Source organism: Lolium perenne, chromosome 4 (genome assembly GCF_019359855.2).
Source record: "Lolium perenne isolate Kyuss_39 chromosome 4, Kyuss_2.0, whole genome shotgun sequence".
Lineage (NCBI taxonomy): Eukaryota > Viridiplantae > Streptophyta > Magnoliopsida > Poales > Poaceae > Lolium > Lolium perenne.
Genome location: NC_067247.2, coordinates 108006834 through 108078922, shown reverse-complemented (window position 1 = coordinate 108078922; position 72089 = coordinate 108006834). Strand labels below are relative to the sequence as shown.

Here is a 72089-nt window from a genome sequence, read left to right as displayed (position 1 = left end):
CTTATCACGGAGACACCACCACATCTGGGTTTTCCGGGTTAGCGCCCTTTACCGAGGATGTCCGCAGATGCTCAAGGAAAATTCCAGGCGGAATGGGTTTCCTGCCGGATCCGAGCTTGGACAGCATGCCGAGGCGGTTCCTCGGCAATGCCCACCATGAGGGGCTTGGGTTTTAGAGAAAGGTGACGACAGAAGTTCCGGGAGCGAGGCGGTACACGACGTACCCAGGTTCATGTCCCCGCGGTGGAGGATCGCTATGTCCTGCTAGCAATCCACTATATGAATATATGTGTACAGGGGGCCGCCATAGGCGGATTCGTTGGATCTAGTCTAGTTCTAATCTGCGGGTTGCGATGTCTAGGCGTGTCGCCTCTATGATCTATGTTTCTGAATATGTGTCCTAAGGGGTGCCCCTGCCTGGCTTTATATATCAGCCAAGCTAGGGTTTACAAGAGTCCTAGTAGGATTCGTGTTGGAGTCTTCTTTCCTTGTTGTCCAAGTTGATATTCCTTGCGGGTCCAGCTCGTCGAGTCCTTGTGCTGGTCCAGCTTCATAGTTTGCACCGGGTATGGTAATGTCGAGTACCCGAAGGGTTATGCCCACGTTAGTAGCCCCCGAGTGTCTGGCTGAAGTGAAGCTTTGGACAGGGACTAAAGTTGTCTTCGCCAAATGTCTTGATCATCTGTTGAATATTGTGCTTGATGTAGAGTCGAAGTTGCTTTATGTCGGGTGCGCGAAGCGCTCCCGATGGGAGTAGCCCCCGTGTCTATGGGCGGGTGCTTGCAGCCACGCATAGACTCAAGTTGTACTACTCAAAGATCTTGATTGTTGATGCCGACGTCTTCAACTTTATTCTTCTTTGTTGGCGAGGTTGCCATATTTTTCTCGGGTGCGCGACCAGCGCTCCCGATGGGAGTAGCCCCCGAGCCTGTAAATAAATATGAAATAGTTATGTACAGGGTGTAAAAAATGCTGAGTCAAATACCGTACATGTCTTCGAGTTCCGAGAACATGATGCTGATGACTCTGATGATATCATAGATAGAGGAATTGATGATTTGGAAGATGATATCCAGGAGGAGCCGATGATTTGGGTGATATCCTGGAGGAGCCGATGATTCGGATGATACCCAGGAGGAGCCGATGATTCAGATGATACTGATGTCTATGTGTGCTTCTATTGTTGTAGACAGTGTTGGGCCTCCAAGAGCAGAGGTTTGTAGAATAGCAGCAAGTTTCCCTTAAGTGAATCACCCAAGGTTTATCGAACTCAGGGAGGTAGAGGTCAAAGATATCCCTCTCAAGCGACTCTGCAATTAAGATACAAGAAGTCTCTTGTGTCCCCAACACACCTAATAAACTTGTCAGATGTATAGGTGCGCTAGTTCGGCGAAGAGATATTAAAACGCAGGTGGTATAAATGGTGGTAAACGGTAATTGCGATCTGAAGTAAATATTGCAGGAAGTAAAGATGCAGTAAAACAGTAAATAAGCGATGTTTGCAGTATTTGGAAACAAGGCCTAGGGATCCTACTTTCACTAGTGGCCACTCTCAACATTGCAATCATAATTGAATATAAATATAAGCACTTCATCATACTACTCTCCTGTTGGATAAAGAACTCAAATTCATTGGGCAAGTGTGCAAAAGCACACCTCAAAGGCGTATTCCCAAGTACTAATAAACACCCCACACTGTCACCGTGAGCATTCATAGGAGGTACTAACACACCACAATTCATAAGGGAGTTACACACGGCGCACACACTGTCACCATTACACCGAGGTCACAGTAACTCGAAATTTCACATAATAAAACACTTGAATAGCATATGACATCTAGATTGCAAAGCCTATGATCACATAGATGAACAAATAAGTGCTACTCTCAAACACTCTCTTGTTGGATAACAAACACCATTCATTGTGTAGGGCTACAAGAGCACACCTCAAGCCGGAGTAAACAAGCTCCACAACATCCGGAGTTCATATTAAAGTAACCTCTAGAGTGCATAATAGACAAGAGTAACATCTACATATTCATAAAGATCACATCATGGGAGAGAGAGATGAACCACATAGCTACCGGTAGAGCCCTCAGCCTCGGGGGAGAACTACTCCCTCCTCATCATGGGAGACAGAAACGGCGATGAAGATGGCGGTGGTGTCGATGGAGATGACTCCGGGGGCAATTCCCCGTCCCGGCGGAGTGCCGGAACAGAGACTTCTGTCCCCCGAAATGGAGTTTCGCGATGGCGGCGGCGCCCCTGGAGTCTTTCTGGAGTATGATAGATTGATGTAGGGTTTTCGCGTCGCGAGGAATATATAGGCGAAAGGGCGGCGCGAGGGGGTGCCTGGGGGGCCCACCCCATAGCTGGCGTGCCCCCCTCTTGGCCGCGCCGCCAGGTGGTGTGGGACCCCCTTGGCCCCTCTCCGTCTCTCCTTCGGTGTTCTGGGTCCGTCTCGGTAAAATAGGAGGTTTGGCTTTTTTTCATCGAATTCCGAGAATATTGCCCGAACAACTTTTCTGGAACCAAAAAGAGCAGAAAACAGGAACTGGCACTTCGGCATCTTGTTAATAGGTTAGTCCCGGAAAATGCATAAAAACATTATAAAGTGTGAGCAAAACATGTAGGTATTGTCATAAAACTAGCATGGAACATCAGAAATTATAGATACGTTGGAGACGTATCAAGCGTCCTCAAGCTTAGTTCCTACTCGCCCTCGAGTAGGTAAACGATAACAAAGATAATTTCTGAAGTGACATGCTACTATCATAATCTTGATCAATACTATTGTAAAGCATATGAGATGAATGAAGTGATTCAAAGCAATGGTAAAGATGATGATTAAACAACTGAATCATATAGCAAAGACTTTTCATGAATAGTACTTTCAAGACAAGCATCAATAAGTCTTGCATAAGAGTTAACTCATAAAGCAATAGATTCTTAATAGAAGGTTCTGAAGCAACACAAAGGAATATTTAAGTTTCAGCAGTTGCTTTCAACTTGTAACATGTATATCTCATGGATAGTTGTCAACATAAAGCAATATAACAAGTGCAATAGGTAAACATGTAAGAATCAATGCACACAGTTGCCACAAGTGTTTGCTTCTAAGATAGAAAGAAGTAGGTAAACTGACTGAACATAAAGTAAAAGAAAGGCCCTTCGCAGAGGGAAGCATGGATTACTCATGTGCTAGAGATTTTTATTTTGAAAACATGGAAACAATTTTGTCAACGGTAGTAATAATTCATATGTGTTATGCATAAAACCTCCTATAAGTTGCAAGCCTCATGCATCGAATACCAATAGTGCCCGCACCTTGTCCTAATTAGCTCGGACTTCCATGGATTATCATTGCATTACATATGTTTCAACCAAGTGTCACAAAGGGGTACCTCTATGCCACCTGTACAAAGGTCCAAGGAGATAAATCGCATTTGATTTCTCGATTTTGATAGATCTCAACTTGAGGACATCCATACCGGGACAACATATAAAACAGATAATGGACTCCTCTTTTTAATGCTTTAAGTATTCAACATTAAATAATATTCTCATAAGAGATTTGAGGATTAGTGTCCAAGCTGAAACTTCCACCATGATACATGGCTTTGGTTGGCGGCCCAATGTTCTTCTCTAACAATATGCATACTCAAACCATTTAATCATGAGAAATCTCCCTTACTTCAGACAAGACGAACATGCATAGCAACTCACATGATATTCAACAAAGTAAAAAGTTGATGGCATCCCCAGAAACATGGTTACCGCTCAACAAGCAACTTATAAGAACTAAGATACATAAGAGACATATTCATTACCACAATAGTTTTTAGGCTACTTTCCCATGAGCTATGTATTGCAAAGACAAGGAATTAAATTTTGGGATTTCTAGTTTCGTGCCCCTGGTTCGTTAGTTGTACTCAGTTTTCCCCAGTCTCTTAGTTTTTCCTCAGTTTTCCCCTCCTCTAGTTTGAAACACGCACAAGTGCTGGAACGGCCGGTAGCCGTCAGGTCAGAGGCCTTGACCGTTAGTCTGACCGGGTGGGGCCGCACAGGGGCAGCTCCTCCCTGACCGTCTCGTGCTGACGGGTAGGGTCAGGAGACACGTCGGAGTAGCCATCCATCTATCGCTGACGTGTGGGCCGTTTTATTTCATGATTTTATACGCGGTGCTGCCAATGACAAATGGGGCCGCTCTATAGGGCTGCCGCAGCCAATGACCAGTGGGGTCGTATATTTTTCAGTAAAAGACATATATTGCCGCTCTGTGGGGCTGCCGCAGCCAATGACCAATGGGGTCGTCTATTTATTTAGGGAAACTCATATATTGCCGCTCTGTGGGGCCTCCGCATGGGGTCGTCTATTTATTTAGAGAAACTCATATATTGCCGCTCTGTGGGGCCTCCGCAGCCAATGACCAGTGGGGTAGTCTATTTTTCAGGAAAAGACATATATTGCCGCTCTGTGGGGCTGCCGCAGCCAATGACCAGTGGGGTCGTCTATTTATTTAGAGAAACTCATATATTGCCGCTCTGTGGGGCTGCCGCAGCCAATGACCAGTGGGGTCGTCTATTTATTTAGAGAGAAAAAATCATATCTTGCCGTTCTGATATATGTCTTTAGAGAATATCATAGAGAGAAGCAACAAGTTCGCTAATTAATTATTCTTAAGCTAGACCGGAGAACCGCTGGCAGCTCGTTCCCCACCATCGGACGGAGCAGCCATCGCCGGCGGCGCGCCGGCGCCTCGTCGCGCCGCCGGCTCTGTCCCCCGGCGGCGTCGGACGAATCAACGGCGCTGCACGTCAACCACGGCTCCAGCACTTGTTTCGTCCGCACGCATTGTACCCACCGCAGGAAAGTCCGCCGCAAGCAGATCCGCCGCCCATGACGACCGGGATTTGTTCCGTGCACCAATTGGTAGACCTCCGCTTCTGCCTCCCCCGCCCCCTAATCGATTCGGTTCCCGTAATTTATTGGAGTTTGCAGGTACGAAATAGTCCTCAATGTCTCGTCGTAGCGGGTACACCGGCGAGGGTGGGGATTCGATCATGTCGTGGCCACGTTCTACTTCTCCTACCTCGTCGGAAGTGCAGGTATATAGCTTCAGCTCTCTGTACTACCGTTGAATTTGAAGTTCCGCCATGGCCTGTTGGGGTGATTTCAGTTGTTCTTTTTTCCATTATTGTTACAGTTAGCCAGGCAAGCCGATGATCCATGGTACATTGCATACCAAGATGAATCAACCCAGTGGTGTAGCCAGAGGATGGATTTGGAGGAGAAGGTGGCCAATTTAGGTGATGAATTGGCCCGTAAAAACCTGATGATATTCGAGCTGAAGCGTATTGTGGATGAAGAAAAGAAGAATTCAGAGCTTATTCGCAAGGAGAAGTTGAGAGTTGAGACAGATCTTGCCGTATTTGATCAAGTGGTAGAAAATCTAGAACATGAACTAAAAGTGATGGGAGAGGAGAAAAGTAGATTCATCTCGTGCAGTTTTATTAGGTGTCATCCCTGTCCTAGCGATTATGTGGTTCTCGTAGACGATTTAGTATAGAATTGTTATTCAAGAGATGGCTCTAACCACCGTATTTTGTTGTGGCTCTAAGCACTGTATTTCGGTGTACAATTTCCTACTTGTGCTAAGTAATGTGCACGATAATTTTAGCAAGGGATCCCAAAAGTGAAAGCATGTACCAGCCTCCGGATCAAATACATATCAATATCTTCCCAATCAAGTTGGGATAGAATTCAAATCATACATACGGATGTACATGGACACATCAAGAACGTGAAGAAGCTTTTTTTGAGACGGAGGTAGTAGTTCGAATTTATAATAATTTATCCCAATTTGCGGCGTCGAACACGGTCGCGCAGTGATGGGCAAGAAAGGCCGGGACGACGGGCGGCTGAGGGGTGGTCATCTGCGCCATCAAACGTTGAAGCGATGTTATCGGCGATGGCTTCAATGTTCGTGGCATCGATGACCACTGTCGGAACCGCCGCTGTCTTGGTGTTCTTCATCAGCGACGGATCTGCGGAGGGCTGGATCGGCGGCTTTGCAGCGCGGTTGTAGACGATGGCTTCAATCGTCTTGGCATCGATTCGCACTCTCGGCACCGGAAGTGAGACATCAACAGGCTCCGACATTGAAGGCTGGGTCTGCGCCGTCGAAGCGATGTTGTAGGCGATGGCTTCAATGTTCGTGGGCATCGATGCCCACGGTCGGCACGGCCGCCGTCTTGGTGTTCTTCATCATTCAACAGATCTGAGAATAGAATCGAAAGTGAGACAGAGAGAGACATTTCAACTATTTCTGACGGTTAGATCCTCACCGGCACTCTTAGATCCACGGCGCACGCACGGTTAGATGCACACCGCCGCACGCACGGTTAGATCCGCGCCGCCGCACGCCGACGCACGCACGGTTAGATCCGCGCCGCCGCACGCCGCCGCACGCACGGTTAGATCCGCGCCGCCGCACGCACGGTTAGATCCGCGCCGCACGCCGCCGCACGCACGGTTAGATTCGTGCGCGCGCACGCCGCCGCACGCACGGTTAGATCCGCGCCGCCGCGACCGCCGTAGTAAGAGAGGAAATACGAGAGAGGAGGATGCGATCGGAATATGCGATCGCCAGGGTTGGTAGGTATGTGCTCTGCTCTTGTCTCCGTATGCGTCCATCGTGGTAGAGAGAGATACAGGCCGTCCGATCATAAATGATCGAACGGTGCAAGCGTTCGTTGAGCTTTCAACTAACCAAGATCCGTGTGACATACATCTCGACCAATCGTAGATCAGCCAAAGTGAGTACAAGTTAGGAAAATCGAGTAGAACTAAGAGGGGGAAAAGTGAGGAAATGTTTATCGGAAGGGCAAAACCGAGTATGACTGAGTAAAACAAGTGGGCCCGGAGGGGGAAAACTGAGTAATACTAAGTAAAACAGGGGCACCCAAATAATAAACGGACTAAGGGAAATTGAAGCTTTTGGCATAAAAATTGTAAAATTGTGTTATTTGAACAATATATTACATTTTGGCCGACTAGATATTGTTTGCAACTCAAAGATACACAAGTGTGACGAATTTGGACTCATTTGGACAAAGTTTGTAAGCATAGTGGGTATTTGGGAGGTGTATTGAGCAGAAAGCCCTGCATATTCATATCTAGTAGCTCATGGACTAGGAAGTGGTTTTGAAGCTTTTGGCATAAAAACTTCATATCTCTATATTTCCTTTTCCATTATTATTTCTCTAGGTTGTAGGTAACATAACAAGGCTCCATGGGAAGGTTCCACCATGTTTTGAATTATTTTGAATTGAACCCTAAAACCCTAAAACCCTAAAACCCTAAAATGATAAATGTGGCTTAAATGTGGCATACAAATTGTTCATACAAATTCAAATTGTTCAACACAAAGGGATCCCCAATACAAAGGGAACCACAATACAAATTGTTCATACAAATTCAAATTGTTCAACACAAAGGCATCCCCAATACAAATTGTTCAACACAAAGGCATCCCCAATACAAATTGTTCAACACAAAGGGATCCCCAATACAAAGGGAACCACAATACAAATTGTTCATACAAATTCAAATTAGTTGTTCAGAATAAAATCTTTCTCTTGCTCCTGGTGTGACTCGCCTGGCCACCACCTTACTCCGGTAACCCTACCAGGGATATTACCGGTGTCTACCTTCCTTTTGCCCTCTTTCTTGTTCTTCTTCTTCTGCAAAGCTTGTGCTTTTTCTTCTGCCATGTACTCTTCGAAGTTAGCATCTATCATGGCCTTACTACTTTCGAGGCATTCTTGACTATACTGTTCCCTCTCCTCTAGACTCATCGGTTGAAGCCATTCTAGATCCATCTGCTCCCTCTCGCTCTCGATCCATCGGTTCAATCTCCTCATGTTCAATTGCTGCTTCAATCTCCTCTCGCATTTGCTGCTTCAATCTCCTCATGTTGAATCGCTGCTTCTATCTCCTCTCGCATTTGCTGCTTCAATCACCTCCTGTTGAATTGTTGCTTCAATCTCAAGTTGAATTGCTGCTTCATTCTCCTCTCGCATTTTCTCGCTCCCGCCGATCTTCCATTCCAAAAGCTGGGTCAACTCCATTTTTACAAAGCCTAGCAATGTGTCCAGGGATTCCACAACGTTTGCACTTACGTTTTCGAATCGGTGCACCACCCTCTGCACTAGCTCGATCCTATTCTTCCTCGGCCTACCTGCCGGTCTAGTCAATACTTGAGAGTACAGCTTTGAAGCCTGGATCGACTTTCATCCATTGGTCTTTTCCCAACAAGGTAGGAACATTCATAGCATATGCAGCCCTAAATTTGGCAACAGAGAAATACTCTGACACATATTGATCAACTTCACCATCTTCACCCCCTATAACACTCATGAAAAACAATGCGTGTATGCAGGGTATCCCACGGATCTGCCATCCCCTACAATGGCATGTCCTATCAACCAAACTCATCGGATACCTCCACCGCCTGTTTTGACCGTCGCTGTAGGTTACCTCAGCCTCCATTCCTTTTCTGACGCATTGCATCCTCAATTGTTTTGCCCTCTCATGCAAAGACTTAATCAAAGATGGGAGCATGAGATGGCCAACATAATTTGTGGATGCAATTCTTTGACGCAGATTGATCTTTATCATGATCATCTGCCTAATCTTATCAAATATTTGCCACAGCATAAGCCCTTTCAATGACTTGACCTTTGAATTGAAACTCTCCGCAAGGTTACTTGTTACATAGTCTACCTTGCAAATTTCATTGAATTGGCTTCTTGACCACACCCTACCATGATGTTCATCCAAGTACTCCTTCACCCCAGGTTTTTGTTTATACAACACATCCAAATGAAACAGATGCTTCCTAGAGCTGCATGTGTATGAAGCTGGCCATAGGTTGTCAAGAAAACTTTACCCTTGAATTTCTTTGTAAAATTCTGTACCAAGTGTCGCATACATTCCCTATGCTCCACTCCAGGGAATATCGTTTCTACCGCAGCCTCCAAACCTTTGCAAGCGTCTCTGTGTGGATAACAAGTCCTGGTGGATGACCTATAAGATCGCGCAAATTCTGCAGAAACCAAGTCCAACTTTCCTGTGACTCAACCTCCAAAACCCCATAAGCAACAGGGAACATCCAATTATGTCCATCAACTGCAGTAGCAGCAACTAGCTGTCCTTTAAACCTGCCATGAAGAGCTGATGCATCCACGGCCAAATAAGGCCTGCAACCGTCCAAAAAGCCTTTCCAGCAAGCTTTGAAACAAACAAAAGCCCTTCTGAAACATTCCTTGTGCATTACCTTCCCGCTTTTCAATTTGTAGGGAACTCGTATGCTTGTCTATCGCTACAACACTGCCGACTAGCCATCTCCACTTCAGCTTTGAAAGTGTAAAGCAACTGAAAGCTTTCATTCCATGGACCATTGATCTTGTCAAGAGCCATTTCCTTTGCATAGAACATCCTCATGTAAGGTACTTCCATTTTATACTTCTCAACCACCTTTTTTACGAGTGCTGTTGGACCAAGTGAAGGATCTTCTCTCAGCCAATCTAGGATTATATCTGCCAACCACCTAGTCTTCGCTAGCTTTGTTTTCAGCTCTGGCTCTCCCCCTAGAGGTGGACACCAAGGGATGTCAGTAATAGATAACAAATTTTACACTGTGATCTAAATACACAACTGGTTGGCGTAGTACCTGAACCAAGCTGCTTCTGCGCATTGTGGATGCATGCAGCCTAAACCTACACCTTGGGTATGGGCATTTAATTGTGAACCTACCTGGCTCACTTTTAACAACCTCAAAATTATTCTTAGTGAGAATGTGATATGTAGTAATTGCATTACGGCAGTCCATCATCGTTTGAAACACGGTGCCTTCTACAAGCTGGGGATTCTCCCTGTTCCACTCAATTGTAGGCAAGTCTTCACCTTCGTAATCGGCTAAAACGAGGCTGTCATCATTCTCATTCTTCTCTTCATCATCAGTGTCATCAAATCTGGCACCAAAAGCAATATCTTCCATGTATTGATCCTCCATTGCCTGCCTTCGCATCGATCTACCAATTCAGAAACATCAACTCATCCTCATCATCTTGAGGAGGCTGGTCCTCAATGTGTGCATCGTCGTCCACAATGACCGTACGAACGATCCGGCTACCACTAGCACTCGGGGACAGATGGTGCTGCCGTGGACCTACAAGGAGCGCCACGGCGCACACTGTTAGAAGAGGCAGCAGCAGTAGAGAGACATGATGCCCGACCACCTGATGATGCCCCAGCACCAGAGAGAGATGATGCCCGGCCCCTGTCCACATGGATACGAATTTTACCGAACCGGCAAGAAGCATTCAAAGCAAAAAGAATTCCCAGATCGTCGTCGGAAATTAGTGGAACAAATCTTCCCTCCGTGTTGAAATATTCGAAATGAACTGCGTCGTAAGAGCTCCAGCTGTACTGAGCGCAGATGTTAGCTTTCAAATCCCTCAACGAGATGGTGGTTGCAACCACCGCAGGGAAGAAAAACCCATTCTTATAGCGTTTAGAATCACGCGTATAGCTAGAATCCAGCCTAGCCACCAGCCGAAAAGCCAGCGCTGGATCAATCCTATTCGAAAAGCAACGCAGTTAGTTGAGCAACAACGATTGGCGCTCAAAAACTGCCTACTGTTAATTCACATAGGCAGACGATGCTTACCCAGATGGAATCCATGCGTTAGATCCCTCCGATTCCCAATCTTCTCCGTGGTTGACGCGAACATTTGGCACACCAGATGGACATACAAACTCCACGAAAGGGGTAGATCCAGATCTGGTGGAGGTGGAGCCCTCTCCACCTCCCGGTGGTGGTGGTGGGGACGGGGGCGGCTCGGCGGCGGACGACGCCATAAGGTAGGAGGGCAGGACGGCGTGGCGGCGGAGGGGCGGTGTGTGAGCTCCTCCAGTATCGGGCGGAGTGGAAAGCTTTGGGTGAGCTCCTCCAGTCAACAGTCAACACAGTTCGAAAGAAACGGTCAATTCAACACCAACGCGGCTCCCTAGCCGTCACCGGTAACGGTGAAGGCCTCTGACCAGACGGCAACCCTCCCGTCTGAGCGTCTGCGACGGGTTTCAAACTAGAGGGAGGGGAAAACTGAGGAAAAACTAAGGGGCTGGGGAAAACTGAGTACAACTAACGAACCAGGGGCACGAAAATAGAAATCCCTTAAATTTTTAAAGGTAGCACGCAAGCAATTTACTTTGGAATAGCAGAAAAATACCACATAGTAGGTAGTTATGGTGGACACAAATGGCATATGTTTTGGCTCAAGGTTTTTGGATGCACGAGAAGCATTCCCTCTCAGTACAAGGTTTTGGATAGCAAGGTTGTTTGAAGCAAACACAAGTATGAACCGGTACAGCAAAACTTACATAAGAACATATTGCAAGCATTATAAGACTCTACACTGTCTCCTTGTTGCTCAGACACTTTTACCAGAAAATATCTAGAACTTAGAGAGATCAATCATGCAATCCAAATTTCAACAAGCTCTACGATAGTTCTCCACTAATAGGTTTAAACTACATGATGCAAGAGCTTAAACATGATCTACTATGAGAGCTCAAAACAATTACCAAGTATCAAATTATTCAAGATAATATACCAATTACCACATGAAGCATTTTCTGTTTCCAACCAAATAACAATAAGTGAAGCGATCAACTTTCGCCATTGAACATTAAAAGTAAAAGCGAAGAACACTAGTGTTCATATGAAAAAGCGGAGCGTGCCTCTCTCCCACACAAGGTATGATCCAATTTATTCAGAGAACTAAGATAACAAAACAAAAATAAAAGCACACAGACGCTCCAAGAATAACACATAGTATATGAAGCAATAAAAATATAGTGAACAGAAACAGGACCTGATATTTTTATTGATGAAGAAGGGGATGCCTTGGGCATCCCCAATCTTTGACTCTTGTACTTCTTGAATATATCTTGGGGTGACATGGGCATCCCCAAGCTTGAGCTTTTGTCCATTCTTCATCTCATCTCATCATTCTTCTTTCCTACACTTGAAAACTTCCTTCATACAAAACTCATCACAAATCTCATTAGCATCGTTAGTGTAATGATAATATTAATCAAATCTACAAAGTTCAGTATGACATATGAAAAGCATTTTAATAAGCATTATCTACTGTAGCACAACTTCAATAAGGTTCTTTGATCAAGAGAACTCAAAAAGTTGGGCAAAAAGATGCAAATGCAAAATAGTGCAATAATCTGTCAAAACAGAACAGTTCGTAAAAATTGATTTTTGAAAACTAGTTACGCTGCGTAACTCGAAAAACTCTGAACTAATGAAAGTTATATAAATACCTGGGGAAGATGCTCGTAAATTGGCAGCTCAAACTTACGTTCTGGTGATTTTTGGCGATTTTTCTCGTGATGAACCAGAAACAGTAAACAAGATTGCAAATCTCCCAAATACCACTTTCTTACCATTAGAGGCAATTCTTGGCACAAAAACAAAACAAACATGATAAGGAGAGGTTGCTACAGTAGTAACAACTTCCAAGACACAACAAAACAGTAGCAAAATAAAAACATGGGTTATCTCCCAAGAAGTGCTTTCTTTATAGCCATTAAGATGGGCTCAGTAATTTTAATGATGCTCTTGCAAGAAATAAGAGTTAAAGCAAAAGAGAGCATCAAAAGCAAATAAGAAACACTTTTAAGTCTAACCCACTTCCTATGAAAAGGAATCTTGTAAGGGAACAAGTAGTGAAAGCACAAAGCAACAAGCATAGAAAGGCAACACAAGCGCAACTTCAAGATTCTCAACATAAAGAGGGGAAACTTAATATTATTAAGATGCATATAACCATGTTTCCCCCTCTCATAATAACTTTCAGTAGCATCATTGATGAAATCCACAATATAACTATCACATGAAACATTCTTATCATGAGCTACATGCATAAAATTATTACTCTCCACATAAGCATAGTCATTACTATTAATTGTAGTGGGAGCAAATTCAATAAGATAGCCATCATTATTATTCTCATCACCATAATCATCATATATAGGAGGCATATTGTAATCATAATTAATTTTCTCCTCAATAGTAGGTGGACTAAAAATATCATATTCATCATTGTAATCATCATAAATTGCAGGCATGGTATAATCAAAATAACCTTTATCCTCCATAGTAGGTGGCACCAAAATACCACTATCATTATAATCATCATAAATGGGAGGCAAAGTATCATCAAAGTAAATTTTCTCCTCCATGCTTGGGGGACTAAAAATATCATGCTCCTCAAAACCAGCTTCCCCAAGCTTAGAATTTTCCATAGCATTAGCAACAATGGTGTTCAAAGCATTCATACTAATAACATTGCCATTAGCATGCATATAAAGTTCCATAGGTTTTTTAATTTTCTCTTCAAGCACCTCATGTCCTAATTCAAGATAAAGTTCATAAATATCTCTAATTTTTTATTGTTTTCCAAAAATAAGAGACAAAAATATATAATTGGAGGATCTAAAGGAAATAGCTTTGAGCACTCACACACCGGCAACAGTGCTAGGAAATAGCTTAGTAGTCGGAGGATGTGAATACCTTTTACCTTACCTCCCCGGCAACGGCGCCAGAAAATAGCTTGATGTCTACATGTGCTTCTATTCTTGTAGACAGTGTTGGGCCTCGAAGAGCAGAGGTTTGTAGAACAGCAGCAAGTTTCCCTTAAGTGAATCACCCAAGGTTTATCGAACTCAGGGAGGTAGAGGTCAAAGATATCCCTCTCAAGCAACCCTGCAATTAAGATACAAGAAGTCTCTTGTGTCCCCAACACACCTAATACATTTGTCAGATGTATAGGTGCACTAGTTCGGCGAAGAGATATTAAAACGCAGGTGGTATAAATGGTGGTAAACGGTAATTGCGATCTGAAGTAAATATTGCAGGAAGTAAAGATGCAGTAAAACAGTAAATAAGCGAAGTTTGCAGTATTTGGAAACAAGGCCTAGGGATCCTACTTTCACTAGTGGCCACTCTCAACATTGCAATCATAATTGAATATAAATATAAGCACTTCATCATACTACTCTCCTGTTGGATAAAGAACTCAAATTCATTGGGCAAGTGTGCAAAAGCACACCTCAAAGGCGTATTCCCAAGTACTAATAAACACCCCACACTGTCACCGTGAGCATTCATAGGAGGTACTAACACACCACCATTCATAAGAGAGTTACACACGGCGCACACACTGTCACCATTACACCGAGGTCACAGTAACTCCAAAGTTCACATAATAAAACACTTGAATAGCATATGACATCTAGATTGCAAAGCCTATGATCACATAGATGAAAAAATAAGTGCTACTCTCAAACACTCTCTTGTTGGATAACAAACACCATTCATTGTGTAGGGCTACAAGAGCACACCTCAAGCCGGAGTAAACAAGCTCCACAACATCCGGAGTTCATATTAAAGTAACCTCTAGAGTGCATAATAGACAAGAGTAACATCTACATTTTCATAAAGATCACATCATGGGAGAGAGAGATGAACCACATAGCTACCGGTAGAGCCCTCAGCCTCGGGGCAGAACTACTCCCTCCTCATCATGGGAGACAGCAACGGCGATGAAGATGTCGGTGGTGTCGATGGAGATGACTCCGGGGGCAATTCCCCGTCCCGGCGGAGTGCCGGAACAGAGACTTCTGTCCCCCGAAACGGAGTTTCGCGATTGCGGCGGCGCCCCTGGAGTCTTTCTGGAGTATGATAGATTGATGTAGGGTTTTCGCGTCGCGAGGAATATATAGGCGAAAGGGCGGCGCGAGGGGGTGCCTGGGGGGCTCACCCCATAGCTGGGCACGCCCCCCTCTTGGCCGCGCCGCCAGGTGGTGTGGGGCCCCCTTGGCCCCTCCCCGTCTCTCCTTCGGTGTTCTGGGTCCGTCTCAGTAAATAGGAGGTTTGGCTTTTGTTTCGTCGAATTCCGAGAATATTGCCCAAACAGCTTTTCTGGAACCAAAAACAGCAGAAAACAGGAACTGGCACTTCGGCATCTTGTTAATAGGTTAGTCCCGGAAAATGCATAAAAACATTATAAAGTGTGAGCAAAACATGTAGGTATTGTCATAAAACTAGCATGGAACATCAGAAATTATAGATACGTTGAAGACGTATCAGATACCCAGGAGGAGCTGATGATTTGGGTGATATCCTGAAGGAGCCGATAGTTCAGATGATACCCAGGAGGATCCGATGATTTGGGTGATATCCAGGAGGAGCCGATAATTCAGATGATACCCAGGAGGAGCCGATGATTTTATCGGGTGCGCGTCCAGTGCTCCCAATGGAAGTAGTCCCCGAGTCTGGGCACTGATGCTTGCAACCGTGAGTACACTTAAGTCGAGCAACCGGATGTTTATAGTTTTCTTCAGGTGTCGTCGACACATTGTTGTTTATTTCAAGGGGCAATTCTTAATGCACCTTGAGCATCGTTGATGCCACTGTTTGTAAGTTTATCGGCAGAAAATAATTTGAGTGATCAGCTCGTGTTGCAGGTTCTGCTAAACCTGTTGTATGTGCAACTTTGCTTTCAACCGATGCATGGCTTGACAGCAGCTCCCGAATAGATCGGTGGCACTAGATCTGCCGATGACTCCATCGCTCTTTGATACTTCTGTAGTTTAAAGTATCGAGCGTGGGTCGTTTTCGTACGTGTTTCATGATCCTTGCTATCTGTGGCACTGATACGTCTCCGACGTATCGATAATTTCTTATGTTCCATGCCACATTATTGATGATATCTACATGTTTTATGCACACTTTATGTCATATTCGTGCATTTTCTATAACTAACCTATTAACAAGATGCCGAAGTGCCAGTTCCTGTTTTCTGCTGTTTTTGGTTTCAGAAATCCTAGTAACGAAATATTCTCGGAATCGGACGAAATCAACGCCCAAGTTCCTATTTTCACCGGAAGCATCCAGAACACCCGGGAAGGACCAGAGGGGGCACCGGGCCCCAGGACCATAGGCCGGCGCGGCCCAGGCCCCGGCCGCGCCGCCCTATGGTGTCGTCGCCCTTCGACCCTCCCCGCGCCGCCTCTTCGCCTATATAAAGCCCCTGGATCGAAAACCCTGATACGTTCGACGAAAACCACAGAAACCTTCCAGAGCCGCCGCCATCGCGAGGCCAAGATCTGGGGGACAGGAGTCTCTGTTCCGGCACGCTGCCGGAGCGGGGAAGTGCCCCCGGAAGGCTTCTCCATCGACACCGCTGCCATCTCCACCGCCATCATCATCACCGCTGCTGCTCCCATGAGGAGGGAGTAGTTCTCCATCGAGGCTCGGGGCTGTACCGGTAGCTATGTGGTTCATCTCTCTCCTATGTACCTCAATACAATAATCTCATGAGCTGCTTTACATGATTGAGATTCATATGAGTTTGTATCACAATTTATCTATGTGCTACTCTAGCAAAGTTATTAAAGTAGTTCTATTCCTCCTGCACGTGTGTAAAGGTGACAGTGTGTGCACCGTGTTAGTACTTGGTTTATGCTATGATCATGATCTCTTGTAGATTGCGAAGTTAACTATTGCTATGATAGTATTGATGTGATCTATTCCTCCTACATATGCATGAAGGTGACAGTGTGCATGCTATGTTAGTACTTGGTTTAGTTGTATTGATCTATCTTACACTATAAGGTTACTTAAATATGAACAAATTGTGGAGCTTGTTAACTCCGGCATTGAGGGTTCGTGTAATCCTACGCAATGCGTTCATCATCCAACAAAAGTGTAGAGTATGCATTTATCTATTCTGTTATGTGATCAATGTTGAGAGTGTCCACTAGTGAAAGTGTAATCCCTAGGCCTTGTTCCTAAATACTGCTGCGTTACTACTGCTTGTTTACTGTTTCACTGTGTTACTACTGCTGCAATACTACCACCATCAACTACACGCCAGCAAGCTATTTTCTGGCACCGTTGCTACTGCTCATATATATTCATACCACCTGTATTTCACTATCTCTTCACCGAACTAGTGCACCTATTAGGTGTGTTGGGGACACAAGAGACTTCTTGCTTTGTGGTTGCAGGGTTGCATTAGAGGGATATCTTTGACCTCTTCCTCCCTGAGTTCGATAAACCTTGGGTGATCCACTTAAGGGAAAACTTGCTGCTGTTCTACAAACCTCTGCTCTTGGAGGCCCAACACTGTCTACAGGAAAGGAGGGGGAAGTAGACATCAAGCTATTTTCTGGCGCCGTTGCCGGTGACCTGAAGAAAAGTTACACCACAAAGATTTCTATCTCCCACGTCAACTGCACGCCAGCAGCTCTTTTTCTGGCGCCGTTGCCGGGGAGATCAAGACACGCTGCAAGGGGAGTCTCCACTTCTCAATCTCTTTACTTTGTTTTTGTCTTGCTTAGTTTTATTTACTACTTTGTTTGCTGCACTAAATCAAAATACAAAAAAATTAGTTGCTAGTTTTACTTTACTTGCTATCTTGTTTGCTATATCGAAAACACACAAAAAAAATTAGTTACTTGCATTTACTTTATCTAGTTTGCTTTATTTACTACTACTAAAATGAGTAATCCTGAAGTTGAAGTTCGTACGTTTAAGCAACGAGGGGGAGAATGTTTGAGAGATGCTTGGTATAGAATTAGCGATGCCCATAATAGATGCACTAACAAGCACTCCACCATTATTTTACTCAGGAATTTTTATGTTGGTATCTCTAGCTGGAATAGATCTGTTCTTGATAGTCTCGCAAAAGGTGACTTCCTAAGTACTCCTGCATTAGAAGCTAGTTGCATTATTGAGAGTTTATTTGGAATACCCCCTGTTGATAAAGTTATAACTGAAATCTCTCTTGAAGATGTTATGAAAAAATTGGAAACCATAGAGAAATTTTTTCCAAGAATTGAAGCTGAATTGGAAATGTTACTTGATAAAACTTATAAACTTGATGAATCCTTAGGAGGAATTGATGAAAGAATTAGTGTCCTAGGAACTTATGTTGTCCATGATGATCAAATCAATAGGATTGACGAACTTGAAAAGGCTATGGGAACCTTGGGTTCAACATTTTCTTCTCTTAAATATAAGGAGAAAGCTTATGTGGGTAAGGAGCAAAAGTTTATGTATGTCTCTAAAGTGCCTAAACCAAAGAAGTATTATTATAGGCCTAAAATTTACAAAGCCCTTGGTACCACTGCGGATGAGGGAGCTCATAATAACGATACATCACTCTCCGATAATACTTGATACACACTTTCTGCGCCTAGCTGAAAGGCGTTAAAGAAAAGCGCTTATGGGAGACAACCCATGTTTTTACCTACAGTACTTTGTTTTTATTTTGAGTCTTGGAAGTTGTTTACTACTGTAGCAACCTCTCCTTATCTTAGTTTTGTGTTTTGTTGTGCCAAGTAAAGTCTTTGATAGAAAAGTAAGTACTAGATTTGGATTACTGCACAGTTCCAGATTTCTTTGCTATCACGAATCTGGGTCCACCTCCCTGTAGGTAGCTCAGAAAATTAAGCCAATTTACATGCATGATCCTCAGATGTGTACGCAACTTTCATTCAATTTGAGCATTTTCATTTGAGCAAGTCTGGTGCCATTTTAAAATTCGTCAATACGAACTGTTCTGTTTTGACAGATTCTGCCTTTTATTTCGCATTGCCTCTTTTGCTATGTTGGATGAATTTCTTTGATCCATTAATGTCCAGTAGCATTATGCAATGTCCAGAAGTGTTAAGAATGATTGTGTCACCTCTGAATATGTTAATTTTTATTGTGCACTAACCCTCTAATGAGTTGTTCTAAGTTTGGTGTGGAGGAAGTTTTCAAGGATCAAGAGAGGAGTATGATGCAACATGATCAAGGAGAGTGAAAGCTCTAAGCTTGGGGATGCCCCGGTGGTTCACCCCTGCATATATCAAGAAGACTCAAGCGTCTAAGCTTGGGGATGCCCAAGGCATCCCCTTCTTCATCGACAACATTATCAGGTTCCTCCCCTGAAACTATATTTTTATTCCATCACATCTTATGTGCTTTGCTTGGAGCGTCGGTTTGTTTTTGTTTTTTGTTTTGTTTGAATAAAATGGATCCTAGCATTCACTTTATGGGAGAGAGACACGCTCCTCTGTAGCATATGGACAAGTATGTCCTTGGTTTCTACTCATAGTATTCATGGCGAAGTTTCTCCTTCGTTAAATTGTTATATGGTTGGAATTAGAAAATGATACATGTAGTAATTGCTATTAATGTCTTGGGTAATGTGATACTTGGCAATTGTTGTGCTCATGATTAAGCTTTTGCATCATATGCTTTGCACCCATTAATGAAGAAATACATAGAGCATGCTAAAATTTGGTTTGCATATTTTATTTCTCTAAGGTCTAGATAATTTCTAGTATTGAGTTTGAACAACAAGGAAGACGGTGTAGAGTCTTATAATGTTTTCAATATGTCTTTTATGTGAGTTTTGCTGCACCGGTTCATCCTTGTGTTTGTTTCAAATAAGCCTTGCTAGCCTAAACCTTGTATCGAGAGGGAATACTTCTCATGCATCCAAAATACTTGAGCCAACCACTATGCCATTTGTGTCCACCATACCTACCCACTACATGGTATTTTCCGCCATTCCAAAGTAAATTGCTTGAGTGCTACCTTTAAAATTCCATCATTCACCTTTGCAATATATAGCTCATGGGACAAATAGCTTAAAAACTATTGTGGTATTGAATATGTAATTATGCACTTTATCTCTTATTAAGTTGCTTGTTGTGCGATAACCATGTTCACTGGGGACGCCATCAACTATTCATTGTTGAATTTCATGTGAGTTGCTATGCATGTCCGTCTTGTCTGAAGTAAGAGAGATCTACCACCTTATGGTTAAGCATGCATATGTTAGAGAAGAACATTGGGCCGCTAACTAAAGCCATGATCCATGGTGGAAGTTTCAGTTTTGGACATATATCCTCAATCTCAAATGAGAAAATTATTAATTGTTGTTACATGCTTATGCATAAAAGAGAGTCCATTATCTGTTGTCTATGTTGTCCCGGTATGGATGTCTAAGTTGAAGAATAATCAATAGCGAGAAATCCAATGCGAGCTTTCTCCTTAGACCTTTGTACAGGCGGCATAGAGGTACCCCTTTGTGACACTTGGTTAAAACAGTGCATTGTGATGATCCGGTAGTCCAAGCTAATTAGGACAAGGTGCGGGCACTATTAGTACACTATGCATGAGGCTTGCAACTTATAAGATATAATTTACATGATACATATGCTTTATTACTACCGTTGACAAAATTGTTTCATGTTTTCAAAATCAAAGCTCTAGCACAAATATAGCAATCGATGCTTTTCCTCTATGGAGGACCATTCTTTTACTTTCAATGTTGAGTCAGTTCACCTATGTCTCTCCATCTCAAGAAGCAAACACTTGTGTGAACTATGCATTGATTCCTACATACTTGCTTATTGCACTTATTATACTACTCTATGTTGACAATATCCATGAGATATACATGTTACAAGTTGAAAGCAACCGCTGAAACTTAATCTTCTTTTGTGTTGCTTCAATGCCTTTACTTTGAATTATTGCTTTATGAGTTAACTCTTATGCAAGACTTATTAATGCTTGTCTTGAAGTGCTATTCATGAAAAGTCTTTGCTTTATGACTCACTTGTTTACTCATGTCATGTACATTGTTTTGATCGCTGCATTCACTACATATGCTTTACAAATAGTATGATCAAGATTATGATGGCATGTCACTCCAGAAATTATCTGTGTTATCGTTTTACCTGCTCGGGACGAGCAGAACTAAGCTTGGGGATGCTGATACGTCTCCGACGTATCGATAATTTCTTATGTTCCATGCCACATTATTGATGTTATCTACATGTTTTATGCACACTTTATGTCATATTCGTGCATTTTCTGGAACTAACCTATTAACAAGATGCCGAAGTGCCGTTCCTCGTTTTACGCTGTTTTTGGTTTCAGAAATCCTAGTAACGAAATATTCTCGGAATCGGACGAAATCAACGCCCAAGTTCCTATTTTCACCGGAAGCATCCAGAACACCCGGAAGGACCAGAGGGGGCATCGGGCCCCTGCACCATAGGCCGGCGCGGCCCAGGCCCTGGCCGCGCCGCCCTATGGTGTCGTCGCCCCTTCGACCCTCCTGCGCCGCCTCTTCGCCTATATAAAGCCCCTGGATCGAAAACCCTGATACGTTCGACGAAAACCACAGAAACCTTCCAGAGCCGCCGCCATCGTGAGGCCAAGATCTGGGGGACAGGAGTCTCTGTTCCGGCACGCTGCCGGAGCGGGGAAGTGCCCCCGGAAGGCTTCTCCATCGACACCGCTGCCATCTCCACCGCCATCATCATCACCGATGTTGCTCCCATGAGGAGGGAGTAGTTCTCCATCGAGGCTCGGGGCTGTACCGGTAGCTATGTGGTTCATCTCTCTCCTATGTACCTCAATACAATAATCTCATGAGCTGCTTTACATCATTGAGATTCATATGAGTTTGTATCACAATTTATCTATGTGCTACTCTAGCAAAGTTATTAAAGTAGTTCTATTCCTCCTGCACGTGTGTAAAGGTGACAGTGTGTGCACCGTGTTAGTACTTGGTTTATGCTATGATCATGATCTCTTGTAGATTGTGAAGTTAACTATTGCTATGATAGTATTGATGTGATCTATTCCTCCTACATATGCATGAAGGTGACAGTGTGCATGCTATGTTAGTACTTGGTTTAGTTGTATTGATCTATCTTACACTATAAGGTTACTTAAATATGAACAAATTATGGAGCTTGTTAACTCCGGCATTGAGGGTTCGTGTAATCCTACGCAATGCATTCATCATCCAACAAAAGTGTAGAGTATGCATTTATCTATTCTGTTATGTGATCAATGTTGAGAGTGTCCACTAGTGAAAGTGTAATCCCTAGGCCTTGTTCCTAAATACTGCTGCGTTACTACTGCTTGTTTATTGTTTCACTGTGTTACTACTGCTGCAATACTACCACCATCAACTACACGCCAGCAAGCTATTTTCTGGCACCGTTGCTACTGCTCATATATATTCATACCACCTGTATTTCACTATCTCTTCGCCGAACTAGTGCACCTATTAGGTGTGTTGGGGACACAAGAGACTTCTTGCTTTGTGGTTGCAGGGTTGCATGAGAGGGATATCTTTGACCTCTTCCTCCCTGAGTTCGATAAACCTTGGGTGATCCACTTAAGGGAAAACTTGCTGCTGTTCTACAAACCTCTGCTCTTGGAGGCCCAACACTGTCTACAGGAAAGGAGGGGTAAGTAGACATCAGGCACTCTTTGAGGCATCTATAGCAAAGGAAAAGAGCAAGGTCCCCGTTGAACATAGCACTCGTAATTTCAGAGGCTTTTTCATGATCCTTGCTATCTGCGGCACTCTTTGAGGCATCTATAGCAAAGGAAAATAGCAAGGTCCCCGTTGATTTTGCAACATAGCACTCATAGTTTCAGAGGCTTTTTTAGAGTGCAATCTCTAGGCGTATTTTCCATCGCACCGATGTTCGTTGTAATATACGAACAAGGTTCCTGACGATGTAGTTCGGTTGTCCCAAATTACTGAATTTTTCAAAACTTGAGTCTTCATATCTTCTTGGGTTCCAGTGAACCGGCGCTCCGGATGGGAGTAATAGTCTTCATATCTTCCTGGGTTCCAGCGAACCGGCGCTCCCGATGGGAGTAATAGTCTTCATATCTTCTTGGGTTCCAGCGAACCAGCGCCCAGCGAACCGGCGCTCCCGATGGGAATAGACATAATAGTTGAAGATCTTCCAGGAGCTCCGAGTAATTCTAGTGTCGGGAGTACATCGGATAAAATGATATCCATTGATAACCATAGATGATGAAGCCATCGACCCGGGATTGCATCGGATCATTTATTTAAGATGATATCCATTAAATATTCCAGACGATGAATCCACTGACCCGAGAGTGCATCGGGAGAAGATATATCCAGAGCCGAAGAAGTCAGGTCCATTAGCTCGGCTGCAGCGAGGCCAATATGGAAGCAGGTCGCATTGCGGACGCGGGCAAAGTAATCAATCAGAAATAGTTGAAGTAGCGGGCATAGCCGAAATAGTTGCGCCACCAAAGATAGTCCATGCGACGGGCGCAGCCGAAATAATTGCGCCATCCAAAATAGTCCATGCGGCGGGCGCAACCGAAGTAATTGCGCCGCCAAAGATAGTCCATGCGGCGGGCGCAGCCGAAGTAATTGCACCGCCAAAGATAGTCCATGCGGCGGGCGCAGCCGAAATAATTGCGCCATCCAAGATAATCCATGCGGCGGGTGCAGCCGAAATATTTGCGCCATCCAAAATAGTCCATGCGGCGGGCGCAGCCGAAGTAATTGCGCCATCCAAAATAGTCCATGCGGCGCCTTGGCTGACGTGGCCGATGAAGTGGACGCAGTTGATGTGGCCGATCCGCGGCGGGTGAGCATCCGAATATATTGAGTCCATAATGTCGGGTCCGCGGCAGGCGAGCTCCCGAGAAGTCGAGTCCACAATATTAGGTCCAAGACAGGCAAGCCCCGAGGGCAACCAGTGCGCGATGGCGGGCGCGGTCGACCGAACAGAGTAGTCCATATTTTGCTGATAATAATTGTGTCGGATGATGAGTTAACGATGGAGCGCGACGCAGATGAAGAGGAGCAACGTTTGGTTGGAAGAAGTTGACGAAGCATTATTTTTCCTTGTGTGCATGGCAGTAATTTCTCCTATAAATGATCCTAGACTACCCGGCCAACCAGGCCACCTGAGAGGGGCAAACGCTTGTTAGCCGTTCGATCCGGGCGCACAGTAAATTGCTCCTCCCGCTTTTCACTGCAACCGTTCGATGTGGTAATTTTTTGTGCACTTTTTTCTCTTTGAAACGAGGCAATGACTTATGGGACCAGTTGTCTGTGGTACCCACGGGTCGGAGGCAGCCACGCTCGCTCGTTTGAGTCGCCTTCTTTCTCCTACGCGCGTGCGCTAGTAAAAACCCTAGATCGCGGGACGCCCAATCCCCGCGTCTCCTCTCCTCCCCAATCCCCGGTTCTCCTCTTTCCCCAAACCGCCGCCACGATCGGCGGCGGCTGGCCGTGCGCGCCCTCGAGTTCGTCCAGCCGCGGTTGCCCGCGCGCCCTCGATTTCATCCAGCGGCGGGTGGCCGCGCACGCCGGCGGCGGAAGGCAGCAACCGAGCGGCGGCGGCTGCTGGCCACGCGCGCCCTCGATTTCGTCCAGGCGTCCAGCGGCGGCGGCGGCAGAAGAGAGCAAAAGAGCGGCGGCGGCTGGATGCGCGGTCGCGCGCGCACTCGATTTGGTCCTCGGCACCCCTCGCGTGGACGATGGTGGCCGGCCGGCGTCCAGGCCGTGTGCTTCAGCGGCGGCGGCCATGGAGGAATCTGGCCGCACGGCGTTGACCAAGGCTAGGGCTGAGCCGGGAGGTGCTCGAGGAGGTTGACCTCTGCCGGCTCGCCCCGACGTCCATGGCGACCGGCATGGATGGGCGACCACACTGGCAGAGGCGCTTGCTCAGCGGGAGGGCGGCCACGAATACCCATGGCAGCATACTCTGCGCAACCAGAAGGAGTTGCCGACGAGGACCAACATGCCTCTCGGGTAAGGACTCAACTTTCCCCTCTCTTTCTTCAGCGATTTTTGGCAAATTGTTTTGTGGGCGCGATCTGGTGCTGGTTCTGGCGTGAGCAACTGTGAACTGTGGTCAGATCCGTTAGTGGATTGTTGGATTAGGAGGAATTTCATGGACTGAAGTTGCTTCTTTTTGGACCAGTTCTTGATGGATTCTGAGGAGGATAAAAGCATTCTGGAACAGTAGAGTTATGGTGTTATCTAAACCATTTTCAAGGGGAGGAAGATGGATTCAGAGGCGGATCACTGGGCTATGAGGGATGTGGAGTAGAGTACTTGATGGATTTCTTGCAATGTACGGTTAGATAAACCACATGGTAGTGTATTTGTACTGAATTATATATATTATTTAAAGGTTACTTCTGCATGAGTAGTGGTTCTCTTAGTATATTGTTTTATAGATCCTTCATTTAAGTGCACGTAGTTTAATCTCTGTTCTTTAATGTTATAGCTATTTTACCATTGAAACTAGACCTTGCTCTGCTATTTTATTTTTAATCTTAATTCTTCCAGAATAAGTTTGTATAACATGATTTTTTACAAACTTGTCGTTCTAAGGTTGCTTGAATGATTCATGGAAGTTAGAAGCTGGGGTGGTCTTGGCGACGCTCGTTAGCTCGTCCTCGTTCTCTTGGAGGACGGCGTCCTTGTGCGGGTCTCTGCGCTCACGGGAACGCCTCCACGCCCCACTACACGGCCTCCGGCGTCGTCCCGTAGCTTGACCCTCGCTGCCGGCCTGCCGCACGCTTCTCCCAGGCACCACGGTGTTGGGGACGGAGCACGTGACGTCAAGGTGAGCATCTCCCGACCCTTCTCCTCGTATGCTCCTGATCTCGTTTGTACATTTAGGTAGTGCATGAGAGTAATCTGTACAGGTGCTTGCATTGCGTGGGATATCTCTGAGTTGCGAAGTGGTTATCCAAACGCCACAGATCTAGATTTTCCAGAACATTGCTGTAGTATGCGGTGGTAGCTTAGACATACATTTAGAAGAGGCCAATGAAATCTATATAACTGATGAAATGTTCCCGTTCTAAAAATAATCAAAGAATGAGAGCCTTCTCTATTTTTCCCAATCAATTTTGTAGGTTTGTTGACTTTGTCATTTGTTTCCCACTTGCAGAGGTTTGCTGCAGCACTGCTCGGTCTCGAGGTAGTCTGGGTGAGGCGGGTTCAGCACTTCAGCTCTGATCCATGACCTCCTTCATGCTCCAGATCAAGCCCTCCATCAAGGTGTGGAAAATATCACTCTCAATAATATTATGGCGATTTCGGGATTGGTATCTCAGTATTAAGCTTAATTAATGAACCAACCAAGTTGTTTTCGTAAAAAAGTATTATTAAGAATTTGCGTAACTATCTAGATTTGTAAGTGAGATTGGAATTAGAATATATTGTTTTTACTAATTGGCTTTGTTTTCTTAATATAACTAGATAAAACCCCGCACATTGTTGCGGGAAACTTGTGAAATAAACTTTGTGAAAAGTGAAATTTAATTCTATGACTCTTTCTTTTCGAATAATTTTAGTAAGCTGGATTAGGAGGGCCATAAAATGTTCATTGTATTCACAAAGCTCAAATGAAGAAGGAAATATATTATGTCAAGATAACACTGTTAAAAGCAGCCATATAACTAAATGGAATATAAATGATTTTACTTTGCCCAATTGCATAGTAAGATCATGCTTTTGTTCGTATATATAAGATAGTTACATCGTCGAGGAGGTATGTGAAAAGACAGATAGAGTGTTTATCTCCAAAATTACATTACATATTATTAAGAAGAAAAACAACCAAACTATTTCATGCGTTGCACCGTTCGCCTTCATTGGACGATGCTTGGAATCTACCTTCCCAAGGTTAGTATATCTAATTTATTTCATGCACCCAGCATAAACATACTGCTGCTTCGTCGCACCAGTTATTCTCTTATGTAAAACTTGTACCATCAGCCTGCATGTGAGTGGTCCTACATAGTATAGTAGATGAGAGAGAAAATATTTCTCTTCACCAAAATTTATTTTTGGGCCCGTATTAGTGGAAAATAAACTGAATAATATACTATCTTGATGCATAACACAACATGACAAAATGGATTTTCTTGCTAGTTGCTACGCCGTATGCAACATACTGTAAACAAAATACCTAGACATTAACCAAATTAAGGTGAGTGTGCATGATTTAGCAGTCATTAATTGGTGTTATGACTAATATACCACTACCTTAGCCCTGGTGTTTTTCCATCTTTGCTAGACATCTCACCTTTGCAACACCACAACTACAATGAATAGAAAAAGATGAGGAGAAAGATTAAACTGAGAGAGAGCTGCTAGCAGAGTCTCTGTAGTAGCAGGCACCCGTGGCAACCACACTGCCGCCTTCCTGTAGCGCAATCAAGATGCAAGTAAACCAAATAGAAGCAAGTGTGACATTAGAATTGTAGGGATTGCCTCGGGAGGTCTTGTGATATGGAGCAGCACCAACAAAAGAGAGGGAACTACAAACAGCAGACCTCGCCGAGAGTTCAACCGGCCAGAACGGAGCCTAGACGGTAGGTGAAGAACAGCCAGGCTGCAGCCTCCACCGGCAGGGGTCATGGAGCTAGAGCGTCCTAGAGTTATTGAGTCAAGGAGTAGCACAGCACTGCCTTAGCTCAGGCGCCAATAGTCGCCGGAGAAGGGCGCGCGTGAGGTGATAAAGCTGCGCGCGTGGTGTCGTGGGAGGAGGAGCCAAGGCATATGAGAATGTGTACACCAGCTTCTAAGTTGGAGATGATATAAAGCTAGATGGAGTGCGGTGGCATGCCAACAGTCTCATGCATGCAGCAGCTAGAATTGATGGCTAGTGTTATATTTTGACGCTTCACATTGGTAGCAAAGTTGAAAATAAATGCGATGAAAGGCACCGCACAACAATTGTATGAAGCGCTTGCATGTCCAAAGAAATGACTTAGTGGGAAGGCAACACGGAGAGGGAAACCGCACTTGTTCTTCATGAATAATGGATCAAGATGGCTGATTTGGTGGGTCCGATGAGGTGGCATAGCTGCATGTTTAGAGAAATAGGTTAGTGGGGATGGACTTCTTAGTTATATAGGATTCGTTGATGGCTGATTTTTGGCAGTAGATGCTGCCCCTCTGAATAAGATTGGATTTTGATGAACCCAAGCAGTACTCCTCTCTGCGTTTCTCTCATTTGTCAGGTAGTTTTGTCCTTCCATTGTGTTTCCTTTTCATTCTAGATCTGTGCTCCTATTGTTTCATAAAGCACTCAGAGCTATAAAAATATTTTACCCGGTAGTTGGATAATTTATAAGATGAAACTAGCTTTTACCGATGTTGGCAGCTTCTTTCTTTACATTTGCTTCTGCTTTCTGCTGATCATCTGGAAGGACCTATACAACTGAAAAATTAATAATAGTTTCCCACATTCAGGAGACCCAAAATGGTTGTACCTTGCATCTTGGTATCGTGCATCTGCTGTCAGGATTCTACGATTCTACCTATGTTCTACCGGTGCAATATTTGGGATACAGTATACCTTTTTAATCTGCGTATGTCGGTGAGCTGCAAGTGAATGGCCTGATTAGTGATGCACTGGCTCCTTAAAAGTGCAGAAATGACATATATTGAAAATTAATTAAGGATCATCTACATGATTATACATCTATGATTGATTGAGTGTTGTTTTTGTGCAAGTTGAATTTGCTCTTACACATCCATGGCTCCATGGCTCCATGCCCGTGTCTTTTAGTATTAAAAACTTGTTTCCCTTTGTCTCTGGCCGAATGTATAATTTTTACAGAACTAACTTATATTAGCATTTGAGGAATACTCGTTTATATTGGCTACCTACCTTTATTTCAAATAAACTTCTTTCAGATGGATTGATGGTGAACAATCTGAATCCCTAACCATTTACATGCCTAATTTTTTTCCAGCTGGACTATTTCCATACTAGCAAAAAGTTGGGGAATTTGCTCCTCCGTCCGTTGAATAATGAGCGAGCCAAAATCATGTCTATCTGTTCCCAGGCAGCTAGACCATATCTCTGTAAAAAAAAATAGCTAGGTTGTATATTGTTTGAGCATGCACCAAGGCAACCTTGTTTTCTAATTGATACCAGAATATGTCAATGCTTGAAGCCATTGGCTAAATCAAAGAGGTTATAGCCCTTTTTCTCTTCTTCACGGGAAATCAGATGAGGAGAGTGGCAGCAGTCAGAGGTTGGAGCCCTCTCCAATGCGTCGATTTCTATCCTGATCATTTATACATACAGCCTGGTATGTCTTGGACTCTTCTTTTCTGTTATGCATTTCTTCAAAGAAATTTGTTACGCGTGCTTGTTGATTTTGATGTTCCTCATTTGAGGCGTTATGTGGGTAAACCACGAAGTTCCCATTTTGATGTTCCTCATTTGAGGCGTTATGTGGGTAAACCACGAAGTTCCCACTTTGTCTTTGTTTTACCAGAGGTGATAGAATTCTAGGTGACTGTTCGTTGGTCGATTAGCATTGGATAAGCAATAATTATTTTCTTACGTGTCTCTGTACGGTCTTACTGATTATCAACAGTCAATTTTGTTTTGTTTGATATTATTCCATTTTTTCAGGTTTTTGCTGCTGTGGGTGGGCTTGGACCGGTTTGGTTTTCTGCTAAGGCCCTTTATACAAATGAACATAGTTCATTCATCAGCTATGAGGTCCACAGAGAAGGTTGGTACTGATTTCTGCCATGTCTGAGATCATGTATGGTTGGATATATTTGTTTCTAATTTTCTGGTGGTTATTTCTGTTTTGAAATATATTCTTCAGTCCATGTTGATGCTCTAGATTCCTGATGCTCGACATATATATGTTGCCTTTCACATTTTCAGGAATTGCCTTCCAGTCTATTGCCTATGCTCCAGCGCTTCTTTTTTTTCCATTTACAATATCAGCAAATAAGGTTGTAGCAATAGTCATTTAAAGATTTTAGTTTGCCCAACTTTGTGGACTAAAATAATTAGGCAACCTGAGAACTGATTCACTTTATTGTTTTGCTTTGTTAGCAGCCACTAGATCATCTCTGTATCCTGACTTGGACTTCACAGAATTTTATGACATGTTGTGTTGTTCTTAGCAGCCATATACTAACTTTTCACAAGTACATCTTTTAGCAGGCACACAAACATCTTAATACATGACAAGGTCATATGAGTACATTTTGTTCCTTTATAGTTTCATAGTGGACAATTCTTTTTTTTGTCCTGGACAGTATATTATTTGTGTTTGAGCCATTCATTTGTTTTGTTGGTTCCTAAATTTGTTGTATTATTTCAAAGATGTGTGTTTTAAGTTCTACTTGTATTTTTTTTGCAGAAGAGTATGTAGCGAGGTTATTCGTCAAAAGTATTTTCAAACCATGGCACATCTAATTGTAAGCCCCTTGATGAAAGTGCATGGAGCCCCCATGTGTGGTTTTGGTAATTAATGACAATCCCTATGGACTAATGTTTGCATTGAGTTATATTTGTAGGAGTTGTCCATAGGCAATTCTTGAACCATTTGTTGGCTTCAAGGTTGCAATAAGAAGAAATTGATGAAGGATATCAAGTGTCAAGTATGTCTTGAAGATGAAGATGAAGTGAGCCCTCAAGTTACTTCAAGACATCAATATGATGAAGAATGAAGAATGAAGTGCAAGTTCAAGATGAGCCAACTCGAAGAGTTCATAAGCTTGAAGCTTGCCATGGAGAAATGAAGTGCAAGTTCAAGATGAGCCATCTCGAAGAGATCCTTTGCTTGAGTCTTGCCATCCATATGGTGATCATGGATATGTGAAGATGCGCCGAAGAAGAAGCTCTCCCATGGTGGATTATGGGGGAGCAATCCACATGGTGGTCATGGTTATGTGAAGATGCGCCGAAGAAGAAGCTCTCCCATGGTGGATTATGGGGGAGCAATCCACAAGACTTCGTCAAGCAAGCACAAGCAAGAAAGGCGTTCCATCTTGTTGAGGTCAAGATCGTCGTCATCGAGCTCAAGTGGAATGCGCAAGTATAAGGTTTGCTCTTGATAGGGTTTCTTTCTCACCGGTCTCATAGTGTAGTTGGAGACCGGTTTATAGTTTAGTTGCCGTACTATCAAGAGGGCTCTCGAGTGAGTAACTCGATCGTATCGTTCGGAGAGAGCTCAAACCTTTGCATCCTTGCATCATCTTTCTTGGTTGTTATTTGGACCTTATCCATGTGATGTTTTAGAGCTTGTGCTTATTCTCATGACAAGCTCTAGTTCATCGAAAACGAATTTCGCATAGATCACTGGTTGCGTTTTCGAGTTTGGTTCATCATCTTACTTGGTTTTATTTGGATCTTATCCATGTGATGTTTTAGAGCTTGTGCTTATTCTCATGACAAGCTCTAGTTCATTGAGAATGGTTTTTCCATGGGCAACTTGTTGCATTTTCAAGATTGGAGGTTTTACCGGTATGTCTTTTTGAGATAGGTCAAACCTTTCATCATTTGTTTCTATCCTCCTTTGCTGGACTATGATGTTTCTATGCATATTGTTGTAGAGCTCGTTGTTGTGATTTCAACGAGCCCAAGATCATCGAAATCGGAGTCCGGATGCAAAAGTTATGCCCGTTTTAGTTTTGGTGTTTCTGCAGTTTGCTTAGGCCGGATATTTCAGAAATATCTGGGCCGGATTATCCGGGCCGGATATTTCGGAAATATCCGCCCCCCTCGAAATCGGCTAAGGACCTGAGGAATTGCTGCTCAGTATAGGGGCCGGACTTTTGGCCGGATTTTGACCAGGTTTTGTCCCTGTGGCCGGATTATCCGGGGGGGGCGGATTATCCGGCCCTTACTTAGGCCAGATTATCCGGCCCTGGTTTTGCCCAACGGCTTGATTTTCTTGGGGGGTATAAATACCCCCCTTCTTCCTCCTTGGGCTGTAGCTTCTCTCGCTCTCTCTCTCCTCCATTGTTGAACTAGAGAAGCTTGCACTATCTCTCAATCCCTCCATGATTCTTGCCCCCATTTGAGGGAAAAGAGAGAGGAGATCCAGATCTACATTTCTACCAATCAAATCCATCTCTTTGTGAGTGGAACTCTCTAGATCTTGATCTTGGTGTTCTTTGTGAATTCCTTTGTTCTTCCTCTCTTATTCCCCCAATAGCTTTTGTAGCTTTGTTGGAATTTGAGAGAGAAGGACTTGAGCATCTTTGTGGTGTTCTTGCCATTGCATTTGGTGCATCGGTTTGAGTTCTCCACGGTGATTCGTGGAGGTGAAAGCAAGAAAGTTGTTACTCTTGGGTTCTTGGAACCCTAGACGGATTCTAGGCCTTTGTGGCGGTTTGTTGGGAGCCTCCAATTAAGTTGTGGATGTGTGCCCCAATCTTTGTGTAAGGCCCGGTTTCCGCCTCGAAGGAAATCCCTTAGTGGAACCGTGACCTAGGCCTTTGTGGCGAGGGTCACCGGAGATTTAGGTGAGGCGCCTTCGTGGCGTTCGGTGTGTGGTGTGAGTACCGCATCTTGGGGTGAGGCCTTTGTGGCGTTGGTGTGCATCGAGCAACCACACCTCAAGGTGAGCCTCTTGTGGCGTTCGGGAGCTCTAAGCAACCGCACCTCTCCACCGGAGATTAGCACTCGCAAGAGTGTGAACTCCGGGATAAATCATCGTCTCCCGCGTGCCTCGGTTATCTCTATACCTGAGCTCTTTACTTATGCACTTTACCTTGTGATAGCCATCGTGCTTGAAGTTATATATATCTTGCTATCACATACTTGCTTGTATTGCTTAGCTTAAGTTGTTGGTGCACATAGGTGAAACTTTGCTTAGAATAAGTTGTTGGTGCTCATAGGTGAACCATAGTATATAGGCTTTGGGCTTGACAAAGTAAACGCTAGTTTTATTCCGCATTTGTTAAGCCCATCTCGTAAAAGTTTTAAATCGCCTATTCACCCCCCCTCTAGGCGACATCCGTGTCCTTTCAATTGGTATCAGAGCAAGGTCTCTCATTCTTAGGCTTCACCGCCTTGAGAGTAAAGATGTCGGTTAGGGGATTAGATCACAATAACTTGTTTATATTTGATGGCACAAATTATGATCTTTGGAAAAATTATGTGCTTAATATTTTGAGGGGTATTTCCCCGAACATGGAGCAATTTCTTGACATGGGTTTTTCTTCTCCTAAGGATCCCCAAAATTTATCTTATGAGGAGAAGAAAAACTCTTGTCTCGATGCTCTTGCTTCTCATGTGTTTTCCATTGTTGTGAGCAATGTAGTTACTTCATCAATCATGCCTTTTGGGAGCGCTCATGAATTATGGACAAAGCTTCAAGATAAATATGATGTGTCCAATATTATTGAGGATGATTGTATTGATTTCACTTCCGGCCGTGATGAGTTCTCATCTTCTTCCACTTCACCAATGTGTGGCAAGACACAAGGTAATGATATGGTGAGTGGTGATGAAAATTGCAATGTTGATATTGAGCTTAATATTGATGATTCTTCATCTCTATCTCATTGCAATGCTTCATCTATGGACATAAACACATATAGCACTATAAATCATCTACATGCTTGTGTTAATAGTCCTTGCATATCATGTGTAAGTTTGTTGAATAAATCTCAAGATGATATGCTTTCTTTGTCTTGTGACCATGATAAAAATGCTTCTATTTCCTCTAGTTGTTATGTGACTAACAATGTAGAGGAAACCAAAAATTCTATTGGTCAAGACAAGATCTTGAAAGGAGCCTCAAGTAACTCCTCATCTTTATCTCACGGTCCTCATATATGCCTTATGGCCAAGGGTTCCATGGTACCTCCTACCATGGAACCTAATATTTCTCGTGGTGATAAGGATGAGGATGAATATGAAGAAGAGGATTGGGTTGTCTCTCTACGCGATAAGGGTAAGAGTGTATTCAAGGTTCTTTACAATGATAAAATTGCTAGCTCTCACTTCTTTGAAATCTTGACTACCGCTATTGAGAGCCAAAAACTTATTTGGATGCATGAGAACACCATTGATAAAAAGGGTGCTCTTGAACGAGAGTATGCCGATGATGTAGCATCATTAAAGAATGAACTTGAAGAAGAACAAGAGACCGTAGCCTCTCTTGAAGAGCAACTTGAAACCCTTGAAGTGTCTCAAAATGAAATAGTTTATAAACTCACTAAGGAAAGAGACCATGCTAAAGCTCAAGTAAAAATGCTTAAAAAGGAAAATTCCAAAGTTGGCGTTGGTCATGATAAACTTGTTAAGGATCTAGATGATCTAGACAAGGCCCACAAGGTCTTGGAGAGCGAACACTCTATCCTCACCAAGTCCCATGAGAAACTTCAAGCTTCCTATTTAAAAGAGCATGCTATGTTACCCTCTCTTCTTGAAATGTCTTGTGATGATGATTGTGCTACTAACTCCACTTTTTGTGAAGCATCTATCTTGAAGGAGAATGTTGAGCTAAGGGCTCAACTTGAATTGCTAACTAGAAATTATGGGAAATTGGAAGAAAATCATGGAAAGCTTTCTAGCTCCCATGAGGATCTTCTAGCTTCTCATGATAGGCTAAAGTTAGCTCATGAGGCTATCATATCAAAGGCAACACCTTGTGAGCCTCATGTGGATACTAGCACTACTACTCAAAATGCTATATTACCATGTGCTAGTCCTAGTAATTCGTCCACTCATAGTATTGCTAAATCTTGTGATGAATTATCTTCCTTGCCTTGTTGCTCTAACAATGAAGGTTCTACTTCCTCTAGTACTTGTGTTGTTACTAACCATGTAGAGGAAATCAAAGAGCTCAAGGCCCAAGTCACTTCTTTGAAGAACGACTTGGTAAAGAGTCATGAAGGGAAATGCAAACTTGACAAGATGTTGAGTGTGCAACAATCGCCCAATGACAAGAGTGGACTTGGATTCAACTCCAACAACAAGAACAAGTCCAAGAGCAACAATATTAAGAAGGGTCAATTACAAGTCAAAGACCCGGCGAAGATTGTTTGCTTCAAGTGCAAAATTGAAGGGCATCATGTTAGATCTTGCCCTTTGAAGAAGAAGCAAAAAGGGAAGCGGCCTCAAGCTTAAACTCATATTCAACCTCAAGTTGAAGAAATGCCACTTCCCAAGAAGAATCAAGCCAATGCTCCCATTGTGGAGAAATCTAGTGAGAAGAAGGAGAAGAAAAGAACTTGCTACATATGCCATGAGAAGGGCCACATCTCCTCCTTTTGCACTATCGGTACCTCATCGAACTCTATCACCATTGATAATGTTTATTATCTTCGTAAGGACGAGGGTGGCAATGTGTTTGCCAAATTTGTTGGTGCTCAAAGTGGGGTCAAGAAAAGAACCATTTGGGTTGCCAAGCCTATTGTGACTAACCTCTTAGGACCCAACTTAGTTGGGGACCAACAATCCAAAGCTTGATCAATAGGTGCTTGTTGGAGGGCATTGGAGACTTGGCTACATCATGAAGAATTAAGGGATCTTCATCATTTATATTATCTCAAGCCAAGTCTTTTGGTTATCTTACTTCTATCATATACCCAATGTTCCTCCTTGCGGTAACATGTGCTCAACTCATTTATATTGAAAGTTACTCGCCCCTTTGCATGTGTTAGTTTTGTTCCTAACATGTGTTTGTATATGTTGTGCATCCTACTTGTTTTTCTTGAGAAATCAAGTCTATGAATGTTAGGTTGCACACCATGTATTTGTGCTTGTGTTGGAGCCTCTTTGCATCTTGTTGTATCTTATATGGCTCTTATGAGAGATTAATGGACTATAACATTTTGGGGGAGTGATATGCCTTTAGGAATTTCACAATCCTAACAATGTGTGTACATGAGGAATATCACTTAGAATTGATATTGCGAGATTATCTAGTCTCTATGTGGTATGTCATCTTCATGAGAAATTCAAATTCTAATGTCCATTAATATCTCTAGTTGGATCTTATTTGCCTCTTGTGAAAATAAATTCCTTATCACATTATGGGGGAGTAATAAGCTTTGTGCATATTACAAGCCTAAGAAATGTGAACACTTGAGGTTGTGTCACATAGAATTGATATTGTAAATTATCTCTCATATGTGACATGTTTTCTCAAACAAGTTCCAATTTTCTTAAATGGCTTCATTGCTAATATCTTTGTGGATCTTATTTGTGAAAGTTTTTCTTGGCATGGTTTTTCACAATGTGTCCCTCAATACATTTTTGGAAAACCACATGCTTCAAGTCATACTATTAATTGCTTTGCATGTTGGTATGAATACTATTAATTGCTTTGCATGTTGGTATGAATACTATTAAGTGCTTTGCATGTTGGTATGAATACTATTAATTGCTTTGCATGTTGGTATGAATACTATTAATTGCTTTGCATGTTGGTATGACTAATTGAAGCTATCAAGAAACTCTCTTTGCATGATGGTTAACTCTTATCTTTTACCATATGCTTTATTTGGTGTAAATATGATCTTACATATACTTACAAACTACCACCGGGAAATATTTCCTAATACCTTGTGTCCTAGGACAATTGGCAATCTATTATGAGGTAGAAATTTATTGATCATATTTAAATTGGCTCGTGTGTTTAAATTTTCTTATTTATTGCCATGAATGTGTTGTTCTTTGACTCCCATGTGTCTTCCTAGCATCTTATGTATTTAATTTGTCTTTTCAAACTTTCTTAGCATTTTTAGTAGATATAGGTAGCGTGATGATCCTAGTTTTGTGCATTTTGTATTCATATGCAAAATCCTAGATAATGCACTAATCTTGGGGGAGCTCTCCTATATTTGTTAGAAGGCTTAACATCTCTTGATCATTATCGACAATTTGGTTTTGGGAGACATAAATTTTCTTTTTGGTACTTTGTGCCATCATAAAAAGTTTCGAGGGTTTGGTTTATGTGTTGGAACCTTGCTCTCTTGGGAGTTGGTTATCTCATTCCTTGGTGTTTAGGTTTAATTAGCTTCTTATAATGAGATAATTCGTTGGAGTCAATCTTGTGTTGATTTGATTCTTTGATATAATTTGGACAACCATTGTCTCTTGATTTATTTGGTGTTTTGTCCAAATTATATCTTCCTTTGGTTCTTGAAAGTATTGTGCATGCATCTTCAATATATGTCTATCTTATGGCATGTGTTACTTTCTTTGATCCAATATATAGGGTAAACTCCATCAAATCCTAATTTGGCTAAGATGTGCATGAAATTCAATTTCATATCTATATGCACATAGTATTGTGGAGTTTGTCCTATATGTTGTAGTGTGTCTAACTACTTCGGACCCAATTAGTTTGGGGACCTTTTTGTACTTACCTTTGTGTTAGGTACAATGGATATGCATTGGATGCTTGTCTCACTCTTGGGGAGAAGTGGTGACTCAATGGTAACTTGAGGCAAGCTAGGATGGTCAACGAACACATATCTACTACATCCACACCAATGCTATCTCGGTAACAAGTATCTTCTCATGCATATTTTTCTAGCATCCAACCATGTGGTTGCATCTTGGCATGAATCTCTTGATTTGCAAATATTGTGCTTCTTGCTAAAGTCTTAACGAAACCTCTTTATTGCGAATGTGAGTAATTTGAGATGAGTACATATGTTGGGAAGTATATAAAATCATGCTCATGATTCACCCATCCCATCTATGCCCATCTAGCAATTTTATTGCATATCAATCCCTCAAGGCTCTCATGTGTGTAATATAGATGAAAGTGCAAATTTAGTTATTTCTTTTGGTATCCTCGTTTGTGATACTTGTTGCCTTTCTAAATGCATCTCAACTAACTTCTATCCCTTGTTGATATTTGTGATGTATTTTAGATGTTTGTGGTTGAAGTTCATGAATGTACAATAAGACAAAATTGAGCCTTTGGCCATGCTATTAAGCAAAAATTCTTATTGGTATATTGCATGACTTCATTTTGGGATATCATACTATATTTCTTGAGTATCCATTTTGTGTGTGCATGTTTCTTTGTGGATAAATATCTTTGTGATATTGCTCACTTAGAGAAACTTATACACATAAGAGATGATACATCTCCATTTGATATCTTATTTATTTGTTGCATGTTGATTGGTCATGCTAAGCAATATAATTCATTGAAGACTATGATGATGCTTTTTGCTCATCCTTGTAATAGTCTTATAATATGCTTTATCATGCCTTTCACATATCCTCTTGGTTGAGCCTTTTATTATGGTGCCTCCTACTTGTTGCTCAACCATTTGTTTGTTGCAAGTGTTAAGCTTAATTTTCTATCTATGATCTATTGCAAATTTTTGTGTTTTAAATGGTAATGAGGGAGTAAGGATTCCATGTTATGCATATTGTATTCAAATGCAACATTTTAATTTATGCATGTACCTTGGGGAGCTTCCTCATTCTATTTAAGGCACTATTTTGTGGTGATCATTAGAGTTTGATTCACTTGGTATCTTTTGTTTTGAATGATATTATGGGAGTGATGATTCAATGTTTGTGCACTTTATTCTCCAATGCAATTTGTCTAGTTTTGTGCACAAACCTTGGGGAGCTTCCTCATATTATTTAGAGCAATCTTCTTGATCTTATCATAATATCTATCTTTCTTTTGGTATCTTCTTTGTGGTTCATTTGGTTGCTTGCTTCATTTGTTGAAGCTTCTTTACTTTGTTATCTTTTTGCAATCTTTGATCCTATCTATGGTGTGATTCCTTCCGAATATTCATTATTGGATATGTGCATTCCACTCAAATTATGAGAAATGCACACGCTATGGAGGAACTCTCACTATATTGGCCTTCTAAATTTTTCACCCATTTCGGCAATTGGTGCCAATGGGGGAGAAGTTTGGAGGGTTTAAGGGAATTTGGTTATGTCTTTGCTTTGTGCTTAAGCATGTGCATTTATTGCATTGCATCTTGTTGCTTTGCATAGTTGAATATTTAGAGGAAACTCCACTAGGCTTTGAATGCCAATATATGCAATGAAAGTCAAGATCATTCACACATGCATATATTATGGGGGAGTTTGCTCTATATATTCAACTTATTTGTTACTTAAATTCCTTATATAAACCCTCTCAAAGAGATTGTCATCAATTACCAAAATGGGGGAGATTGAAAGTGCATGGAGCCCCCATGTGTGGTTTTGGTAATTAATGACAATCCCTAGGACTAATGTTTGCATTGAGTTATATTTGTAGGAGTTGTCCATAGGCAATTCTTGAACCATTTGTTGGCTTCAAGGTTGCAATAAGAAGAAATTGATGAAGGATATCAAGTGTCAAGTATGTCTTGAAGATGAAGATGAAGTGAGCCCTCAAGTTACTTCAAGACATCAATATGATGAAGAATGAAAAATGAAGTGCAAGTTCAAGATGAGCCAACTCGAAGAGTTCATAAGCTTGAAGCTTGCCATGGAGAAATGAAGTGCAAGTTCAAGATGAGCCATCTCGAAGAGATCCTTTGCTTGAGTCTTGCCATCCATATGGTGATCATGGATATGTGAAGATGCGCCGAAGAAGAAGCTCTCCCATGGTGGATTATGGGGGAGCAATCCACATGGTGGTCATGGTTATGTGAAGATGCGCTGAAGAAGAAGCTCTCCCATGGTGGATTATGGGGGAGCAATCCACAAGACTTCGTCAAGCAAGCACAAGCAAGAAAGGCGTTCCATCTTGTTGAGGTCAAGATCGTCGTCATCGAGCTCAAGTGGAATGCGCAAGTATAAGGTTTGCTTTTGATAGGGTTTCTTTCTCACCGGTCTCATAGTGTAGTCGGAGACCGGTTTATAGTTTAGTTGCCGTACTATCAAGAGGGCTCTCGAGTGAGTAACTCGATCGTATCGTTCGGAGAGAGCTCAAACCTTTGCATCCTTTCATCATCTTTCTTGGTTGTTATTTGGACCTTATGCATGTGATGTTTTAGAGCTTGTGCTTATTCTCATGACAAGCTATAGTTCATCGAAAATGAATTTCGCATAGATCACTGGTTGCGTTTTCGAGTTTGGTTCATCATCTTACTTGGTTTTATTTGGATCTTATCCATGTGATGTTTTAGAGGTTGTGCTTATTCTCATGACAAGCTCTAGTTCATTGAGAATGGTTTTTCCATGGGCAACTTGTTGCATTTTCAAGATTGGAGGTTTTACCGGTATGTCTTTTTGAGATAGGTCAAACCTTTCATCATTTGTTTCTATCCTCCTTTGCTGGACTATGATGTTTCTATGCATATTGTTGTAGAGCTCGTTGTTGTGATTTCAACGAGCCCAAGATCATCGAAATCGGAGTCCGGATGCAAAAGTTATGCCCGTTTTAGTTTTGGTGTTCCTGCAGTTTGCTTAGGCCAGATATTTCGGAAATATCCGGGCCGGATTATCCGGGCCGGATATTTCGGAAATATCCGGCCCCCTCGAAATCGGCTAAGGACCTGAGGAATTGCTGCTCAGTATAGGGGTCGGACTTTTGGCCGGATTTTGACCAGGTTTTGTCCCTGTGGCCGGATTATCCGGCCCTTACTGACAAGGTATCAACTTGTCAATACCTATGGATTGTAGGCTAGGGTTTAGTTGGAAGTAGAGGGTAAGTAGATCTCGAAGGTTTCAGCCGAAAAGTACTCGACGATTATGAAAACTAGGGTTTGTAGACAATGATTCGATTATTTCTTCGTCCCTCGGCTCCCCCTTTATATAGGAGGTGGAGCCGAGGGATTCGTGCTATACAAGTTACAGAGTCCGGGACGGTTTCTAACTCATCCCGCCAGATTACAAATAACACTTCCCATTACAACTCTTGACTTTCCTTGGTATATCTTGGGCTCCCGAATCTTCTTATTCTTCGGGTAGTGGGCCTTCAGTAAACCCCGGGTACTATCTTCGGCAGGCCCATTTGGGATGCCTATGTCAGTAGCCCCCGAGATTTTGCTTGAATCGTAGAATCAGGGAAAATCTCCACTGTTTATTTTTACTCGAAAGCTTTAACTTTTTTTATATTTCTTCACATAAAATTCTATATTGTACAGGGATAATGGTAGTTGGGGCTAGTTCATCTGACGGATCAGGTACTAGTTAACTGCTCTAGTGGCAATCCGCAAAAACCTACTTCAAAATCACGTCCCTGGACATAATCTCGGGATACTGGTGTAAACTTCGACAGGTGCCGCTTAAGGTCTTACCATTCTGTCGAGTCCCAGTCAAATTTATCGGGTACCTAACGCGTCCGTTAGGATTTTTCTTCGTATCTGTTGATACGGATAAAAGTAGCAGAGCGCAGTCTTCGGCGATGCCACGCCCAACAGAACGGATCTGGGGTCTTACCTTCGCAAATTTGCGGCATTCAGAAATTGATTGCAACTTCGGCGTTCTGAGAATATATTGTCGAGTGCTTTTCCGGCTGTTGGAATGGCACATTTTATCGAGTCAAATATGACTTATATTGCTCTCCCGATGGGAGTATAGGAGGTGGAGCCGAGGGATTCGTGCTATACAAGTTACAGAGTCCGGGACGGTTTCTAACTCATCCCGCCAGATTACAAATAACACTTCCCATTACAACTCTTGACTTTCCTTGGTATATCTTGGGCTCCCGAATCTTCTTATTCTTCGGGTAGTGGGCCTTCAGTAAACCCCGGGTACTATCTTCGGCAGGCCCATTTGGGATGCCTATGTCACTTACTTAGGCCGGATTATCCGGCCCTGGTTTTGCCCAACGGCTCGATTTTCTTGGGGGGTATAAATACCCCCCTTCTTCCTCCTTGGGCTGTAGCTTCTCTCACTCTCTCTCTCCTCCATTGTTGAACTAGAGAAGCTTGCACTATCTCTCAATCCCTCCATGATTCTTGCCCCCATTTGAGGGAAAAGAGAGAGGAGATCTAGATCTACATTTCTACCAATCAAATCCATCTCTTTGTGAGTGGAACTCTCTAGATCTTGATCTTGGTGTTCTTTGTGAATTCCTTTGTTCTTCCTCTCTTATTTCCCCAATAGCTTTTGTAGCTTTGTTGGAATTTGAGAGAGAAGGACTTGAGCATCTTTGTGGTGTTCTTGCCATTGCATTTGGTGCATCGGTTTGAGTTCTCCACGGTGATTCGTGGAGGTGAAAGCAAGAAAGTTGTTACTCTTGGGTTCTTGGAACCCTAGACGGATTCTAGGCCTTTGTGGCGGTTTGTTGGGAGCCTCCAATTAAGTTGTGGATGTGTGCCCCAATCTTTGTGTAAGGCCCGGTTTCCGCCTCGAAGGAAATCCCTTAGTGGAACCGTGACCTAGGCCTTTGTGGCGAGGGTCACCAGAGATTTAGGTGAGGCGCCTTCGTGGCGTTCGGTGTGTGGTGTGAGTACCGCATCTTGGGGTGAGGCCTTTGTGGCGTTGGTGTGCATCGAGCAACCACACCTCAAGGTGAGCCTCTTGTGGCGTTCGGGAGCTCTAAGCAACCGCACCTCTCCACCGGAGATTAGCACTCGCAAGAGTGTGAACTCCGGGATAAATCATCGTCTCCCGCGTGCCTCGGTTATCTCTATACCCGAGCTCTTTACTTATGCACTTTACCTTGTGATAGCCATCATGCTTGAAGTTATATATATCTTGCTATCACATACTTGCTTGTATTGCTTAGCTTAAGTTGTTTGTGCACATAGGTGAAACTTTGCTTAGAATAAGTTGTTGGTGCTCATAGGTGAACCATAGTATATAGGCTTTGGGCTTGACAAAGTAAACGCTAGTTTTATTCCGCATTTGTTAAGCCCATCTCGTAAAAGTTTTAAATCGCCTATTCACCCCCCCCCTCCTCTAGGCGACATCCGTGTCCTTTCACTTGACCTGGCTGGGATCACAGCCCCACAGATCTTTTTCGTCATACTCTGGTCTTTATCGTAGCCTACCGGAAATAGGGCGTATAAGTTGAGATTTTAACATGTGTGTGTGATTGTAACCTCCGGAATGAGATTTTTTATCTTCTGCTATTAATATATTGATATCATTCACAAACTGGTAAATAAGGTTATTTTCCTGCTATATTTACCATGCCACCAGAAATGTATCATTGTTCCTGCTATGTGCTCTCACTGTCATTACCTCTCCAAGCTTGTGCTATGTGCTCTGCTTCCTTTCTCCTTTCTCTTGAAAAAATAATATCATTGTTATATCTGCAAACAAATATACTTGGTTGAAATTTCCTGCCATCAATGGGGATTAGTAGATTTTAATTTTATTGTTCATTCCACTGTTTTTCATGCCCTTGTAGCTGAAGGATTAGTGTGAGAACTTGGACTGAATTCAAATACGTAGCATACTTATCTTCCTGAAACAATAGCAGAGAAAAATCAAACAATACTCTGTTCGTTAATAATCAGTTGAACAAACAGTATACTAAATTTTACATTTGCAATGCAATAAGGGTTATATACGTCAGTTGTGTGTCCGCCATCCTCCCAGATTTTACATGGCCACGTTTATGTTGGAGTTGGACTGTTGATTCGCAAGTGGTTTAGCAGTGTGGCTGTGCCGCCTGCAGGCAGAATTTGGTAAGCACGTTTTCCGCTATGTATTTCAGATCAGCTTTTCATGTAGTTCATTGGTCAGTTGGTTGTCTGTGAGATATAAAGATTATTACACTATTATTAAATAGGAAAAAAACTTTATGAACCTTTGCAGGGTTAACTTGCATTTCTCTACCTTGGATGACACCGGGATCATATGATCTAGCTATCTCTTCTCTCACTCTCGTTGCTATAGGGAATGGAGGAGGGGTGAGATTTGTGCAGATTATGCTTCTCCCTCCTCTCTCTCTTTTCCTCTCGATCTATCTCTTCTCTCACTCTTGTTCCTCCTGGCTGTAGAGAATGGAGGAGGAGGGGTGTGATTGGACCAGGAGAATCCATGTGAGGCCGATCTGGTTCTTTTCGCATGGGATTGGAGGCGCTTGATGGCGGGGTCACGGTGCGGCTGGGGTGTGGACGGCTAGCTTCGAGGATGGGGTGGGTAGCAAGAGAAAAATGGGAAAATGAGAGGTAAGTAATTTCTCATGTTCTGTGCTCCATTTTGTTTCAGATCTCTAGGACTTTTGTCTCCTCTTTATCTGTGTCTAGCTTTCTTGCCATTAACTGTAGATTTTGTGTGCTTTCGTTTGAACCGGGAATTATTTTTGGGGTACATATTCTGAAATGATTGATGCAAGCCCATGATCTTCTCCGATGATTTATGTTTTCCAAGCTTGTTTCCCAGGTATCAGCTAGGTTGTAATTTGTTATCTAATGGCAATTTTGGTATTGTGTGTTATGGTTCAGTCTAAACCTCACGAAATACAATGTGTGAATATTGGTGTTGCTCCCCTTCCCCAGGATAGATAATGTGAATATCTACTGCAGGCATGAACAATTAATATTAAGGGGTGGCCACAGCATGGCGGAGCAATCAGAAACTTCAGATTTGATGTGAAGTTGAAGCATGGGGCGAAAGTAACTTGTGCCCCTTCCCCATACTGCCTGCATATGCAGCTCACGCCCATGGCCTCACCGTCTAGGTAAGGCTTGGGTAAGAATAGATCGTTCAGAGGTTTAATATTGTTGTAGTGTATATAAATTACAGAAACTTTATTTCTTGATATGTTTCGGTAGGGCCTAGATTTGGAGGAGGAAGAGAATACCCCAGTGAACATCGAGTATGCTGGCAGTATTTGTTATATTCTGTTGTCAGTATTTGCTCCTTGGCTATATTTGATAGTATCTTCTTGTTCAATATGTGAGCAGTTTCGATAATGGACATTATTGTATTGGAATGCAGATGATTTGATGGCATGGTTCTACCTCATTATTGTGCAGTGCATTCAAACCTGCTGTTGCTTTCTTCCAAGCCAGGTATTAATCTGGGTAAATATACATATATCTCTGCTCATTGGCACTCTTTCATTTTGTACTACTACTGATTTGATAGGCTTGCTTTTGAGTATGTTGTCCAATTTGAGAGCTATAAGGTTTTAGAAAAAATTACTCTTCAAATTATAGTGCATGTGCTCTTCAATCTGATCAATATACCTGGAATTATAGTGCATCTTTTTTTCTTCAGATTCTTGTGTTTACGGTTGACACCTGCTGGTAGTCCTCCTCAGTCCTAACCTGGACGGTAGTGGAGGCGTGGATGTTGCAGACGCTGATGGCTCCGAGGCGCTCGAGCAAATGGCCCCTTCATCTCCCATCAAGTGATCCAAGGATGGTAAAAACTTCACTGGCTTCAACATCACCGCCCGTGTGAGATTTACATATTTTACTTTCGTGTATGCTGCAAATCAGTGCTCGAGTACCCCTGTTCTCTGGCCTTTGCTTTTCTTTCATTCTGCGAGTATGTGAAAGTTGTGTTTCTATATGCACTGTCTGTGGAATTTGCTTAGTTAGGTTATACGCTAAACGAATACGAAATCAATAGATTCGATAGATTTGAACTTCATCAAGGTCCCTGGAATTCCTTATCCACTGTGTTGTGCCATAACATTCTCTTATGATCATTTTCTAATGATCTGTATAACCTGAACCAACACTTTTTAATTTACACAAGTTAATTAACAGTGGCACTCGAGGTGTCCTCAGTTTTAAAGAATTTTGGGAAAGATTATTTATTCCATAAAACATAGCCTGATAGTCAGTTGATGCCAAAGCATTAGTGTACATTGTCGTGTTAGTTGTTCACTTACCTTCAAACAAAGTCCATGCTTGAGCATGAGTTTAGTTAGAATGAAGAGGAAATTAGATCTGTCGGTATCCATCCTACTGACCACACGTTTAGTTACCTCTGAGGTTGATCTCCATCGTATTTGATTGCAGGCAGGTATATCAGCTCCATTGCATGGTGGGTTATCTCAAAATGATCCTTTAGAAGATTGTGTGGTGACCAACCTTTGCTTTTTTAGATGATTGACGAGATTGTACATTGGTCTCCAACTGTTGGTTGGCTTGCTGTTTGGGGATGATGACGGAAAACGGCCCTAGCGGTTCGTTGCCTTGTCCTCTTCTCTCTCCCACCATCCCAACACCATTCCCTCTCCCACACATTCTTCCTGATCTATTTTTTGCACCGCGTGAGAAGGAGGGGCGGCTTCAGTGGAAGGACTAGGCGGCGTCTAGCGCGTAAGGGAGCAGGCTGGAAGGGCCAATTTTTTTGGGGGTCTGATTGTTGTTGTTCTGGGTTGACTACCACATTAACTGAGTTGTGTCCTCCTGCAAAGTATGAAACACCATCATGTCTCCCTCCCTGTCAAGCACCGCCAAGGCAGCAAAGTGCTATTCATATCTACATATTTATTTTTCTGCAACAGAAAGAATAATGGTTTATATAGGAAAAGAAGGGTGTGGTTGTTGTATGGTTACAAGTCAAAGGAAAGCACATCAATTGTTGTAGTTCATAGGATAGAGCTTTATTGGTTGTAGAGTTTGGGGTTTCGAAATGTTTTGCTGCCTCTGATAATTGGCAGTTGTTCATTTTGTAGATTGATTTGGCTTTTCTCATATTCCAGGTAGGCTAGCGTCCTTTGTATCACTGCTTTACCTCTAGCCTCAATTGAATGTATTGTGTTAGCATTTTGAAATAACAACATATTGTCTTAGGGTTCTCAAATGTTTAATCTGTTTTGTTCTCTATCAAGTGCTAGGTAAAACTTGGGGCGAGTAGCGGGTGGCGTGGATGGCCGTGATAGAGTACTTGGTCAGCAGATTAGATGGGATGGGAATGGAGGGAGGTGTAGCTGATCAAGGCGGAGGGATTGGAAGATGGGTTAAGAGGAAGAGACTGAGCCGTTAACACAAATCGCGATCGGGATGGGCGGTATCAAGTGGTCAAATTTTTTGTAATAGTTTCTTGTTCCCGTGGTATCAGTTAAGGGGTTCAAAATCTCGAACCAAACTTTTTCTGCTTTCTACTCGCAATAAGTAGAAACATTCTTCTTAGAATTAGTAATTGTCATTTTTATGCTTCTTTTATGATGCTACCTTTTTCTGTATAATAATCATAATTTGGTGGAGGAGCATATACAAAATCATAAAAGCGGAAAAGCGTAGTGTGAAATCGTACTAAATTGTCATATCTTATTGTAGCACCTCAATGGAATGATGTGTCCGTAATATAGTTAGGTTAGATTTTAAGCTACTTAGTAAGCTAAAAATTATGATTTGAATTCTGACTTGATCATGTCATTTGCGTGATAGCGCAACGGGTCATCTAGTTCCTCTTAATTCCTTTCTCGTACGAAGCTTGAATTCTTCGTATCTCCCAGATGCGCTCGCTGTGTCCTCTCCTTCGAGTAACGTGGGGTTCTTTGGAATTTGAGTCATTGGAGCACCTAATCCATGCACACGATAGCCTCGTGCGGACGCCGGCCGTACAACGTAGCTGAAGCTTTATTCTTCCGATATCGCGATTGCCGAATCGCTGACAGTATCCTTGTGAGGTATGAGCCGATTGCTTTTCCAGTGCATGCGATGGTGAGCGAACGGGCCAGCTGATTACTTTATGAGCACACGCGTTGATTCCGCTTCTTCTTCCTGGAACTTGGATTCAACTAGCTGATTATTTGTTTCTCCATCCGATTGACTGATCATCACATATGTGCGAACGCCGGCCGTACGACAGACTGTTTGGGGCGTTGTCCATTGAATTTTCCAATCATGCGACTGCCTTATCCGAAGTAGACAACTTGGCCATCCGAAGCTCAAGACGGAACCGCTTAACTTGTAGATCTAATCTTACGAATGAATCGCCGGTGATTGAACTTGCTTCTTCTCGTTATCTATAATCTCGTTGATGATGTTGATGACGAACTCGATGGATCCTGCCCAGATGACAAAATTGAGTCGTCGCGCTTCCCACAGACGGCGCCAATTGACGAGGCGGTTCCTCGGCAATGCCCACCATGAGGGGCTTGGGTTTTAGAGAAAGGCGACGACGGAAGTTCCGGGAGCGAGGCGGTACACGACGTACCCAGGTTCACGTCCCCGCGGTGGAGGATCGCTACGTCCTGCTAGCAATCCACTATATGAATATATGTGTACAGGGGGCCGCCATAGGCGGAGTCGTTGGATCTAGTCTAGTTCTAATCTGCGGGTTGCGATGTCTAGGCGTGTCGCCTCTATGATTTATGTTTCTGAATATGTGTGTCATAAGGGGTGCCCCTGCCTGGCTTTATATATCAGCCAAGCTAGGGTTTACAAGAGTCCTAGTAGAATTTGTATTGGAGTCTTCTTTCCTTGTTGTCCAAGTTGATATTCCTTGCGGGTCCAGCTCGTCGAGTCCTTGTGCTGGTCGAGCTTCATAGTTTGCACCGGGTATGGTAATGTCGAGTACCCGAAGGGTTATGCCCACGTCACAGCATATCTGACGCTGTGTTGTCATCCCTCCTGACGTACTTGACTTCATATCCGAGCAAGCACTTGACGATCTCGTCCACTTCGTCTCTGTAAGCCGCCATTACGGAGTTTCTGGCGTTCCAGGTTCCGCCTACTTGTTGTGCCACCAGGTCGGAATCTCCGCAGCATATGATGTGCTTGATCCCAATCTCCTTGGCGATGCGCAGACCGTGTAGTAGAGCCTCGTATTCTGCCATATTGTTTGTAGCTTCGAAGTGAATCCGCAGGACATACTGCCATTCTTCTCCGATTGGTGACTTCAGGGTAACTCCAGCCCCGAGCCTTGATGTTGCTTGGATCCGTCAAAATGCATGACCCATGCTTCAGGTTTCGGCACAGGTGTACCCTCTGGCGCTTCAGTCAAATCGTCGAAAAAATCCGCCAATATTTGGGATTTGATCGAGGATCTAGCTTTGTGTCGAAGGCAGAAAGTTCTATGCCCCACTTTGCTACGTGTCCTGTTGCGTCGGAGTTGTTGATGATGGTTGACAATTGAGCCTTGCTCACAACTGTCATAGGATGCTCCTGGAAGTAGTGTCTCAGCTTCCGGCTACCTAGGAATACACCATAGACTAGCTTCTGAAAGTGAAGGTATCTTTGCTTGGATTCCGTCAGAACCTCGCTAATGTAATAGACTGGCCTTTGGACTCCGTACTCATGACCTTCTTCCTGCCGCTCCACCACGATTACGAGACTGATGACCTTGTTGGAGGATGCCAGGTAGAGGAGCATAGGCTCTGACTCACCCGGAGCTGCCAAGATAGGCGGTGAAGAGAGTATGTCCTTTAACCCCTGAAGTGTTGCATCTGCTGCGTCGTCCCAGATGGATTTGTCTATTTTCTTCAGCAACTTGTATAAAGGTAGTGCCTTCTCGCCAAGATGGCTAACAAATCTACTGATTGCAGCAACGCAACCAGTTAGTCGCTGCACATCTTTAAGACAAGTTGGCCATTTGATGTTCAGGATAGCCTTGATTTTTTCCGGGTTTACTTCAATGCCTCTGTGAGACACAATGAGGCCAAGGAGTTTTCCGGCTGGTACGCCAAAGACGCACTTTAACGGATTCAACATCATCTTGTATCGTCGGAGATTCTCGAAGGTTTCCTTGAGGTCGCTGATCAAGTCGGATCCTTTCCGAGTCATGACCGTGATATCATCGATATAAGCGTGCACGTTCCAGCTTGGTCCTTCAGGCACCGCTGCATCATACGTTGGTAAGTGGCACCTGCATTTTTCAAAACAAAAGACATGGTGACAAAGTAGTAAGTGCCAAAGGGTGTGATGAACGAGGTCGCCTTTTGGTCGGACTTCTTCATCCGGATCTGGTGATACCCGGAATATGCGTCAAGAAAACACAGAAGTTCCGCCTCTGCCATCGAAACAATGACTTGGTCAATGCGCGACAAAGGGAACGTATCCTTCGGACAATGCTTATTCAAGCTGGAGTAATCGATGCACATTCTTAGTATTTCAGAATTCTTTTTGGGTACAAGGACGTGGTTTGCGACCCAATCAGTATGGATAACTTCTACTACAAAACCTGCCTCTAGTAACTTTTCTAATTCCATTCCTATGCGCGACGCTTCTTATCTCCAAAGCGACGCATAGCTTGCTTCACCGGTTTTGCACCCGGATTTATGTTGAGGTAGTGCTCGGCGAGTTCCCTTGGTACTCCGGACATGTCAGAAGGTTGCCATGTGAAGATATCCATGTTATCTCGGAGGAACTCGACGAGCACGTCTTCCTATTTGGGGTCCGGGCCAGCTCCGACAGACACTTGCTTGGAACTGTCTCCTACTATGAGGTCGACCTTCTTGGTGTCTATCGCGGCCTTGAACGAGTTCTTCTATTCAGAGATCTGCTTCTTGGTGGTTTGCATCTCACTCGGGTCCACCGCGGCCCTGTAGCCTTGCAGTCCTCTCCAGATATCACAGACTCTGCAAAGGCGGCTTCGCCCTCCTCGCAGTCTCGAGCTTTCTTGTAGTATCCGGATACGGTGATCATACCGTTAGGACCCGCAAGCTTAAGCTTATTGTAGATGTAGCATGCCCTTGCGTGGAACTTGTGGTAGGTGGGCCTGCCGAAGATGACGTGGTAGGAGCTCTTGAAGGGCATAACTTCGAAAGTGATCATCTCTTCGCGGAAATTGTTGACATCTCCGAAGGCCACGGGAAGTTTGATGCTGCCCAGGGAGTTTGCCTTTTTACCCGGAACAACTCCATGAAACTCAGTGGTGTTGTGCTTAAGCTGTTCATTGGTAAGGTTCATCCTCTCCAGAGTCTCCAGGTACATGATATTCAGGCTAGCTCCGCCATCCATAAGGCACTTGGAGAAGTCATACCCGTCAATGCGGGGACTAACAACCAAGGTGTAGCACTCTTTTGGGATGACAGTCAGATGATCTGCCCCGTCGAAGGTGCAGGAAGTTTCCGACCACTTGACGTATTGCGGCACAGCCGGAACTGTGGCGTTCAGGACCCGGAGGGCCGATTTCTTGGTCCGGGCCATTGGGGTTCCGAGGAAAGTGTGGTATGCACCAGCACTGTTTTTGACGAAGGGGTTGGGTTTGTTAGCTGTGGAACCCTCTTTTGGATTCAGCAAAGTGTCATCCTCGTCCATCGCCTCAGAACTGTCCTCGTCCTTTTCCTTGTTCTTGCCCTTGCCTCCTTTGCCGCGAGGGCGGTGCTTCCGGGCGCGCTTTTATCCTGCTTCCGGGTCAGTTTTGAGATCATTGACCCACTTGTAGTTGCGATTGGTGTGGGGGGATTTGCCAGTAGCCAGATCAATGTGGGCCAAACATGGCATGTCCCTGTATTCTATGTAAGTTTGGGAGCGCGGGTCCCAGCGACGGTGACCTCGTCAGCGCGCTGCTGGCCCCTGCCGGCTCCGCCACCACGGCCGCGACCTCTTCCGCCTCCTTGACCTCCGCGCTGGAACGTCATGGCGACCATGTCGGATCCGCTGCTCTTCTGGTCGTCGGAGGGATTCTTCCGCTTGTTGTTGCTGCTGCCACCGTTATCACAGTTCTTCTTTTGCTGGTGCAGTGGTAAGGCTATGGCTGTAAGTTCTCCACCTGCGTCGTCATCAACGGTGGTGTGAGTACTTGCAATGTCGATCATGTCATCCAAGGTCAGATTGTTCTCATTGATCAGGCAAGTAAGCTTATGTCGGAGCAGCCCTCCTCGCTGCAAGCCACCTATGAAGGCGTGCATAGCTGTGCGGTTATCCACGTTCTCGCACTCGTTTCTTGTTGCTAACCACCGAGTGAGAAAAGCTCGAGTGGTTTTATTCTTCTTCTGGATACATGCCTGCAGGTCGCTTGTTGTGGCAGGTCTTTTGTAGGTGCCCCTGAAGTGTTTCTCGAAGGCGATCTTCAGGTCGAACCAGCAAAAGATGGAGTTTTCCGGAGGTCACTGAGCCAGGTACGGGCTGGACCAACAAGGTACAACAGAAGCATGCGGCAGGCTATCTTAGGGGTCCCTCCGGCAAAGCTGACTGCATTGAAGTAGTCCTCGATCCAGGTATCGGGCCTTTCACTGCCATCATAGTGCTTCAGATTTCCGGGTAGCTTGAGGTTCAAACCTTTTGGCGTTGGCTCCTCTTGAATCATCCTGCCAAAGCACTTTGGGCCTATGTATTCGGATCTGTATTCATTGAGACGTTCCCGTGCGTCGTGCGGGCTGTTGCATGGGGATTTTGAATGAGAGCGACATCTCCGGCCTCCGCCTCCGCCTCCACCTCCTCCACTAGGTGGTGGGGAGGGAGATCTGCGAGGGGGCCGGTGGGACCTTTTGCTTCCGCTTTCATATTCTCCGCGCCCTTCTTGTTGCTGACTCCGGCTTCGGTGGCTACCTTCTCCATGATGGTGGTCGCCTCCCTCGTTCCGTCTTCTGCGGGGCTCAGGCTCGCGTTCTTAGTTACGGCTCCGGCGTGCGCTCCGTGTTCCGGTTCCTCTGAGGTACCATGTTGTCGCGGATATTAATTCCACCCGGCCCATGGGGTCTGGTGTTTCCGGCTGGACTACGGCGGCGAGGTGGCGGGGGAGGACGCGGGTTCCGGGGCGGAGGTGACGGGTTCCGGTACTTGTCCCCGCCAGTGTACATCGGATCCTTTCCATTATTTGGGTCCGCCGGAGGTGTTTTCGAGGGTACGGGGATCGGATTTGGATGTTCTCAGGTTCTCCTTCTGCGCTCCATGGATCCGGTGCGCGGTTCATCATCACGATGTTCCCTTCCTAAGGCGTCCTTCTGCGCGGTGGATACACATATTTCCGGGTTGGATTCCAACCTGCGAGAAGTATCTGCCTTACTCTGTTGCTTCATTGCTAAAGCCACGAGTGTGCGGAGATGGTTGGTGTCGATTTCCTCATCATTCTTGGCCAAAAGCTCCGCAACCTTCTTCATATTGTTCTTTGGAGTTGTGAGCGGTTGCTGATCGGTGGGGGTCGCAAAGTTGATCTTGTGGGGGCCAATGGCTTCCCGGCGGATCCTATCTACTTCCTTGCTGGCATCTTCTATGATGGTTTCCCACCGTGCTCGGAGTGCTTTGGCTTCTTCCAAGTATTCTACAGCTTCGTGCTCACTTTGTAGGAATTTATCCATCACGTCCTCTGCATCTTGCCTTTCCTCCAGCATTGCTACTGCAGTGTTGGCGAATTTTTCGGCGGTGGCCAGCAGTTCCTTCCTTTTGGCTTCTAGAGCTTTCGGGTCTGCGGCCTCCTCCGGAGTGAATTGCTTGGTTAGGATTTCCGAGTTTGCAATAGCGCCCCGGCCTGCCTGTCTGGCGAGCTCTTTTATGGACATATCTTCTCCATGTTCAAGGACACGTCCTTCTCCGGGATCCGACACCACGTGATAGCGCGGTCGCGAGGGCGGAGTCTCCGAATTGGACGAACCTGGAAGTCCGGCGTCGGTCGGAGTCGCTTCTACCTCAGTTCCTTGCTCCAGCCCAGTTAAGGTTACAAGAACCTCCTTTGGCGGGGCGGATTCTGTCTATGCTTTCTCCTCATCCTCCAACTCCTTCATAGCACGGTTGTATTCATCTGTGTCCATGGAGGAAGCGTCGTCAGAGGTTGGGCTTCGGTTGCCCAGGATTGATTCTTCTTTGTCTCCGGCAACCTCTTACTGAGCCGGAGCATCGCTGTCTCCGGTAGCTTCAACCTGCATGGGTCCAGCTCCATCCTGAGGAGGGGCAGTTCATGCGGTATGTGCGAGGAAGTGCATGAAGTGGCACCTTTGCTTCTCTAACACCTGGGAGACCCAGGCGGATCTGCATTGGTCTTCCACCGTAATTTCCTGCTCAGGGGCGGATTGGGTGGGTTTAGAAATTTCCAGATCTAAGGCGGAATCTTCCTTAGGAAGTTCCTGCGTCTCAGATCGGATCTTCGCGACTGCGTCCTGCTCAGCGGCGGTCGCGTCAGCGTGACTTACCAGGGTGTTTCCGTCGGCATCGACGGTCTCGCCGATGAAGATGTGAATGTCGCCGATTGGGATGATGGAGAGCTTGATGGGGCCGGTCTTAGCCGGAATCCAGCACTCGTCCTGAGGGACGGTCGGAAAGTTGCCGGCGTAGAGGACACGCCCCACAGCGATGGAGTCATCGTAGCTTCCCATGGCGGAACCCTCCCGGTTCCGGCCTCCAGACACCGCTGGCCCCCACGGTGGGTGACAACTGTCGTTGCCTATTCGACGGTATCTCGGAGGAGGGATCCTCATGAGGGGGAGAAGAAGTAGGGGCCATCGGGCGGAGAGTCCTCGAGATGTTGGTACGCGATATACACAGCTTCGGAACACCTGCACGATGACAGGGCCTACTGCTGCTTGTCTTGAATTATCTGGGCGCTTTCGCGTTGTTGCAATAAGTTGTGGTTGTGCCTCTAGGGCTCCCCGGATCCGGCTTATAAAGGCGCCAAGATCTAGGGTTTACACGAAGGGTTCTAGCCGGAATACAAGTCACCTAATTACGGTATACTATCTTGCCGTGCACGCCAAGGATCCGCCTTCCCTTACGTGTCGTACTGGATCCGGCTACCCCTGATGGGTCAGGCCAGATCCGATTTCTAGAGTTGGTCGGTGGATCTGGCTCCTTGTTTCTGGGCTAGACTTCATCCATCTTGATCTACAGCAACTGGGTCGCCTGATGGGCCATATGCCACCATCACCATCTATAGGCCATCCGAGCTTACCGGATGTAGACACTCTCGTTGGTACACCCATAAAATATACCCACAACGTCTCCGCTAACACGTATGAGAAGCATCACTTCCGGAGATCCAAACCATTTGTGTAAACGCCTCCTATCAAAACGGTCTACGCCGAGCCAAATGTTTAGTGCTAAACATCTCAACTCTGTGTGGAGTGATAAAATTCTTCCAAAGGTGACGCATGTGTTAGACATATAATCGAATCATATGTTTGCATAGAGCTAGGTTATGTCTGTCTAATTCCTTGTACATAATATTTCTCCATACTTGTACGTTGCTTGTAATCCTCTCTCTCTATATACACACGAGCAACACAAGCGATATATATGTGACACATGGTTAATCCCCAAATTACATGGTTTTTTTTCGATAACAGATGCTTTATTAGTTAGAGAAGCAATTACACCCAGCCTCTGCACAACCAGGATGCACACATCCATTTATATGTCTCAAGTTGAAAGTCTGAAAACAAAAAACTAGGCGAAATACATATCGAATCGATGAATCATAAGACGCCTAGGGTGTAGGTGGGGCTTCAATCCGTAGACTATGTTGCCACCCATGTAGGAAAAAGTATCCCTCGCCGCAGCCTCCAACCGTCTACAGACCTCCGTAAACAGGTCTCGGTTCTCCACTCGCTGAAGAGGTAACCGCAAACGGAGAATACCTGTACATCTGTAGACAACCTGCAATATAGTATAATTTTTATCGTTAAAAATCTTGTCATTTCTACTTAGCCAAAGCGCCCAGATAACCGCAAGCGCCCCCACCATAAGAAGCAACGTAAACCTTAGATCGATACCATGAAGCCAATTGCCAAAGACATTGACGACACTAGTCTGAGGATACAAGCTAGACGCTACTTGGATGATTGATCATATTGATCTCGCAAAACGATACTGGAAGAAAAGGTGTTTAATAGTTTTGTCATGTTGACAGAACACACACCTAGTACTTCCATGCCAGTTTCGCTTAACAAGATTGTCCTTGGTGAGGATAACCCCCGACGAAGATACCATCCGAAAATCTTTATTTTTAGTGGTATTTTCATTTTCTAAATTTTCTTATTATTATCAACTGGTATGTCAGAATGAAGTATCGCATTGTATAGTGATTTTACCGAGAAAGTGCCATCTACATGTAGATTCCACCTAAATTCGTCCGGTTCAGGCGATAGGTGTATATCTCCCTGTCGTCGAATTAGCAAATTCCATGTCAATTGTCTTTGCCCAAGCAAGACTCGTGTGAACTTCACATTCGGAGGTGATGTAGACATTACCGTGGCAATGGTATCACTTTTATGACGAGCAATACTATACAGGACAGGATACTGTTCACATAAGGGTGCATTGTCTAACCAAATGTCTTCCCAGAACCATATCTGTGCTCCATTCTTAATTGAGAAAGTGCCATGGCGGAAAAATAATTTCTTTGCCGCCATGAGACTTGCCTACAAATTCGAATCCCCTGGTTTCCAAATCACTTGGGATAACGTCTTCGAGCCGATATACTTTCTCTTAAGAATAGTTTGCCAAATCCCATCCTCGGTAAGGAGCTTGAACAACCATTTAGCTAGCAGGGCTGACTTCTTGACTTCCAAGTCATGAACTCCAAGCCCTCCTTGATCTTTGAACTACAAACTATACTCCATTTAACCAGTCGATATTTCTTTTTCTCGCTGTCCCCTTGCCAAAAGAATCTGGATCGATAGTAATCGAGTTAATTTATTAAGTATTCCTTTTGGTACAAGGAAGAAGGATAGCATATACAGTACCATATTAGTCGATATTTCTTTTTCTCGTTGTCCCCTTGCCAAAAGAATCTGGATCGATAGTAATCGAGTTTATTCAGTATTCCTTTTGGTACAAGGAAGAAGGATAGCATATACATTACCATATTAGTCAGTACCGAATTGATGAGTACCAATCTTCCTCCCAGGGACAACAATTTCCCTTTCGAGCGGTTAAGGCGTTTTTGTAGTATTTCTTTCATTATTTTCCATTCAGCTATAGTTAGTCTCCGATAATGAATCGGAATACCTAAATAGCGAATAGGAAATTGGTCTTGCCCGCAATCAAACAACTATGCATATAGAGTCGTATCATTCCCAAATTACATGGTACCAGAGAGTAATCATGGAACACAAGAGAGATGTCGAAATGATTCACATTTAGCTCAGAGGGGATATAACCAAAAAAATGAGTATAATCATAGAGAACTATGAGATAATTTTTGAAACATGAACATTACCTCCCAATTGGCAGGGACAGAGCTAGGATTTTGACATGAGGGCGGTGAAGAAGACAAAAAAAATCCCGACGCTCACGTATATGTATGTCATTTTGGTATTAGAAGGAAAATAATGGAGATAAAACGTCACAATATATGATGTCTCACTATATCGTATTGTTGATATAGTGACCAATTAAAAGGAAGATTAATCGTTACACTTGAAGACCAACTAAAAGGAAGACTAATATGATGTCCTAGTTGACAAGCTTGACAAAGTCTCGATTTATCCTTAATCATACAACAAGGAATTATGTAGAACATGCTAAAGCTTTCATGACATGACGATCAAGGTCTCTAAGACAACGGTGAAAGATTGGGATCGATGACGACATAAGCTAGATGATGGCCTGAGAGCGGGTGTCATGGAGACACTAGTGAGGGCCCAAGCTATTGGATCTGATGGTCGCGCTTTTGTTGGGTAGTCCTTCACAAATAAACTAAAAGGATCAAATTCAACATATATTTAAGTTGGCTGAACTAAGTTGGAGAACGGAAACAAGAATTTTGACAAGGTGGTGAGCAACCATTATTGCGGATATGCAAAGGTCGTGAGGAATTGGAAGAAGGAAGAATGTCGTGGTTGGTAGTGATAATGGGTATAGAACAACCATTGCCGGCACACACCCAGGCAGGTTGTCGCAGCCTCACGAAAGGATGCCACAACACCTCAGAAGGTTGTCGTTCTTGCCCCGGCCGGCTATCGCGATAGCTAATGCCACTTCCTCAACAACATCTCCTCCATGGCAGGCTATCAGGTACTCCCGACAGGCGTCCCCCATAAGAACCATGCCAACACCCTGCTAGTATTACATGTACTGGTGACATGCGGAATAACGTCACGAGTGGCTAAAACGCGACACAACTACTAGCATGTTTTGTATTGACTATATACTACTATGATTGTAAAATAAACCCGTCTCTGAGTTTGTACATTAGTTTCATTTCCTGGTATAGCTAGCTAGGACAAGGAACAAACAAATAGCAATGACACATATTAAAGAAAACTACAATTGCCAAGCATTAGTGAGACTGCCCGAATAGACCCTTTTTTTTTGTAGATAATGGAGCACATAAAAATTGGCATGAGACGACTAGAGAACAAGATTATTCTTATAAACTTAGGCATCAAAGCGTAGCCAAATTTGACACACTCATACATGATGTGTCGTCCAATAATCCAGCATTGCTGCGGCATGTGTGTATCATACTCCAAAAGAAACGGTAGCTCGTAATTCGCACCTAATGTGCACTAGTACGTATTAGCTAGCAGCATGTTAATCTCTTCCCTTAAGACACTATCAATTACCATCAGCCATTAGATTCGAGCCATATTGATGGTTAATTTTGAGGCAGTCCCATCCATCCTGATCAAAAGAGATTAACTTGCATTGCTGCCAATGAGATAAATTTTGTTTGCTTGCAAAGTGAGCCACCAAATAGTTTAACGAGCATAAGTAAACTTTTATTTATTATTTTCTTCGAAGAACTAACTCGAAAAGAAAACATGCTACTTGATCGTGTTTACTTTTAATTTGCTTGTCTATCCTGATTCCTGAGCCGTCCATCCACGCATGCACCCCTCTGCATGCATAGGAAGAATGAACTCGTAATCGTTCTGGATCTCATCTTCTTCTCAGTAGGGTCCGAGGAAGCCGAACCCCTGCTGCATCATCATCTCCATTCCGGCGCCGGCGAACCCCGGCGACGGCGGCGGCATTGCCATCATCATCTGTTGTATCTGCATCTGCATCTCAATCCCTGCGCCGTCGTTGTTGGCGCCGCCGTTGGTGCTGCGGCCGAACTCGAACCCACCGTTATCGGCGCCGACGCCCATGGCAAGGAAATGCTGCTGCGGCGCCGGCAAGGGCACCATGTTGGAGCGGGCCCTGGCCGCCATTGCATGGCCGTGATTGAGGGCGTCCTGGAGCACCTGGTTCGCGCGCGCGGCGACGGCAGCCTGCACCTCCGCCAGCGCCGCTGCGAAGGCCATGAGCTCCTCCTCTCCCATGTCGCGGACGTCGGCCTCCAGCCACGCCGCCACGGGACTCGCTTCCGCGCGCTGCTTCGCCATGGCCTCCTCCACTCGCTCCTTCCGCGCCTTCTCTGCGTCCAGCTGCGCCCGCAGCTCCCCGTACTGGCGGTTCAGCTCCACGAGCTGCTTGTTGTCTTCTCCGGCGCCAGAAACTCCTCCTCCGGCTGCCACCCCGGTCGGAGCGAAGCGCTCGAGGATGGCCTCGACGGAGGGGTGGCCGAAGGAGAAGGCCTTACCGGCGGGGGAGAAGACGACGGCGGCCACCTCGGCGCCGCACAGGATGGCCAGCTCACTCGCCTTCTTGAACAGCCCGGCGCGGCGCTTGGAGAAGCACACCTGACGCGCCTCCTCGCTCTCGATGCGACGGATCTCGATCTTCTGGCGACCCATGCTCGTGCGGCGACGCGCCATTGCAACACCTGAAACCTTTCTGAATCGGGGGAGGAGAGCTAGACTAGGATAGGATAGGCAGATCTCTGTCTCTCGCTAGGTCTCGTGTTTATATAGCAGTGGATGAACAATGGTTGAGGTGAGCCTTTGCACTCCTCATGCTGAGTTGGAATGGCAATTCATCATGGTGAATGCTCCTCTCCCTCCTCTCTCATGCATAGCTAGTTCTTTGCTGGTGGAATCGCAGCAATGGGGTGGTGAATGCGATCGAGCTAGCTAATGGGTTTAATGGTAATTCATGGATTACTATTCAGGGGAATGTTTCAGTTCATGCTAGCTCATACTACTACACATTAGGATGTTCATTACTCGACTCTTCATGGGATTCCTTTTTAATATGGAGATTTATAAGTAGCAATGCTGCCTTGTTGGGTGACAACCCTCACGTGTGTGTTTTTAGCTACCCATACATTCGTGCATTGCTTTATTTTGAGTTAAGTTTATTGAAATACTACCCCCGGTTTACAGGTTCTACGCGTATCCTAGATATTCAATTTAACCAACGTAACACAAGATATAGACTACAAAATATATATCATTGAAAAGTTCAAATGTTGTACTTTTAAATGATATAACTTTTTTAGTGTAAATTTTATATTATATTGATCAAACTAACGATCTTGAAATACGCGTAGGCCATGTAAACCGGGACGGAGGGAGTACTTGTTAATGTTTGCCGCATGTCATCTCACATTCATGGCAATTAATATTATTGCTTGGATATATAAAGATATATGGGATTCATTTGCCTTTTATCACCATATGCCTTTCATATACCTAGCTAGTCTTTTGCCTTCACCTTTTTTGTTATTTATTTTTTCAAAATGATTTATATGTGTCTTCTTGTATCTTCTTGTACATCATTGTCAACTTAACATGCCACACTTTTCTTGTATGAATTGAACTAAATTAAGGAATGCCCGTATCAGAAATAGCTAGTGGAACATATGTGTAGGCGCACCCATTTTTTCAAAACTTAAAAATGCCATTTAAAGTTTAAAAAAATTGAAATAATTTTTTTGCATGTACATATTATCTTGGTACTTACTTGTGCCAGTTCTCAAGAAAAAATACGATCGTATGCAACCTACATAAAAAATCAAAATGTGTAAATGACACTATAATGATTGTATTTGTACTGTTCAAAGAAATACAAATTACAATTTTCTCGTTTTCGTGTAGGACACATATGGTCATATTTTTTTACTTGAGAATTGGCATGAGTAAGTATCAATAAAATATGTACATGTAAACTTTTTATTTCAAAATTTTCTGAAATGACATTTTAAAAAAATGAGTGCGCCTACACCCTTTTCTACAAATCCGTGTCGATGCACGAATGCCAATCTTGAATATTGGTATCTGAAATTACATGCATGTGTGTGATCGAGAAGACAAAATGATAACCTGTTAGAAATGGCTTAGTTATTGCTAACTTTTGGTTCAACTACTGTTGTCATCTCATCGGGAGATAAGGAGGTCTAGTGTATGTATGATACTAACAACTTTATTATGTTACTGTCGAACGGCTTATAAGCCAAATGCACGACATTAGGGGTGTCGAGAGAGCAAATAGAAGATTGGCGCTTTCTTGTCGGAGTCGATTGCACGCAAAGGCCTTTCGTACTAGCGAATGAAACCTGAAAATGCCCGAAAAAATTGAACTTATGAATTTTTGTACTTGTGCGGTGAATTGAAATTTCAGGTTATCCATTGATAATATATCTACAACCATCTCAGCACAGTATAGGAATGTGGGAGTCAATTACTCAACCAGCTCATGGGAAGGTGGTTTATATTACTTGTTGGCATCACATCATAATTGCTTCTCCCATGGTAATATAGGGGATGGTGTTTTATTACTTGCTTGTTGGGTGCCATCCCATTGGAACATTAAGGTTGGTTTATATTGCACGCTGACACTTCATCACATGTTAGTGGGGCAGGGGTCAATTACTACTTCCATCTCATCGTAATCTATAAAGCGCTATTAAGTTAATGGCAAATATGAGACTCGAAAATATTGTTCAAATATTTATAGGGAAATAATTGTGCAAGTATTAAGTTGGTGGGTTTTCTTTGAGTGGATCATTTATGTGGATGTGGAATGGGCCACATTCAAGTAAAGCCTGGTAAGTTGGTGGGCCTGGTCTGTTTTCTTTTGACTTATGGACATGTACAGCTCCGCTTTAAAAAAATACATATTGCCCCTTGTAAAACACACACACACACACACATACACAGGTATATTTATATGTATGTATTTTCGATGAAATATGTAGACATATTCTTAGATTTAAAAAAAAGACATGGACATACTGTGTGAATTAGTGTATATATGGACCGTTTGCTAAAAGAAATAGCGTACATAGATGAACATGTCCCCAAAGAAAGACACCTATGAACATGTGCAATGTACTGAATGGTCCAGACATTTATCTCTAGAAATCATATGCCAAGAGTAAAGAAACATGTCAAGAGAGACAGACACATGTTTTTCGCATCAGTGGTAGCAAACTTTCTTTATTACGTTGTTTATCTACGGGCACAATTTTTTGTGCAAATTGTTCATCTTCACTAATTCATGTACTAGTATGTATGTGTTTTGTTTCTTAAAAGTTCATTTTTTTCTAGGGGACACATTAAGCGTTTTTAGCGGCACATAAAGTTGTAGAGAATTAGTCAATCAAAAGGACACAAAGCTAGCAGCCTAGCCCATTAGCCTACTATATATATATGCCCTGGCTAAATGCAGTCTAGCCCATTACAAAAAAAAAAAGTTGAATGACTCGAGTTGTACTTAGAGTTGTGATCGATCTAAAGTTTTAGCTATTTAGAGGACACCCACAATATTTATCAAGATTGGTTTACATCGAAAACGAAAAGGTGGATGGTGTTTTGGTTAAGCTCAAGGCGGCCACGTACAGACTACTCCCTCAGTTCCCCTAAACCAGAGTTAATTAAAAGGAAACGGAGGGCTCATGGTCTGAACTTCGGTTCCGAGTACCAACGCAGGATAAGTTCAAGTGTAATATGATGCTCTTGTGTACGTGGCATATATATTCATGCATATCTGTGCATGCATCCAATTCTCTTGAGATGATTAAACACGTGTCCGCGGACACAATAAAATAACCCCAGGCCTGTAGTTTTCAGCACTTGGTTTGCAAAAGCAACAACTCTTTCTGAAAAAAAAAACACAAAACGTTATAATCTTCTAGAAGTCAGAAGCTTGGCGCTCGTGTAGACAGTGACGGCTGCCGACCTACCCATCCAGCCGGCTGGACAAACCAAATTGCAAACCGCCACAAAGATCAGGTATTAAGACTAATTAAGGTGGAGTAGGGTGAGAGACGGAGACAGCAAGTCGATGGAGTTCAAGCATCCTTCATCCTTGTCACGAAAACCACAAATACCACGGGCCAATGTTCTCATTTGATTCCCGGCCGTGAGACTATTTTCTTTCTTTTCTCCTTTTTCTTTCTTCAATTCTTCATATCTATCACATCGAATAATCTCTGCCGGGTTTAAAAAATGTTCGTTTTACTTCTTTTTTTGACGGACGCGGTGGACAGACTAACAGCGACGTGCGTGATGGGAGCAGCGACTTCCTATCTAATCTGACTGTTTTCTCTTAGAAAAAGAAGCAGGTGTCCCGTTTTAGTGGCCATCGTTCTTTCAGTTTTCTCCTGTTATATCAGGAGAGTGGTAGTGGAGCGCTACCTAGCTCGTGATCATGCTGTCCTGTTGGTCAAACTAGGCGAAAAACTTGTTCCGAGATCGATGGTTGTCGATCGCGCCACGCCATGCATCGCAGGACTGACAAGCGTCGTCATCGTCACGATTCAGTTTACTGCTATATTTCTTGCTTAAGTTCAGGTTAAAGTTATTTTCCATAAAGTGGTTCAGGTTTAAGTACGGTCCACTCCTGTCTCGGTGTAACATGCTTACTGGTTACTACTCCTTCCTCCCAAGAAAAAGCTCAATATATATATGCTAGTTGCTCCGTTAATTTCATAATTTGTGTCATGATTTTAGTTCAAATTTATACTAAAACTACATAATAATTACTATCTCCATTTCAAGGAATAAAGCGCACGCGTATTGTAAGACGAACTTTGATCATACAAATTGAGCAACAAAATCTTGATTATATTATATGGAATTAGTATCGTTCAATTCGTATTGAAGAGAACTGTTTAATGATATTAATTTCATACAAACAATTTTTATCTATTTGAAGTAATTCTTGGACAAACAAAAAGCTTGTAAAACGAGGACGTCTTATTCCTTGAAACAGAGGTAGTATGAAGGAGGTAAAACATTTCGAATTTTAGATCCAATTCATTCCCAAGCCACATGTTTACTTGGACAAGGAATGCGCTACACAAGCACTGTTCAGGCGATGACGGTGTTTGAACACTGTTCTCTTCTTGGAGGCGTCGTTTTTTTGGAGAGTCTGTAATTCAGGTGTTGTCATAGCGGTGGATGTATTGCTGTTGTTAGGCCCGAGATACTGTAGCGGGACTTGTTTCTTAGTTTTCTTTTCTTTTTTTGGCTGTGTGCATCCGTAGTGCCATTAGGGTGGTGCGTTGTTGCAGATACTGGATGTAATTGATATCTCTTGATATTAATATATTCTCTTTATCGAAAAAATGCGCTACACAAGCTCGATCATATGCTGCACAGGAGATTTCTTTGACTTGAAAGCAACGGCTATGTACTCCGTGTTAATTCGCTGCGATACCTGCAGAGACACGTGCCGTGTTTGCTCCTGAAATGGGAAAGGCCGAAACTTGCTTGTGCCTTTCACCGTCCCTCCAATGTGGTTCTTCGTCATCACACGTCCGGCTAGCTCCGGCCACTTCTATCCAAACTCGCAAGTCCTTGTCCCTCCTCGCAAAGAAAAGCACCAAACGCACTAGAATAGCCAAATCGTTCGGACCTCCCCATCATCCAAATCGCATCCCGTCTCCTCCTTGCACACGTACCATAATACACCCCCAGCTGGAAACCGTGTTTCCCATTCTTCAACTCTTCCCTGGGTGCGTGTGTGTGTGCGTTCGAGTGTGTGGCCTGAAAGCTCTGCTTTGGTGCCTCGATCATGGCGGACTCGCGGCTGCTGGCCGTTGCTCTGCTGGTCGCCGTGGTCGGGTTTCCTGCGGCCGAGGCGCTCGGGGTGAACTGGGGCACGATGGCGTCGCACCAGCTCCCGCCCAGCACCGTGGTGCGGATGCTCCAGGACAATGGCATCAAGAAGGTGAAGCTCTTCGACGCCGACTCCGGGCCGCTCGAAGCGCTCGCCGGCACCGGCATCGAGGTCATGGTGGCCATCCCCAACGTCATGCTCGACATGATGACGGACTACGACACCGCCAGGGAGTGGGTGCACAAGAACGTCAGCGCCTACAGCTTCGACGGCGGAGTGAACATCAAGTGAGTAAAATTAACTACTCCTCTATGAACTACGATGATGATCATCTTCTTTCTTTCTCTTTAAATTCAGAACCTCAGATGCAATTGATCCCTCTGTTTCTCTAAGTCATGATGTTGATCGATGTTGCATCAGCTGTCATCTCGCAATTAATTGCAGTTTCCATTCCACCGAAATGATTATCGTTTTCAAAGACTTAAATTGATCACTTCCTCCTCTGAACCTTGTAGTTTGTGTGTACATGTCGTCAGTACTCCTGTCCTGATTACAGATTTCTACTATTTCTTTTTCGAAAGCTTGGGATTCTAGTAACCTATCCAAAATCTTCTCTGGGTTTCATAATTTACAGTCGGTGCTTAAAGTACTTACCATAGGTAAGGTCTAGGATGATGTGGATATCCTGTCAGCTGATTCATCCGAAGCTTTCCTGTCAGCAAAGTGGCAGCCTTGCATCGGCTAGTTTTTATAGTTGCAAGATAAAGCTACCCCTAGTGCATTTGCATTTGTCCTGTCCAGTTGATGTCTCAAGATTCTAACTTTCGGTACTTATCTGCAAAGTGTGTTTTGTGGCTGAAAGTTTGAAAATGATTTGTCATGCACACTAGTGACCCAACAAGGATCATCCCCACTGAATGATTGTGGCATAGAATAGGGAATAGATTAGTTATCTTAAAGCATGGCACACTTGATCTAATTGCAGTGGCCCATCTGGCCCCTAGTAGACATCCACCAAGTCTTCAACAGCATTTTTTTACGACATGGCCACGAACTGCTTAATGGAAAGTTCTAAAGAACCGTTTCAAAAAAAAGAAAGTTCTAAAGAACTGCATTCTTCAAATGATGGTCATCAGTTGGAGAAGAATCTTTACATGAGAAAATTATGCAATTTGTCTTGGCCTGCATCATGCCTGAAAATGTGTTGACAGATAAGTTAGCCATCAAAATATGTCTCTGACTAACAGCATCAGCATATTTCTCTCGCTAACAGTACTTTGTGTACAACTTGTTGGGAATAATTTAGATAACCATTGGGTGAAAATTAAATTAAATTTGCATTTCCCTGCAGATATGTAGCCGTCGGGAACGAGCCGTTTCTGTCGTCCCTGAATGGCACGTTCCTGAACGTCACGTTCCCTGCCCTGCAGAACATCCAGCGCGCCCTGAACGACGCTGGACTCGGCGACAAAATCAAGGCCACCGTGCCGCTGAACGCCGACGTGTACGAGTCCCCCAAGGACACGCCGGTGCCGTCGGCTGGGCGGTTCCGGGCGGAGATCAACGGCCTGATGACGGAGATCGTGCAGTTCCTGAACCAGAGCGGCGCGCCGTTCACGGTGAACATCTACCCGTACCTGAGCCTGTACGGGAACGACGACTTCCCTCTGGACTTCGCCTTCTTCGACGGCACGACCAGTCCCGTGGTGGACACCGCCACCGGCATCAGCTACACCAACGTGTTCGACGCCAACTTCGACACGCTGGTGTCGGCGCTGGCGGCCGCCGGCGTGGGCGGGCTGCCGGTGGTCGTCGGCGAAGTGGGCTGGCCGACGGACGGTGACAAGCACGCCACCGCCGCCTACGCGCAGCGCTTCTACGCGGGGCTGCTCAAGAAGCTGGCCGCGAACGCCGGCACGCCGCTGCGGGCGAACCAGTACGTGGAGGTGTACCTGTTCAGCCTGATCGACGAGGACGTCAAGAGCATCGCGCCGGGCAACTTCGAGCGGCACTGGGGCATGACGCGCTACGACGGCCAGCCCAAGTACTACATGGACCTATCGGGCCAGGGGCGGAACACGGCGCTCGCCGGGGCGCGGGGCGTCGAGTACCTCCCGCGGGAATGGTGCGTGCTCAACACCAACTCGCCGCCGAACAACATGACCATGCTCGGCGACAACATCGGCTACGCCTGCACCTACGCCGACTGCACCTCGCTCAGCTACGGGTCAACCTGCAACGGCATGGACGCCGCCGGGAACGCCTCCTACGCCTTCAACGCATACTACCAGGTGTTCGACCACGACGAGGAGGCCTGCGGCTTCGAGGGCCTCGCCGTCCGCACGCGCCTCGACCCATCCACCGGCACCTGCAACTTCACCATACAGCTAGAGACAACCTCCGCCGCCGGCCCTAGCTCGCCGCCTGCCACGGCCACGGCCGTTCTGTTCTCGGTTCTTGCAGCCATGGCGGTCACGCTGATCTGATTGCCAACGACATGTCTTGATTTGTCCGAGTAACTAACAGCAGCAGCAGCTAGAGGTTACACTCGTAGATGATTTTTTGTTTGTATACGTGGTATTTCGTGTTTGGTCAGATTGTCAGAGGTGTTTGCTAGAATGCTAGTGTGATCATCTGCATCCCTTGGATTCCTAGGGTTCTATACTTGTATATCTGTAAGTTCAGAGACTGTTCATCAGAGACGGCGCTAACTCAGTGGTAGCTCTACTCCACGATCTTCTTCGCCAAGTGTCAATCGTCAAGTTCGCTGTGCGTGCTCTGTTGCACCGTGTGTCGACTGTCCAAGAGGAGACAGCGCTGCTGGTCGCCTCCCAACTTCCAAGAACGACTGGACAAGACCATCAGAACAGCTGCTAGCAAAGCCTGCTAGAGAGTTCTGACTGGTGCGCCATATATAGTCCGTCAACTTCGTAGGCTCTTTTTTTAGATAAAAGGCACTGAAGTGCCCGACTTTGAATTAACAAAGCCAGCAGCGGCGAGAACGATACATAGTGCTGAACCCAGCTTACAAAACGACACCACACACCCACACGAACTACCGAAGAGGCTACAGCCGGAAGTGCGACCAAGGAGCTCAGCCAAAGCGCCTACGAGGACTCGAAGAAGAGCTGGAGTCTACAGTGTCGGGCCGGAGCTCACCCTAGAGCGAGCCATTTTTCACGCGCGCCTCAACAACACTCCTTCGTCGCAGAAGCGCCACCGGAAGCCGACCACCACCGGGGACCGACCCGCGTTGCTATTAGACCGAGAGGTAGCACCAAGGAGGCTCGACCAGGGGAGGGCACGGAGCAAGCCTTGCCGATGATCGCCGAAGAACCACCTCCGTCACAACCATCAGAGAGCCACGTGTTGTGGACTCCAAGACGATGTCTTCAAGAAGAGAACGACACCGGAGTGCCGCCACCGCCCGATCCGAGGATCTAGGGTTTTCACCCGGAGCCTGTAGATGGATAGAGAGAAGCCCCAATCGACGCCTTCAGGAAGGTCACGGCGTTCGCGGACGTCGCCGTCGTGGCCCAAGCGGGCAAGGGTTACCCCTCGGCAAAATCCCTCCACCATCTACAGATTGGACCAACCAGAAGGTCAGCCCACCACCGCACCACGCTGCTCGCCGGCGCCACGCCGCCCTCACGGCCGTGGACACTGGCCAGCACCCGAGCTTCTGGCACGCCCGCCAACCAACAAGCTCCCACCTTCCAGGGCCGCCGCCCCGGCGTCCAAGCGCACACACCTCAGATTGAAGAAGGAGACACGGCCCTGCCGCGAAGAACCCGAGACGAGAGGCGGCGAGGGGGGTTTCCACCAGCCAGATCGGCGGCCAGCAGCCCCCTGGCTGCCGGCGGCCCTCGGATCCGGGGTAGATCGGAGCTCGGAGTGCCCAGAGGCCCCTGCCCGGCCCGAGCCCACCCGCCACGCGCGCCTCCACGACCCGTCGGGTCGCCCCGCCGGCGCCGCCCCGGGCCGTCTTCCGCCGGAGGAGCGTCCGCGCGCGTCACCAGCCGCCGGGGAGGAACCCGAGAGCCCCGCCCCGCGACGGGTGCGCCGGGAACACGAAGCCACCACGCCGCCACCGCACGACCACGCCACGGCGCCCTCGACCAGCGCCGCCGCGCCCCGCCGACCGCCGCAGCCCGTGCCACCGCAACCGAGCGAGAGGGGAGAGAGTCCCCGCCGCCGCCGACGCCCCCGAGGCTTCGCCCCGGCGCGCCCTCTGGCGGCGGCGAGGGAGAGGACAGGGGAAGGGGAGTCCCGGCGGCGCGCGAGTTAGGGTTTCGCCCTGCCGCTCGCGGGAGCGGGCAGGGACGAAACGGTCCGACCTGAGGTATGGTCACGTCGTAGGCTCTTAGCACTTCGGATCAAGACCCATCCCTCAGCCACGCCACCACGTGTCGCCTACTCGCGTAGAAGTATTGTGTGGAGAGCTGAAAGCTTGAAGAAACCACAACCATTTTTCAGCTAAAATCGTGCACGCGTAAGCAAGCCGTTCGTCAACGCAGTCCGTCAGCTATGATAAGATCTTCTTTTTTCCTGTACCAACAGCCACGATGTGACCGCTTGCTGGTACCAGACCTGCCTAGTTGCGTACATGATCACTCGTTCTTGGCAGGTTGATCGGCGGGCGCGAGTAGTCAAGTAGGGAGTGATAACTTGATTAGAGGTTACACGAAACCATACAAATCGACAGGAGCTGTTGTTTGTTTCAGTGCAGATAGGTTACCTCGGCCTGCGCCACCTGGATGGCTGGAGGAGCCCTTCACCGTGACAAAACTCAAAGATATCGTCGTGTCTGAACTTCAGAGCATCTCCACCGGCGGCCCGATAGCTTTTTGGGCGCCAGCCTCGTTTTTGGGCTCGCACCGGAGCATCCCAAATGGCGCTGGCCATTTTTCGAGCCCAATAGAATCGCCGGTATTCCCGTGCCGGCCCCTTCGCCAATGGCACGAATCGGGCGTGCCGACGCCTCGCGGAACGACGGTTTTCGCGGGTGGGGGGCGCCTTGTCAGCGAGAGAACGCGGCGGTTCGCATCGGTCGCGACGCGGGAAGGTTGGTCGTCATCGTTTAATGGCCTCCCGCGCGGAAACCGAGGTGGCCACGAGAGCAGCGACTGGCCACGCGGCAGCCAGTCGGCGTAAATGTGGGTAGTTGCCGCCGCTATATAGTACGTACGCCGTCCACACCGCCGCTCCATTCTCTCCTCTCCACCACCGCCGCTCCATTCTCGCCGTTCCATTCTATCCTCTCCACCACCATCGCTCCCTCTCCACAGCAAAATGTTGCGCCGTCTGAAGACCACCTACTCGATGCTTGGCCTCAACGGCCGCGCGATGCTTCCGCCACCACCGCAGCCGCAGCCGGAGGCCGACGCCGACAACAGCACCGACGAGGACGCAGACCCACGGTTCGCGGCGTGGGACGAGGTCTACGTCGCAGTCGCGGAAGAAGAGGCGGCGGAGGAGGCAGCGCAATCGGGACAGTTGCCGCAGGCACCCGCCCACCCGGAGCAGGCGGCGATCCTCGCGTCACTGAAGGAGCAACGGTACAAGCGGTTGATGGAAGAGGAGGACGAGTTCATCAACGACGTGAACCTCCAGCACGGCCTCGAGATCTCGCGCCAGTGAGCAGCCACGGAGGAGGCGGGACGCCGCCTCATGGAGGCGGAGCGACAGAAGCTCGCAGAGCTCAACGCTCACCGCCACAACGAGGCGTTCGCCCGCTAGGTGGCGAGGCACGCCGATATCCAAGCTTCTCGGGAAAGGATGGAAGCGCGGGGACAACGCCGCCGGCGAGCCCCTGCGACACCGGCCGCCATGCTCCACCACCAGATGCGCAAAGCTAGGGAGAAGAAGCGGGCACGGACGCAGGCGACAATGGCGAAGAACGACGACGAGGCAGGGCCGTCGAGCGGACCAACCGACGGCCAGTAGATAGGATTAAGTTTAAGTTTAAAGTTGAGGTACCTTTGTATGAACTTCGTATGAATTTCCTATGAATTTCAGTTTTTAAATATTATTTTAAATTTAAAAATCTATCGGGGCCGCCCGTTTGGGGCGCCGGTGTGGGAGCAACGTCCCCAAATAGAGGATGCAGTACCGGCGCCCCCCAAACGGAGGTGCCGGCGCCTATTTAGGGGCTACCGGTGGAGATGCTCTCATGTTGAAAAGGCCCTGGACGGCTGGACCGTCGGTTTAATTAGTTTTATTATTATTATTTTACAAAGAGTGTTGGGGAGATAGTCAAGAATGATCTCATGGTGGCCATAGCCCATAGGCCAAGGGCAGAGGAAACCAATGTAAGTAGAAAATCGTTTTTTTAGAGCTTGAGCTACATAGAGCCTAATTTTTTCCAAAATTTGAAAACAAAATTTCAGAGCTTCAAAACATTCTTTAAAAACCTATACATAGGTAATGATGTGGAATAGCACTCTACCAACATAGTGCAAAATCTCAACCCGAATTACCTCATATTTTGGGCTTAACAAAAAATGAATAAAAAAATCCATCATAATTTGGAGGGTTGAAATTTTGCACTGTTCACAACTTTGCATGTCGGTTTTTTTAACGTTGCTAGAGTACATTGTTTTTTTACATCTAGAACTTCTTGTCCGAGCTTTTTGAAACTTCTGAATGTTGTCCGAGGTTATCGAAATGGAGTTTCAGCTGCTACTCTTGATCATTGTTATCACCTGTGACTGGCATCTAAGTTCATGAAAATTTAGTTCAAACATAATCAGTACATAATTACCGTAAAGCAAATTCTATAGCACGCGAATTAGCTAGGCTTGCATGGGAACCCGAGCAACATGTCTGGCTCGATGATCCCACAGTGTCAGTTGTACCTCTACTTATCAAGGATGTAACTTCTGCGCTTAATGAATAACTACTATATTAAAGGTGAACAACTTCCTTTTTTCTCAAAATTTTGAATTTTCTTTTTTGATTAACCTTGAGCTGATTGATTTCCTGTGATTCTTTTTCTGTGTACCTTCCGGGGCTATGTAGTACTTTTGGGGTGGGCTAGATTTTCATGCAATGTTGCCACGTGCAAGATTCTAGGTGCAGTAGAGCCATGATTCTCCCGATGTCATTTGCTTCCGTGAATTTTTCATCTGATTTACTTCCATCTTTTGCTATATCCAGATCGGTTCATAGAAAAAGAAGATTACTTGATTTTGGATAATTACTAGATACTGGCCAGTATCATAGCCATTCTAAGTTTTTAACGCATCCATGTAAGATGTATCTGTCTTTTACATCTTTTCGATAAAGATCTGTCTTTTACATGATATGGGAAAAAGATGTGATCATGTGAGTCAGCTCTTTCCTGCGTCTTGCCTTCCTAAATTCTTGAACAATTTAGTATCTTCTTATTTGGGTCTAAATTTGTTCGACCGTAACACTTCAGTGCTCTATATGGTGTCTTAGCTCTGAAGTTACACCGGCTGCACTATGAATTAACTCATCAGAATGCTAATGTTACACCTCCACTCAAGTCTTGACTGATTGCAATTGCAGATGCCCGGTGCTTGAGCTATCTAGCATATCATGGACTTCTCTTTTTATTGGGATGCTCTTTAGCATGTTTGCATTGCATGTTGAAGATCAACATGTGTACAGGTACAAATTAATTCTCATTCTTACAACCATGGTTAGTTAGTTTATCTACAATTTCATGGTCGCTACATATTTCTTCAATTGGAGGCTTACGACACTTTTTTATGAGTCTGGTTTTGATGTTCGTCTATCGAATTGACTGCCATTCTGCATC

The 72089-nt window shown here is 44.9% G+C and overlaps 2 protein-coding genes and 3 long non-coding RNA genes across 6 annotated transcripts; 4 read left to right on the top strand and 1 right to left on the bottom strand.

Annotated features, from left to right (window-relative positions):
• Positions 1-24641: 24641 nt before the first annotated feature.
• LOC139830887 (uncharacterized) lies at positions 24642-26026 on the top strand. Its single transcript, XR_011744402.1, has 4 exons — positions 24642-24760; positions 24933-25085; positions 25349-25583; positions 25914-26026. It is a non-coding gene; the product is annotated as an uncharacterized lncRNA (long non-coding RNA).
• A 1910-nt stretch (positions 26027-27936) lies between these two features.
• On the top strand, positions 27937-29505 carry LOC139830886 (uncharacterized). The gene is made up of 3 exons (XR_011744401.1): positions 27937-27993; positions 28732-29073; positions 29403-29505. It is a non-coding gene; the product is annotated as an uncharacterized lncRNA (long non-coding RNA).
• A 14026-nt stretch (positions 29506-43531) lies between these two features.
• On the top strand, positions 43532-46841 carry LOC127293593 (uncharacterized). Of its 2 annotated transcripts, none has more exons than XR_011744400.1 (6): positions 43532-43798; positions 44156-44310; positions 44405-44478; positions 44571-44644; positions 44853-44999; positions 46423-46841. It is a non-coding gene; the product is annotated as an uncharacterized lncRNA (long non-coding RNA). The 2 variants fall into 2 exon arrangements; XR_007845972.2 differs by lacking the exon at positions 43532-43798 and adding an exon at positions 43909-44012.
• Positions 46842-58172: 11331 nt separating this feature from the next.
• Positions 58173-59148, bottom strand: LOC127348563 (agamous-like MADS-box protein AGL61). The gene has a single exon (XM_051374550.1). The coding sequence runs from the start codon at positions 59113-59115 to the stop codon at positions 58306-58308; it is 810 nt and encodes a 269-aa protein (XP_051230510.1). The 5' UTR covers positions 59116-59148; the 3' UTR covers positions 58173-58305.
• A 4974-nt stretch (positions 59149-64122) lies between these two features.
• LOC127293592 (glucan endo-1,3-beta-glucosidase 8) lies at positions 64123-67051 on the top strand. The gene is made up of 2 exons (XM_051323237.2): positions 64123-64590; positions 65655-67051. The coding sequence occupies exons 1-2, from the start codon at positions 64259-64261 to the stop codon at positions 66787-66789; spliced, it is 1467 nt and encodes a 488-aa protein (XP_051179197.1). The 5' UTR covers positions 64123-64258; the 3' UTR covers positions 66790-67051.
• The last annotated feature ends 5038 nt before the right edge of the window (positions 67052-72089 follow it).

Excerpts from the sequence above, each read along its gene's own strand:
- LOC127348563 (XM_051374550.1), bottom strand. The coding sequence starts at position 59,115 with ATGGCGCGTCGCCGCACGAGCATGGGTCGCCAGAAGATCGAGATCCGT.
- LOC127293592 (XM_051323237.2), top strand. The coding sequence starts at position 64,259 with ATGGCGGACTCGCGGCTGCTGGCCGTTGCTCTGCTGGTCGCCGTGGTC. Across the intron at positions 64,591-65,654 it reads GACGGCGGAGTGAACATCAA|ATATGTAGCCGTCGGGAACG; the intron begins GTGAGTAAAATT and ends ATTTCCCTGCAG.